The 69,798-nt window shown below is 46.4% G+C and overlaps 5 protein-coding genes across 7 annotated transcripts; all 5 read right to left on the bottom strand.

Annotated features, from left to right (window-relative positions):
• Positions 1-32,240: 32,240 nt before the first annotated feature.
• smek1 (SMEK homolog 1, suppressor of mek1 (Dictyostelium)) lies at positions 32,241-41,555 on the bottom strand. Of its 2 annotated transcripts, none has more exons than XM_062411081.1 (15): positions 40,447-41,555; positions 40,212-40,267; positions 40,016-40,114; positions 39,259-39,876; positions 38,234-38,311; positions 38,028-38,144; positions 36,839-36,955; positions 36,554-36,685; positions 36,185-36,287; positions 35,940-36,098; positions 35,672-35,841; positions 34,808-34,950; positions 33,957-34,147; positions 33,516-33,727; positions 32,241-33,425 (listed from the first exon to the last, which is right to left on the bottom strand). In XM_062411081.1, exons 1-15 carry the CDS (start codon positions 40,586-40,588, stop codon positions 33,297-33,299), a joined length of 2,466 nt encoding a protein of 821 aa, XP_062267065.1. In that variant the 5' UTR covers positions 40,589-41,555; the 3' UTR covers positions 32,241-33,296. The 2 variants fall into 2 exon arrangements, with proteins under 2 accessions (XP_062267065.1, XP_062267066.1); XM_062411082.1 differs by having other exon boundaries at positions 34,808-34,947.
• A 256-nt stretch (positions 41,556-41,811) lies between these two features.
• erh (ERH mRNA splicing and mitosis factor) lies at positions 41,812-44,701 on the bottom strand. Its single transcript, XM_062411830.1, has 4 exons — positions 44,563-44,701; positions 44,048-44,135; positions 43,137-43,257; positions 41,812-43,029 (listed from the first exon to the last, which is right to left on the bottom strand). Exons 1-4 carry the CDS (start codon positions 44,563-44,565, stop codon positions 42,927-42,929), a joined length of 315 nt encoding a protein of 104 aa, XP_062267814.1. The 5' UTR covers positions 44,566-44,701; the 3' UTR covers positions 41,812-42,926.
• Positions 44,702-45,105: 404 nt separating this feature from the next.
• paplnb (papilin b, proteoglycan-like sulfated glycoprotein) lies at positions 45,106-49,235 on the bottom strand. 2 transcript variants are annotated; one of them, XM_062411732.1, is made up of 12 exons: positions 49,046-49,235; positions 48,568-48,677; positions 48,356-48,416; positions 48,144-48,246; positions 47,866-47,996; positions 47,362-47,679; positions 47,052-47,228; positions 46,812-46,962; positions 46,652-46,735; positions 45,985-46,141; positions 45,819-45,897; positions 45,106-45,672 (listed from the first exon to the last, which is right to left on the bottom strand). In XM_062411732.1, exons 1-12 carry the CDS (start codon positions 49,100-49,102, stop codon positions 45,382-45,384), a joined length of 1,719 nt encoding a protein of 572 aa, XP_062267716.1. In that variant the 5' UTR covers positions 49,103-49,235; the 3' UTR covers positions 45,106-45,381. The 2 variants fall into 2 exon arrangements, with proteins under 2 accessions (XP_062267716.1, XP_062267715.1); XM_062411731.1 differs by having other exon boundaries at positions 48,568-49,159.
• Positions 49,236-50,116: 881 nt separating this feature from the next.
• On the bottom strand, positions 50,117-58,993 carry xkr5a (XK related 5a). Its single transcript, XM_062411730.1, has 9 exons — positions 58,784-58,993; positions 57,581-57,764; positions 57,165-57,349; positions 56,842-57,054; positions 56,370-56,539; positions 56,100-56,211; positions 52,807-55,635; positions 52,386-52,504; positions 50,117-51,157 (listed from the first exon to the last, which is right to left on the bottom strand). The coding sequence occupies exons 1-7, from the start codon at positions 58,914-58,916 to the stop codon at positions 54,689-54,691; spliced, it is 1,944 nt and encodes a 647-aa protein (XP_062267714.1). The 5' UTR covers positions 58,917-58,993; the 3' UTR covers positions 50,117-51,157; positions 52,386-52,504; positions 52,807-54,688.
• Positions 58,994-60,099: 1,106 nt separating this feature from the next.
• LOC133973088 (PR domain zinc finger protein 1-like) lies at positions 60,100-68,590 on the bottom strand. The gene is made up of 7 exons (XM_062410731.1): positions 68,428-68,590; positions 66,728-67,003; positions 65,378-65,497; positions 64,141-64,393; positions 61,470-62,431; positions 61,236-61,364; positions 60,100-60,973 (listed from the first exon to the last, which is right to left on the bottom strand). Exons 1-7 carry the CDS (start codon positions 68,452-68,454, stop codon positions 60,416-60,418), a joined length of 2,325 nt encoding a protein of 774 aa, XP_062266715.1. The 5' UTR covers positions 68,455-68,590; the 3' UTR covers positions 60,100-60,415.
• Positions 68,591-69,798: the final 1,208 nt, after the last annotated feature.

Here is a 69,798-nt window from a genome sequence, read left to right as displayed (position 1 = left end):
CTCTCTCTCTTTCTCTGCTCATTTCATCTCCCCTGCCTTTCTCCCCACGTCGTTATGTCGCTCGTTGAGGTTTGACTGTCATTGCTAAACTTGCGCCTGGAGCTAAACACAAAGAGCGATGCAGTGACGACTCGAGTCAAAAACTCATTTGCTTCCCTGTTGATGTTTTTTTGTGTCGTATTTCACGAGCTGCGTTTGAAGGGAGGCCTGTTCAAGCAGCGCTGAGAAGAAAGGGAGATGAAGAAATGTAATGATAGATCCAGAGACAGCTAAATCTCTGTATTGACAGGGTAGAGTCTCGTGGTGTTCAGGTGTTTGAATTAAGTGGTGTCATCAGCAAAGAGCACGCAGCTTTCACTGTGAGCACATTTAGAAATAAAAAGAAAACAAACACATCAAGTTGAATCAACATTGCGGCTGATTCACATAACTGTTTAACAGCAAAAAGAAATGTATTGAAACACAAACATCTACATTAATAAATAGATTCAAGCAGCTATTTCCCTTCCTAAGCTTTTGAAAAATGGACTAACTGATTAATAACGAATTATTTCATCACTACAATCCCCAAACTGTCATAGGTACTTTCCCAAGTGAGAGCCTGATAAGTTAAGCAAACATACATTATATTAGCAAACAGACGGCAGGGTTTTTAATCACACAATGTACTGTACATGTGGGGATTCAAAGACTGATTATCCATGTACAAGTGAGAGTCAAATCCAAGCCTGTAGGAACAGTTTGTACTATAGGTCCCGGACCCTCCTTGATACGGACATTTCAAAAAGAACTCAAGCTGAAGGTCTAGATAAAAAAATTTTCCCCATTTAAATCAATCACTCGTTTAGTCTTTAGAAATACCTTCAAATCCAAACGTCTTCATTCCGTTTCATGCGACCGATGACATCCCTTTGTCACCTGATGATCTCGAAACATTACACACACCCAGTGAGTCTATCCCATTCTTGACAGTCATTGTCATAATGGGTCACCGCTGAGATTCCGACAATGAAAGACACCGTTTATGGCTGTCTGGAGAGCAACAGGGCCACTGGTCGAGGCCTTCACCCTTGACCTCACATCCTACTGGTTGTTACCCCTGCTGAGTCTGATAGCCTCCATTGCCTGGCCGCTAGATAATTTGCACATGACCTCTGTCAAGGCTCAATACCGTGGCCACGGACCTCCCCTTGTGTTCCTCTTCCCATCAAAGAGCGTTTCACTGGATCATTTTTTTTTTCCTCATTGATTACCCCGTAAAGCATTGTGTTTAACGCATCATTAACTGATTGACTAATTACGATTATGACGCCCCAACTGGTCACTTGTTGAGCTGCAGTTGCTGTTGTCTTTTCTTATTTGCATTATCTTCTGACAACGACAGTTATCATGTCTGAGGAAGTCGTGAGGAAAAGTTCAGTGTAAGAGGAAGTGGAGGGTTTTAACCTTTAAGATCTAACACACTTACATTATGTGTTCGATTCTCTTTGCATCGTTAAAAACCCATGAAAAGCTCGCTCTGATGGATGGTCATGATGGAGTATCTCTAATTCGAGCAGAGTTGGTCAGATCACACCCCTGCTTCAGAGCTGTAACCTTAGAGGCTCTGTAACAACGGCTGGTTCTGATCCCACAGACGCATTGATCCATGTCTGGCTCCTGATCGGCAACGTCAGCCTTGGGATTGTATCGATTCCAGGTAGAATCAACCGAAGCGCTGACCAGCCCTCTTCGACTGCCTCGGATGATAAATACCTGGCTGCTGCGATTCCATCGGGAAGAGAAAAACTCGATACCGGGAGCGGTTTCACACTGCTAATTGTGAGCAAACACAAATAATGTCATGAAGCCCTCGCCAAGGAGTCAACAATGTTGCGGCTGTAACTAGCTGGTATAAGACTTACCTGTGTCTGGCATTAAAATGTCAACACTGCATAGAAAAGATCATCTCAGGTGTAATGAAATCGCACAAACACACCACAAATACACAAGAAACATCGCTGCAAGGATTCAACCCAGACTAGCTCAACTGTTTTATTCAAGGTTTTAACACTTCAACCCCTGAACTCCCAAAAACCTCAGACGTCTCCTGCTCATTCTCTCCCACGCTAAAGGCAGCTGGCACAACAACTAAGCTGGAGACTGGCACCCTGAGACAGATTAGACGCGCGTAATTAGGGATTTCTGATCAACTAATTTACAGCGAAATCCCTTGCACCCTCCAAAACCTCTGACCTGACCTGAAAAGCCTCGACGCATTCTCTCCGACCTTGGACAGGCAAGGCTTCTCGAAGTGTAGCGACCACGGGGGTGAAAGATGGGTTATGCAAGGGGGGGTGCAGGGGGAGGATTAGAGGGCAAAGAATGAAATCAAGCGTATTGGGGAGCAGGACGCAAGAGAAGGCAGTTTGGGGGCGGGGGGGAGGATGTGGAGCTGATGACGACATAAAACTTAAAAACTGGGTTGATCATTAAGATTAGAAGGCATAAGAAACTACCGACTTAAGAATAGAAGGAGTGGTAATTATGTAGAGGTGTAGGTAGCCCACCGGGGGGGGGGGGGGGGAAGCTGGGGAGTGGGCGACAAGGCTTGGTTTAGTAATCCCACCACTGACCTGGTTTTATAAGGTCGACTAATGATGTTATGCCAGCTGACTTTTTCAACCAACACACCAACAACCAACCCCCCTCCCCCCTCAGCCATTCCTAACCCCATCAGCTGACTGACTCCCACCCCCAGTCCACCGCCCAGCCCTCATATGAGTCATGTAATCTACAGCCAGTGGCAAATTAAAGCGAAGTCTGGAGCTATTCCCACTGACATGCCGCCCTGACACATATCTATCCGTTCCCAGCGCAGCTTTCTAACGGCAGCAGAGTTGTTCCCGTCAAAATAACATCCCCCCCACCCACCCACCGATGATCACGAAGTAATCTGCAACTCGATCTCGACTGCTCTCCTTCCAACACGTGACCCCGACAAGCTGCAGGGCGAGACACAACACTGCTTCAGCCACCTTTTTATCCCCGGCTCAGCCAGGTTCAAATCCGAATGGTCATTTGGCGCATCGGGTCCAATGTGAACATTCTTGCAGTGAAGACCGGATTAGAGTGGTACAATCTGGGTTAAAGACACTGCGCAGCCCATCTGTTGTTTTGATTTCCCCCCCGCGCTGACCACGTAGCCCCCCCCCCCCCCCCACACCTCCCGCTCCCCCTCCCCGCCTTAAATCATTCTTCATTTCACCAGAGTAAACAGGCGGCGTAAATACTGAGGCAAAGCCAGAGAAACGGGATGTGAGCTGATTATAGCTGCGGGAGAGAAAAAACACACCGAGTGATGAAAGAGTGAGAATGTGACGTAGTGATAAACTGTGGCTTTTGTTCCAGAATTCCAAGAGTTGTGAGATTTGCCATTTTTCTCTTTTTATCCATTACATTACATTTCATTTAGCTGACGCTTTTATCCAAAGCGACTTACAATAAGTGCATTCAACCCCGAGGGTCCAGACCCAGGCCAACAAGAATCAAGAAGGTACAATCCCTTGACCACTGACAGAAAAATAATAGAGTTCACGACTAACTTTTCTTCTTTTTTTGTATCCCTCGTTCTCGATTGTTCTCTCCCTCTCTGAACCCCTCCATCTTTATCTGCCCTCTGTGTATCTCCGTCTGTTGCCTTTTCCCAGGCTCCTACGGCTGATAACCTATAGCTTAGTGATTTCTACACAGACACACACATGTGCACACACTTCAGCCCCGACTCTTGTCTCCCTTCACACACTGACCTGATAGCTACAAGCGCAGGGACACCTCTGCTGACAAGAAAGTTGCAGTTCATACAGGCCAGAGTCATTTGACTGTTCCATGAGCACTTCACTGGAAACGCAGAGGCCTCCGTCCCCACCTCCCAACAACATTCAGCAATTAAAGTAAAATGTAATTACAATCAGATTAGGATTATACTCTCACTACAGAGTTCTTTTCTGTGAACACCCTCGTCTAATCTTTTCAATCGCATTTAACTAATAATCAATGTAAGCATAACCTTATTAGCACATTGAGCTGTTTGTCCAATCACTGGATTTATCCGGGCATGTAAACACATCATCTCAATTCATTTGTTATTCTGAATTTATGCATGGGCCATAAAAGGTCACATGGGGCACCAGATGCAAAGTGGAGGTTCCATATGTGACAACAGAATCTCACGTGATGAGGGGAAATGTGAAGAAACTAGTTAATTATGTGTTTGATTTAAGAACACAAAGGAAAAACGTAAAATTTACAAAGCAAGCTGTTGGTACACATTTCAGTGGGGTTCAAAATAATGTGGTTTAAAAGTCAGTTGTGTTAAAAACACACTCTTCAGCACAAATCCAAAACATTATGTGAACCTGAGTTTTTGTGTCGCTAGCCTCTCCAACTGCGTCTTTAAATAATTCACACATAGCAACTGGCGTCTGCTGATTAAAGCCAATTTGGTTGGCTGGGTAAAAATCGTGTAAAGTGAAATAGGCAAACTAACATGTTAACCCGGGTAATTCTAGAAACCGAGGAGTAAAAATGAACAGATCATATCGCATGACTTCCCTCAGCTGTTGACCTATGTCTTGCTCATTGACTTTGTAGCTTTGTTATTGGCAAAGTCATCCACAGCATAAATCTTCTCTGTCGGATAAAAAGAAACAGTTACTTTTGCCATATTCACCTGTTTGTGCCAGGCTATTTCAATTAGGTGAAAGGTCAAAATTCCTATGAAATCTAGGTTTCACCCTTAAACTCGAGATAATAGCGTCCAAACTATGTCATTTGCCAAGTGATTGCAGGCAAGACACAAGTATGTTAAAGGACTTGGCAATGGAATGCATAAATTGCTTGCATCTGTGTGTTGGGAGCATTAAATGAATGTGTGTGTATATGTTCTTGCACAACGGAGCCATGTGGCCCTTCGGTAACGTGGCCCTCCCATGTGTCTGCTCGGGGACTCTGGACCCAACACAGAGGCAAACCTGTACCACTGACAAATAAAACTGAGGAAAGAGGGAGTGAGAAAAACGAAGAAAGGATAAATCAAGCCCAAAGAAAGACAAAGGCAACTGGCCAAGGGGGCCCAAAGTGTCATCTTGCCTCCACTTGGGGTGAAAAGGAGGGAGGAGGTGGGGGGAGAAAAAAGGAAGTCTAGAATTTACCAGAGGAAAGTTCTCTTTCTTTTCCTGGACAGCTGAGTGTCTTATTATGGGATTAGATTTAACCAGTGCCCCCCTAGGAATGTGGAACAGAGGGCTGGTGGTAATGGGTGGAAGAGTTTTAGGGGATGATATGGGTCGGGAGCGGAGCGGTAGGGGTGGGCCCCGGGTGTGCGGTGGGGGGGTGCCGTTTGGTGGTGGTGGTAGAACGGGTCAGGGAGGCAGTGTGCAGGAGGGCTTGGCAGCGGGCCCAAGGTGGGGGGGGGAAGCCACAGCGCTGGGGCCCTCATGGAACCTTGCCAACAGTGCAATTACTCCTCATTCTGAACAGCTGGCACATAATGGGTATCCAGGCACTTGTAGTCCTTCGGTAGACACAGAGATCCCAGGTCGTCGGCCCTGGCGTGTACAACATGGCATCAAGAGATCGTCCCCACCGACCTGCCGCTCAGGATGCCATCGCGCCGACAATGCCGATACACACAAGTTGCGTAACTTACAACACAGGTGAAAACGAAAATTAAAAATGACCAGTTGTGCTAAACTGGGAGTGTAAAACACAAGCAGGTGTCAACGAAACGTGAGCGCAGACACACACACACATGCACACACACACACACAAACCGAACACACACGAACGCATCAAAGTGCAAGGACAGGCCTCGTCTGTGTTTGATCCACAGTAATATGCTAGCAGGCTGAGACCCGCGAGTCGAGTGTGGGGGAATTCTGTGTTTATAACTTCAGTCTGTTTGAAACTCCGTCCAAGTTTATAATCCACCCACTGTGTGGCGGCTTTGTGCTTTCCCTCAAAGCGCTCACACAATGTAAACACAGCGTTTAAAAGGGAGATCTTTTTTTTAATCTACAGTCTAAAACAAAGGGAGCACAGGAAATGGACTCCATCTTGAGGAGGAAAACAAACAGACCGCCTGTCAGTCAAGCTGGTACGCTGCGGCGATGTCGTGAAGGACGAGTTGTGGACACCGAGGAGTTCGCCCCAAGTGTGTGTGTGTGTGTGTGTGTGTGTGTGTGTGTGTGTGTGTGTGTGTGTGTGTGTGTGTGTGTTCCCCGGGTACCAAGGGCAGTAGCCGGGGAACACATGGCAATTGCATGTGCGCTCGTAATGTACGTTACACCAGTTAGCGCTGCAGCCGAGTCCCAGTGTGTAGATTCCTTTCTCTTCATCAGGCTGTGATGATGATGATGATGATTGATGTCTTGTTTACGGTGACGGAGCGGTGAATCAGCCCGGCTCCCGGGCTGCCTCGCCACAACGACACCACGAGTCTTTGTGACTTGCAGGAAGCCTCATCCCCCCCCCTTCCCTTCCCCGGAGGATCAGGAAGGGGACTCGATCTAAGAGGATGTGTAGGTTGCGGTGATAATATCAATACTATTGTGTGCGCACACATGCACACGCACATTACGCCTATGTGACTGTGTGGGGTACAGACCAGATGACAGCCTTATGCTGAAAATTACAAAACACTCAGGCCATCTGATAGAGTTTAACGGGTATGTTCCACTTCACTTAGGGAGCAGCAAACAAGAGGATCTCTATGCCCCGCTAAGTCAACACAGACCTTCCTCCACGACTCTTTACATGTGGTCAAAGATTTGTTAGTTATTTATCTATCCGCTCTTTAATTTCTCTATCACCAGTTCATCGCAGTTTTTAAAACGACCACATGTTCATCTTTTTTCCTTTCACAAATGTTTGTCCAGGGAGTCGTTTATTTGGCAAACATATCGGTCAACCGTTGAGAAGCTCGGTACTCCATCACATGCCATACGAAGAAACCACTCAACGCCATTGACAGGTACAGTGGTAGAGCTCTTAATTCCACTTTCCCTGAACAAATAGCCTCAGTTTGCCCAAGGATTCAGGCTGTAGCCACCTCCTGGTTCCAAGTGTTACCCCCGTATAACCTTTTCTTAGGACTTGCTACCAAGGGCCAATAAAAAAACAAATAGTCCCACAAGCTAAACACAGGAAGTCAATGGGGAAAGTTAAATGTCCTTTTGTGTTCCCATTCCCTTGCTGGAATGGGAACATCTCACATTTCTACACAGTGCGTCTTTGACCGACTTCTTACAGACACAATATATTTGTCTTGCCTTTCTGAGAGCATTTGAGTTTTTGAGTTTTCTTTCAAAAACAACTCCTGGGGCTCTGGATGAGGAAACAAGTTTCATGAGCAATTTGCGTCCACTGTGAAGCAGAAGGGGAGGACAACACTTCGGCACGGTACAGCGTGAGCACACAATACTCATGACACAGTGATGGTAATAATTCATTAGCAACGAGCCGCTGCTGCTGCATAATAATAAGTAAAGCAATATGTTGATATACTTTGTCATAGTGAAGAATGACTTGTTTGATCATAACGTTGTGCCAAAAACAGCCCGACAGCCCCGGACTCCAGGGGGTTAAACACGTCTGCAGAGTGGAGCATGTTCCTGTCAGTCAATGAGCTGTTGTAATTAGAAACAGATTAATAAATATAATGAACTATTAGTACTTCGAGTGTAATTATTTGAAAACAATAGCACCATCACTTCAACAGCTAATCAGAAAGAAATGTCAAAACTCTGCATCAGCATCTGTCCTCCTCCTCCTCGCAGGTTGAAGGGACCGGTCTAACATGCCTATCAGCAACCACCATGCCAAGAACATCAGCTTACGGCTGACTGTAATATGATTAGAAGCACACAACATAAGTCAGCTCCTGCCTGGGAGCAAAACCATGACTCCCATGCTCATGGGTAGGATTATGCTAATGGGAGGCGGTGTGAGGGTGTGAGGGTACGATAGAGAGGAAGAGCAAAGGAGGGGAAGGAAATTGATAGGAGCATGTGAATGTAAAACAGCACCCGACGCTTATTTGACTGCCGTATTTCTGGTTATTGGTTCGCTCTCTTCCTCAGTTGTTTTTCACCTTCTCTTCCCCTTCTCTCGCTGTTCAGACTTTTCCTTCCATATCAGGAGGCCGGGCCTCAGCATCTGCCCTGTTGGCACAAACCCCGTCTGTAGCTGCCAGCGGAGGCTCAGCAGCCTGCTGATGTCAGAATGGCCCCCTTTCATCTAAACCTGCTTCATTCAGCAACTCCACTCTTTGGCCTGCACTTTGTTCCGAGCCCTCTTTTGTGGTGTGTCTGGGTGTCTGCGTGCCCTGTGCGTGGATTTGCCGGTGGATTCTATTCCCCCTGTAGGGTGGTCCCCTGTTAAGACATACACCTGTTCCAAACCCATCTCAGAGGCCGGAGCGTCAGAGTCAATATTGGAGAAATGCATAGAAATGCAGCTTAAATGAAGCAACCAAAAATATGTTCTTTTGTTTGTCTGTCTGTCCTTAATCCAGTATCTTGAAAACCTCAGAAGAGATTTACGTTAACTGGGCCTTGTGCCAACGAGGCTGGTTCGAACCAGCAGAACTTGATGGTGATGCAGATGTGGGATTACTGTCACTTCACAAGTAGAAATTCCGAGACATAAATACAAACATACAGAACAAAGAAAGAGAGAGAGAGGCAGATATCAAAACAGAGATGAGGACTTGATTCCAGGTCCAAGGACATTGTGGCAAGGTCATGAAATCAAGCCAGTCTTGTGCACTGGGAGACATTTTTCTGTTTAGTGTTTGCAGACGTTTGCACTGTTCCAACTGTCTTTCCAGTTTAAATTAATTATTTATAAGACAAGAGACGGCGACACTATAAAGACACAGCCCAAGAAGCCAGTAATTACACAGGATTAGTCTGAGCCATCAGGATTGCGAATAATATTTACATAATCAATAATCTTGTAGGACAAAAAATGCTGAACCCTGACAATGCCTTGTTTCCATTGTCTCAGATTAGTGGTGCTGAAGGACACGGCTCGTCTTCGAGGTCACCGGTACTGGGTCGACCCATGGGTGCCCCCCCCCCCCCCAACCCCCCACCCTGCCGTGCAACAAACAGCTGCTGCCTTTCACACCGCTCCTACCCGGCCTCAAGAGTCAGAAATCAGCACCTAAAACAAAGCCGCGGTGGACTTTAGACACTCAGTGTGACACAGACAAAGACTAACCTCGGGAACCGGATCACCGAAAAGAAAAATCCAGCCACCCAGAGACGTCCACTTTGGGGTCAGCAGGGCCAAGCCCGACACTGGCCCTGTGTCTGGGGACATTTATGACGTCTGGGTGCCTGAGCAGGGGTGGCTGCCATGACTTACAGCGCTAATCTGAGGGGTTACTCAACCTCAGGAGCTTACAACCGTACGGGGCTTTGATGTCATATATTGTTATGGCATCTGACCGCATTCCATGACTCGGAGACGTGATTGGATTGTGTTGTTCGCTGCACATCTGTGTGTTAGCCAGGGGCAGGATTAATGACTCGTTGGCCGCAGTTCAGTCTGGGTGTTTTTTTTTCTATTTCCGACACCCAGTGGATTTCCCATCATAAGAGCCTCCGTCAGTCTGACAGACGGTAATCTACACTGCGTCGGGGGTTGATTCAGTTTTCAGCGCAGCGTCTACTCCGCTCTGCATTCACACACACTCCGGCTCTCGTTTGAACAAAAGATAAAAACTATTTCAGGCAAGACAAACTGGAAGTGTGAGAGGCCTCGTCACCGCCATCACAGGTGACAGGCCGCTCTCAACACATGTTCGGTGTCAGCTCCTGTTGTGTAATGCCCCGGCTGCCATGATGACGCTGGCTGTCTCGGCCCTGAGATCCTTTCACTGCACTGCAGTGTGGTGCGGCGGCTGATCCCTGCTCGGCGGCACAGAAACATGGGAACTAATTTTCAATGCCACTCCCCAAGGAACTGTAATTAAATTTCATAATTACTTTGGGGATCTTAACTGGGCCGTTCTGGCCTAAGCAATGGGAAAGTAGGCTACCGTGTGTGTGTGTGTATTAGGGGGGTTCACAGCTTATTTATCTATTTATTTATTATTACTAACCGACAGCACCCTGCATCCGCTCCCACTTCCTTTTTTCGCCTTTCCTTTCTCCCCCCCACCCCACCCCTCCTTCTCTCTGCGCCCCATAAAGCCATTGACCTTGGGGAGTTCCACTACTTTAGCGTATCCCTGGTGTTTCATTGCTCTCCATTGTGCGTACACCCTGCCGGTCAAAGGTCGCAACGTGAGGTCACGGCACAGTGAAAATGTCCAGACATCTCACTTTATCGCTCTCTATTGGCGATCCAGGAGCCTTTATAGGGGGGTTGGGGGGGTACTAACGCCTGAAATTGATACTCATCATTTTGGCATCGAATGGTCCAATTGCTGTTACGGCTCCAGGAAATTACAGAGCACTTCCAGAGCACTTCCACGGCATAAAAATGATTTAGGAACATGAAGATTTAATATGAGTTTAACAGCGGCAAGTTAAAACTACCAGAAAACTGATGAATGAAATAACATTCGGTCTTGATTACCGGCCCCGGAGGTGTCATTGGACAAATTAAGCCTCGACTGGCGGTGCTTTTCATTGACTAACAGTCGGAGCACAGTCTGGTCCAAAGACGTGGCGGAGCGCTTGTGTGCTCAGCAGAAAAAAACTCTCCCCGGGACGTAAAGATATTCTATTATTCCAAATGGGATTTGCCGTTGGATTAAGATCGTGTAAATTACTAACCGGCCTGAATCCCCAGTGGACGTGCAGCTGGCGTGGCAGAGGTGCCAGCGTGAGGAAGGGGAAGTGCTCGCGCAGTCGGGGGCTCCACTAGATCTCCCTGCATTGAAGTCGAAAGCGACGAGGGAAGTGATATAATCCTCGTCTGGACATTGGCCAACATCTTCCATCCTGTGCAGAAAATACCTCCCGCACCTTGGGTGGGAGGGGGGGCACGTGCATATTGTGATATTGTCTGTGACTGTCTATCTGATCGAGCCTGGAGTAATAAGTGCCGGGATCATAGGGTTATGTGAGAGAGATAAGGAATCTTTTTGGGGGGTGGTGGGCGACATTGGATGGTGGGTTGGGGCAGGGGGGGGGGGGGGGGGGGTGACCTCAAGGGATTGGGCTGCATTCCAGCTCTTTTTCCCTCCTCTTCTAAGTGCCTCCACGCCACACACACTCGCACAAAACCTCCCCTGGGCCAGCACGCGACAGGTGCTGACTTAAGAGCCCCTCTCCTTCCGCCTCACACGTCCACTTGTGCCCCCTTCACGCCCATTACGACATGCCCTGCCACCCTCCCCCCCCCGGCCCGGCCTGGAGCCCTCTGCCTCCTCTTTTTAAAAAACATGCTTAATAAACATACCTGGACACGGGGCTGTGTTTTTATAAAAAGCTAAACACACACACACTCTCTCTCACACACACACACACACACACACACACACACACACACTTGTATCCACAGCCATCTGCTGTCAGATGGGCAGATTTATGAGTCTCTGCATTGCAGCTGAATTTCGCCCCAGATATATAAACACAAAACACTAAATTTCAGGCGCTGTGGCTGCCTGATCAGTGTCTCCTACTTTACTTTCTCTCCCTCTTCCCTGCTTCCTCTTCCCATTGTGTTTTCACCTCATTTGTCTTTATATCAGCCTCTTGTCTGTGTTTTTCTACATTTGTGCCTTTCTTTGTCTTCCCTCTGGGTTTTCTTCATTTCCACCCGTCCCTTTCCCTTTCTGAAATCCTCTCCCTAAATCCCTCAACGTCCCAGAGCATCCTATTGTGTCTCCCTCCATCTCCCTCACTCACTTCATCATTCCATACATTGCCTCATCTCTGCATTAAATGTTCCCCTCCCTCCTTTTTCTTTGTCCTTTTTTTTCCCCGCAGTCTCTTTCCTTGCCCTCCCTCCTTCTTCTTTCTCACTCTCCTGTTTCGCTCTCTCTCTTTCTCTCTCCCTTGTGTCTACTGGTGTTAGCCAGTGCCAGACTGTGGTAGCGAGAAGGAGAGAGAGCGTTGCAGACTGCAGGCGGTTGGTGTTCCTGCCAGCCGTTAGACACACACACACACACTAACACTAACACTCACACTCACACACACACACAGTCAATGAGGACAATGTGTCTGGGGCTGAGGGAGGAGTGAAAAAAAATGTGTGGCTGCGCTGCCACCCTGAGGCAGGAAGCGGTATGGCTGCAGAGGGGGTCATCGAGGGGAGAGAGACGGGGAGGATGATGAAATACTGGCAGCTTTTCAGTAACGGCTGAGCCCAGCCAGGTCCGGGTGGGCGGGGTGAGCCGCTGTGAGCTCATCGCTGCTGCTACTAGCTCACGGCCAAGGCGGCTATTATGCAAGAGAAAGAAGGGGAGGGGAGGGAGGGAGGAGAGAGGAGAGGGGAGCGCTGTGAACAACAGGAGGTTCAGCTGGGATAGTGTACTCGGTGAAATGATGTACACAACGTCACCGGCGCCTTAAATCCACAGGCTCTTGTTTTGCACGGCTCCTTTGTCTCCACATGTGGGGTCCCCCTTTCTTCCGACGGCGCTCCGGTGAAGACGAGTGGAGCCATTCTTCTGCCGCGACCAGTAATCATCACAGAGACAAATGACAATGTCCAGAAGCACAGTGGGGACCTTTAGCAGATAAATGGCTTTAATTAATCTCGTGGAACACGGCCGCGCAGATATGTTAATCAATGAAATATGATGACAACATCCTCAGTTAAATAGATATGCAAATAGACAACTGCGAGGCAAATCCATTCACATGTGTATTGTTCCTTGGCATTGAGGGAGAGCATAAGAGAAGGACAATTCATTGCAGGCAAAGGCACATTCAGGAAATCGCAAGGTGACCCGGACGGGCGGTCGCACGTTATCAAAAGGCTGCGGTGAAGTGGCGACAAAGATGAACATGTTTGTCAGTCGCGGCTTCGCACTCAATATCCATTTTTTAAGGAGTAATGGGGGATGAGTAGAGTGAGAGTCAAGGGCGAGCCAAGACTGTTGGTCAGAGCGGCTGTTACACAACTCAGAGGAAGACGCTGATGCAGGCTGATTGCTGCGCTGAAAGGGGTTCACCGTCTCAGACAGGGCTCCGCTCAGAGTTCAGCTAAAGATGCTCAAAAAAAGTGGACATTCAGCTTCCACTCCTCGGGGGAACACACGACTGTGATTCCAGCCGACGAGTCGCAATTTCACTCCTGGAATCTCAATGCGTGGAAGATTAATTCACCCTGACCCCGGAGTTCATGCACTCCCTTGTCTCATTCCCCTTTGTTTGTGCTTACTCTTCATTTCTGGACCACTCCACTTGAACACCCCCCCCCCCCCTCCCCCACACAGACACCTGCTCTCAGCTACATTGAATGCTGAGGTGACCTTCAGAACACAAAGTGGCAACACATGCATCTTCTAATTCCTATTTGTTAGCCCTCTGGACGCACGGTGAGAGACGTGAGTGAGACTTCACAGCTTGATGTTGAGCCACAGCTTTGCCGCCCACTTATAACAAATGTACCTTTTTTTTGCTCAATGCTTGGATCTCTGAACTCTGAGTCTGTTTGTTCTCAGCTTTCACATCTCGTTGCTTGTTCTCCAGGTGTCGAATGGGCTTTGTGTTTGTTTGTGTCGGCACCTTCCCAGAGCCCTGTCCGTCCGATCAGCCCTCAGCCCGTCACAGGCATGGGAAAATCAGTGATGAATATGAACCTCAAAGTGCCATTAATTAGAAGACAATCCAGGACTGCGAGGACAAAGGGGTTAAGACAAAAAAAGGAGGAACATTTTTCTTTTCACGGCCATCTAAGAAGACGGTTTAGATGTGTAAAGTTTCATGGAATTGAGGCCGACAGGCTTCTTCGAGCCCAGTGGGGTACTTATAATTTGTTGGGGGAGTATGGGAGGGAGGGAGCTGGAGAACAATGGCATTGTCCCTGTTGTACAAGAAGCCTGCGCCGCCGCCGCCGCCGCCTGCCTGCCTGCAGATTGTTACTAGTAATTTGCTTTATGTTGAGTGGAAACAGGATCAAGGATGAAGTGAGGCATGTGTTCATTTCTCTGCAGGGATCACATGCCCTTATCGGTCCCCAATCACAACTCCATCAGCGGGGGGTTATGTAACCCTTGGTCCTGGTGCACTGTCTTGGTCGACCACCCAGGGCCAGTCTGCCGCCTCTGCCAACGTGGTGAGATAACAAGCAACTGGCATCATATACGGTAATCTGCGAGGAGCAACCCGGGATCAATACGATGTGGAGGAGCAGACGGGGTCAGACTTCTTCCCGGCCACTTCTCCTGCAACGCTCAAATTACTTATTCGTCTTGAGCACAGCCGAAAGACTACCGCGATTGATTCTGCTTGGTTGTGATCAATAGCAGACAAACAATTGGTGGCGTGAGGGAAGAAAAACCCTAATCCCACATTCAGTTAGGTCGAAGTGACTCGAAAAATACAAAATGAATTCACAGGAGATTAATAATTGACAGTTTTCCCACATGTGCCCGGTTAACTGACGTCCTGCGGCCTCATCGAGCATGACAGGAGTGACGACAGCGGCGAGGGGGAAAGAGAGCAGGAGACTCGGAGACTGAGAGACAGACGCAGCAAGCTAAATAAAAATTAGACACAGCTAATGCAGCAGGACAGTAGCTTTGTACTAGTCATTGTGCTGTCCAGTGTGTGAGAGCTTCCCTCAGGCCTCTGCGCCCTTCGTTGGCGGTAATTTGCTGTTGTCACATTCGGTTCATATCAAGACCGTTCTACAGGCCACATCATACGAAAAGACTTCTACAGTTTCCCTATGCTTTCCCGTGGCTCCTGGTCAGAGGCCCAGCAGAAGGGCTCAATGGTTGAGGCAGGGTAAGGTGACAGCTTGGCGGGGTCCTGCAGCCTCCGAAGGTTCTCAAGCCGGGGCCCCGTGGTACAGGCAGCGGTGAGGGGGCCCGGGGACAAGAGGTGGAAGGCCAGTGGAGAGGAAGCGCATTTTTAGTTGAAGGGTGTATTGTCACCACCCATCATCTCTCATTGCCCCGTTGAGAGTTGAGGGGCTCGACTCGCATTTTTCTGTTCAACTGCTTTCCTCCTGTCTCCTATATCACAGGAGAACCTCACATGTGCATGAGAATCGTGTTGTAATTCCGAAAATACCACCAGCACATGGCCGCACACAGCATTTGTGCGGCTGCTGTGTACAGGCGCACAACTGCTCTCGTCAAGTGCGCCTGTTAACTTCATTTTTGAGGAATCAGGGCCCAGCAGGATTCTCTGCTCCTCGTTATTGACATTGCAGGCCAGACACATTTAGACACAGACGTCCATTTGCCCATCTCCCCCGGCTTTGATCTTCCATTTTCCCATCCGCCTTGATTGATATTTACATTGCATTACCAGCATGAGCAATCATATGCGCACATACATACACACACACACCCCATCCCAGAGTGGTACTGAAGCCTCCCAGAGGGGTCCTACTGGCGGAAGACATCCTGCACATCAGACCGCACAGCCATTGTTATTAGTGCACTATATGGTGAAGAGTAGGCTCCATCACTCACACTCAACTAACTGCCATGAGAGACAGGAAAAGGAGAGAGATGTGTGTGTGTGTGTCTGTGTGCCAAGGCGTACAGGGATTAAGAGACGACGTAGTGGCGGGGCGATTGGGTGGGTGGGTGCGGGGGGGGCGGGGGGGGGGGTGACGGGAGCTGGAAACGGTGAGAGGAAAAGCAGAAGAAGTGTGACGGTAAAAACAAAAAAGGGAAACAAAGACAAAAGCAAGGCGACATGAAAAAGGTAGGCTGCAAGACAAAGGCACAAAGAGAGACGGAGGGAGAGAGGGAGACAAAGGGAGACGATCCTCTACCTATGCAGCCTAGAGCAGCGAAATGCGTCTGGCCTCCCCTCCCCGAGCAGAGCAGAGCTCGGCTATTACAATAATGAGTGCAACTGGCAAAGTGACGTCATGCATCCATAGCATTACTGCATGTCTCGATGTATAGGACAAAGAGCTTAAGGGAGATAAAGTGAGAGGAGGGAGGGAGGGAGAGAGGGAGAGAGGAGACAGGGTTGAGGTCTGCGAATACAGGGATGTGTGTGTGTGTGGTGGGGGGGGGGGGGGATCAGAGGGCAAGAGGATGCGCCGTATATATGGTCGACAAAGAAAACGGGGGTTAAAGACAAAGAAAACAGCCAAATGGTAAATTCATTTGTGTCTGCCCCTCCCTCAATCGGGCTTTGTTACATCTGCAGTTGGTGAAATCAGCCCGAACACATATTAGATAACAACATCCACATCCAACCCCCCCCTCTCTCTCTCTCTCCCTCATCGCACATTCAATTCACCCTCCACAGCCCAGTTCACAAAAACAATAAAGCCCTTAATGTGCACATATGCACGTTAGTGGCTCCTCCACCCGCCGTGATTAGGATAATGAACGCGGTGACAAAGGGAGATCGCCAATTACCGGCTTCTTAAATCCTAATTGGCTGGAGATCACTATCGCGCTCTCATCTGATGCACGGTGCTTCAACAACTGGAGCTACTGTCGTGGAGGCTTGTGCGGGAAACGATGCTTATCTGATATTCATGTATGGAAAGTCACCGGAGCACTGCGATGCACATTCCCATAGTACTACACCTGGCAACTGGGAGCTGCCCAGTATGACCAGGCGTCATTTATTGGCTCAGAGTAGCTGGGGGTTCAGTCCCTGGTCCAAGGGCACCTTGATGGTACACTGCAAAAAGAATCCTGTAATTTATAGGAATAAATCTCCCAAAGGAGTCAGGTCATACCACCACATGAGTCCATGGTCACAATCTGAATATAGACTCCCTGTCTTTTAATTGACCTCAGAAAAGGTGTTAATTACAAACCGGAGTCTGCTCAACAACCCAACACCACACTGCAGACTTTTGGGGACAGAGCTTTCAGCGCGATGGCAGAGATTCTCAGTTCAACGTCCCTCTGGACACTCAAGAGACTCCAGTGATTTGATACAAGTCATACTTCTGTTTGTCTCTGTCACCTTAAATATGTCCTTCCCACTAAATATGTAAAAAAAATGTTTTAACAAAACCCATTTTCAGACATGAACTCTGCACAATTGGTTCTTGACTCTATCTGAAGGATGCCTTTAACACATTAGCAGCACAGCAGGAGATTCTCCACTCAGACACCGTCACAAAACACAGAGTGTTCACGTCAGGGGTCAAGCGTTCGGCAGAGGCAGGATTTAACGTATAAATTCCACTGTGGAGTTCACATGTTTTTGTTTATAGCACAACGGCAGCAGCTTCAGCACTTCTCACTTCTTTTCTTAGTGTCTTCTACATATGGCACCCCTATTAATATGTTTGTATTCTTTCTCTCTTTTTGTTTTGCATCTGTCGCTTGTTAGAAATGTTATAAACACACCCACTTGCTCGTGGTGAATCCTGGCGAGGATCATCATCCTTAAACTTTACCCAGAGCAGGATTGGTCTTCTCACGTACAGCCCCTTCAGAGAAAGACCCGAGATTATCCAGAGTTCAGTTCACCAAAATCTGATTTCCCCGATAAACTTAAATTAAAAAATAAAACAAAATCGTCGCCCAAACAATCAAAAACAACAAAAAAAGAGTTTAAACGAATTAAATAGTATTAAGTGAAAACTTTATTATAATGAATTCACTCAGTCCTTTTCTTTTTCAGTTCGACAATGTTTTTCTGACAAGCAGTAAAACATAAAGTTTAATATTACAACTCAAACTTGACAAGATTATTTATCTTGAATAATAATAAAACTAAGACAGAATCATCCAAAAAATAATTTACATCTTCTTGAATTGCTCTTCCTGCAGTGTGTAGCCCACCGGTTATCTTTAGACTACTGCAATTATTTATGGTACTTATATCGTATATTATTTAAAGATTTACAGACTCTCTATGACTTAAAGGGGAAAAAAACATCTCCACTTTGCACATAAAGACGTATCCACCAGTAAGAGTTATGATCAAAGTCTGTGTTGGCAGCCGAAACACAAGCTACTTGGCTGAAGTATATCACTGATGTTTCCAGAGCACAAAGACAGAGAGGCTCTTTATTTTAGACAGGCATAGCAGTGGGGGGGTAGGGCAAGGGGGTGGGGGGGTGCGACCTGAGGAGCTATGAAACAGGGGGCCTCTTGAGTGCGACCACCCCAAAGACGGCCCACTGCCGGCTCCGACACTGTGAGAGCTGCACAGGAATTTACCGTGACAGCGGAAACAGCCTCGACTCAGGTGGACGTTCATAAAGACGGAGTCAGGGATCGCACACACACACCAACACAACTGTCCGGACCTTGGCAGTGAACCCTGCCAGGGCTCACCTCCGTCTAACCTTGGAGGTGGGATTCTTGGAAAATGTAAGCCTCTCCTCACCTCTTGATCCTCCAAATGTTCTCAGCCTCCCCGGCACAGGACAGCCTTGTCAACACGGTGTCAGATTATTACTCCTATTATCGTATTCATCAAAGAGAAAACATGTGAACTGACTATCAAATCTGAAGTCCCCCCCCCCCCCCCCCCCCACTGCAACATTCAAACATCAGAACAAGACATTTCTGCACCAGGTTGTATGTTTATGTATGAGCCGCAACTGGTGGGTTCCTAGAAGCTTTGTTTCCCGGGGGCATAATTAGAGAGGGGGATGGGGGGGTGGGGGGGACACTTCCTCTTACAAGAAGAAGTATTTCAGAAGTAGCGTTACTGGAGCCTTGATACAGACTAAAAACAAGGCTGTTTATATCATGGTACCATCGGTTTGTTGAGAGTCCAAAGAACCATCACTTGGCGAAATAACCCAAACCACCATAACAACATCCAGTTTCTGTCGTCCAACGAGCGACTGGGGGGGTTGGGGGGGAGCGGGGCAGGCCTGCGCTTGATCAGCAGGGCCCCCCCCTTCAGCAGGCATCCGACCAGAGCCAACCTGGTCGTGCATTAGCAACCAACTCCATCTACTGTACCTAAGGGCAGAACCATTCCTTGGTTCGGTTCCAGATCAATCAGGGCGGTATGCCTGTGAAGAAAAGAGGCCTGAACTCTGGTGACCTGGCAGCGCAGGATAAAACAACATGCACCCTGGCTCCACTTCCAAGTATTTCCGGAGTGCACCTTGGGCCCATTTTAGAGTGAACCCGCATATCGGCTTTCTAACTGTAAGTAAGTGAATTTGCGTGCACGAGGGGTTCATGTATGCGTGTGTGCATGCATGTGCCCCCACGTCCATGTACTGCCTGCACACATGCACGTGTGTCGCTCGCATGTGTTTCTGATGAGTCAATATAGATCTGCATTTCAAATAAAGATAATGGGAAGCAGAGCATGAGTGAATGAAAGAAAGAAGGGGCGAGGGGGGGTGGAGTATGGTATCTATAGGTGGGGAGGAGGGGGGGGGGGGGCGACATTCCTAAGGCCTGATGTCGGAGGTAAATTAAAAATATCCCCGGCTGCTTGGAGGGGGTCCAAGGCGGCTGACACACACCGCTCAGTCAGGGAGCCCGCTGCTGATCCAGTAAGCGCTCACTCACGGCCAATTATGCTCCCTGTGATGTGTCCCCCCCCCCCCCCTGTACACAACCCTGCCTCCCTGCCTTTGCCCCTCTAGCAACACCAGCCAAGGAGAGAAAGCTGTCAAAAGGCCAGGATCAAACCTCCAATCAAACACTGGCTGTCACGCACCCAGGTGATGATTAATGGCTTGTATTCTCTGACCCGGAGAAGAAAGGAGAACAGAGAGCGAGCTGCAGATGGGAGTTTTCAACTCATTACAAAAGCACAGGAACATGTGTTGGGAAGACCAAGCATCCTCCCCGCGTCCGTGCAGCCCGGCCACTGGCACTGGCAGGCAATTACAGTGCTGCCAGATGAAAGCTCCTCTCCATTTAGAGAGCGGGGCTGTCGAGACTTTCTTCACTCGCGGGGGGGAAATTAACTAATTAGATAAAGACAGGGTTTGATTCACCTGAGTCTCGCTCGGCAGTGCAGCCGGCCAGAGGTTCTCACTCCAGTTCTCACACATACACACTCGCAGTCGGGGGCTCGCCACCCGGCGCCCAACCGTGTTCTGCGGAGGAAACCAAACACTGGCCTGTTTTGACTGGACGTGATCCTTGTTTCCGGGCGGACCGCTGCCAGAAGCGGATTGATGGCTCTCACCCAGAGGACGACGTTTACAGGAAAATCCTCCTGGCTGGAATTCTCCCCCGTTTCATATTGGACTCAGCAACACAGGGTCACAGTTATGGCTGCGCCGGGGCAAAGTGCTCCCTGAGTGATAATGAAGGCAATGTGGCTGTGCATATCACACACACACACACGCACGCACACACTTTCACTTGTGTACTTCTGGGAGCCATCATTGCTAAAAGGCTTTCTCTAGCCCACAGCCCTGAACTTCTATCACTGCTACAATCCTCACCCTGTAAAACTTGAACTATATTCAGAAAGGGTGAGAAACATCAGTGATCAGGTGATAAGGTCACAGCTGAACTGGGGAAGGTCGTAAATCTCAAAGTTTAAAACTACAACTGGTCCCGACTGAGACCGACAAAAAGATACACACAAACACAACCCTCACTGTCCCACGCAAACACAAAGATAAGAACAGAAGTGTGCACACAATCCTACTCCTCCAAGATCTAAAGTGCATGCACACATGGACACATCCCTACAAACAAACAAGATTTACTGTATGTGTTGCAGGCTGCCTCTTTAGAGAGTCATCAAACACACACACACACACACACACACACAAGTTGAATCCATATGAATGAAAAAGCTTCCCCGCCACATTTCTCCTGAGCAGCAAGGGAGACAGACCAGTTGCATCCGCAGTGGATCGATAGAGGAGGAACAGAGATTAAAGTAGCAGAGGGAGAAAGAGAGAGATGGTGAGGGAAGGAGGGAGGAAAGAGGTGGGGCAGGATGTGGAGAGGGGGGGATAGCGGAGTGAGAGCAAACACATTCATTCATTCACCTCTAAATATTTGCATGTAATTAGTTGAACAGCCTCATTATTAAACATGTTACATCGTCTCTTTAGTAATTAATTGTGCGTCGCGTGTCACACATCACTTAGATAGTGCTTCTGTTTGTGTATTAGGGAAAGGGAGGAGAGAGGGTGGTGGTGTGTGGGGGGGAGGGGGTGCATTGAGAAATCCGAGCGAAGACGAGACGAGAAGAGATCGGAGGAGACGGAGGGGAGAGAGGGAGGAAGTGAGAGAGACGAGGAGCGGTGACAGTGATAGAGAGCGAGCGCACTCCTGGGACCGCAAGGGGGGGGGGGCGAGTCCATCGATCCGGCGCAGAGAGCCGGCTCACGTTTCACCGCCTCAGCAGTAACACACACACTCTGCCGTGGAACTGAGCCCCGGATCCCGTCTGGACAGGGTCACCTCCAACCCTGGATGCGTCTGTCTTTGTTTACGTGTGTGTGTACTTGTCCTTATACATTTGGCAGGTCAATTTTGAGCATATAGCCCTTACAGACATTTTGTGGATGTGTGTGTGTGTGTGTGTGTGTGTGTGTGTGCACGTATGTAAAACTGACTACACTACATCAACACTGGTGCCTTTTAATGCCTCCTTGAATCTGTGCTACGAAAAACTGATCAATATCAGAATGAGCAGAGAGGAGAAGCGTGTCTTCTTTTTTTTTACCTGTGGCACCCGGGTGCAGACGGACACACGGTACCTTCCTCTCTCATAATCTCCTGTTCTGAGGATTAACAGTTTAACCTTCAAACGATTTCTCTGTCACAAGTGTTTACAGTAGGTGACCCGCACGCTGACTGCTTCCATTAGAGGTCACTTCAGCTTCAGCGATGAGTGTCTTAATTCTGAGGGGGGCCTGGTGGAGCTGAAAGGCCTCCTCCTCCTCAGGGGAATACGGTTTGAATCGGCTCCTGGATGCAGTGTGAGGACCTGCTGAGATTCAATAAGTTGTTTGAGACAAAGAATGAGAGAACACCAGCGAGTAACGGTGGGTGAAATGAAAGGTAAAGGTTTCATCCTGAGTGACCCAATCACACATGGTCGATGCTACGATACAGATCTGAATGCATCATGAGATCCGGTCACTCCAACCACATTTGCAGGAGGTCTGGGAGGCATGTGGCTTTTTTTGCTGTGTGAACGCAAAATGCAGCCCGGGCCATTTACTGAGGGAAGAAGCGTCTACTCAGCTCACGTCCTCTGACCTGCAGCCCAGTGAATCAAATGTGTTTTTAATCCTCTTAGTGACCATACGCTGATTTATGTTTTGTCATCGTCACACAATGATATCCATTTTTTTTTATAGGTAAAATCCTTAAATGTCTCTCTCTCCTATTAAGGTCAAATCTTTTTAGGTCATTCAAATATGGCTGAGATTGAGAATCGATCTCTGTCCAATCTTCAAATCCTTGTCCATCAAAGCTCTGCTTTTATTCATCCGCTTTGATGTGATATGTATGTCTCTGAAGTTTTTTAATGAAATGTTGACATTTTAAACTCACAAAAACACATCAATAAAAAACAGCAAACAGCATGTATCAAAATGTCTCAAATAGTAAAATTGTGTGTGTGTGTGTGTGTGTGTGTGTTCGTGTGTGTGTGTAACCAGGACATCTGATCTGAATGAAGTGATCGGATTTAACAAAAATGTACAAAGCATCGCGGTGCGGAAATAATTTCACTTATTTCCGATGTAACTAAATCTCTTCAATTTAAAGGCTCTAGAAACAGTAAAGAATGATGTATAGTCTCTAAGTGTTGTGTTGCCGGCCTCTCAAAGCCGTCCACTGTCATCCGAGAGGGGCCGAGCCGCGGGACAGACGACCGAGCATGTGGCATCTCCCTGACCCCTGAACCGGAAACCTTTCCCCCCCCCTATCTGCCCCTGCTGTGGCTAACGGATGGCCCAGGCCCTCGGTGAGCAATGGCCACTGGGGATCTTTTATGCGAGTTGTGTGGGGTCGTGCGGAGGGTCAGATAAGAAACAGGTGAACTCTGACCTCTTGGTGCAGCCTGTAGGTATAGTGGGATTGGGGCGGGCCGTTTAAGAGCTAATTAATACGGTTTCAGATGACAGATGAGACGCATCCAACAGTTAGCACAGAGAGGTACAGTTTATTTGTCATAAAGTCTTGAAAAAGATGGCCGATGTTTGTCCAGTTCCCCCCCCCCCCATCCTTCAGAGGCTGCATACGATGAGAGATTCAATCACAGGAGTGCAACTAGCCGTCTCATTTCGAAGGCTCCTTAAAATGCAGCCAACGGATGCATCCGTCCATCTCCACGAAACAAATCCATTTTTTGATAAACTGTGCACACAATGCTTATTAAATCAAGTAGCTTTCTCACAAACTACATCTCATGTTAGAATATTCACTTTTAAGAACAGAATAATGAGTTTATACGAGCATAGTTTGACAGTAGCCTCACACCAACTAACACTGGATTATAACAGCGTCTCTGAAACAGATCCAGGAACCCCAGGGTCCGTTTTCCGCTGCTAGATGTATGACTTGAACCACATGTTTTCTTTGGCTCTCTGCCACTACTCACTGTGAAGGTAGTGTCCTTCTTCTCCTCGGGTGGATTTTTCAGATTCTCAGTGTGATCTGCGGTTCTCACGACTCCCCACAACCACAACAAGGCCTCGAATTATTCAATATCAAGTCATTGTGGGGGGTCGTCAGGAGTATATAATAAAACATTCATTTAAAACTCGTAAATAAATCGTTAAACATGATCCGGACCGGCAGGATAAGGATGGATGAATGGATGAAAGAACTTATTGTAAACATAAGGAATGAATGTAAGGCCCACATACGAATTTCACATGAGGTCAGAGGTCAGGAACAATGGCGCTGAGTAATTACAAGCCTAAGGAAATTAAACACCCTGTTTTAAAGGCATCGGATTAAATCCCTCTACCTACCACTGCCTGCATGAGAGGGTCAAACAAAATGCACTTTTTAAACTCTTAAAGCCAACTTGTGCCACTAGCACCAGTGTGAATTATTGAGGCCAGTTGAATGCAAGAGGTTGTACGAGGTTCTGTGCATATTTCTCTGTCTACCACAGAGTAAGAGAAAATCCACAGTGTTCCTGGCCAAGCTTTTCATATCTTTCCAGAAGGAGTTTTAGGGGCCGATTTCTGGACCCGTCCCAAAACCCTCTCAGCACCGGTCGGGTTTATAACCCACCTGACAAACATGACCACCCAGCAGGCCAGCGCCGTTCACAGTGAGCCGTTTCAGCCCATTAGCCAGCATCAGCTCCTCGCAGCACCTCGTGAGTGACATGACCAGCGGCTCCGGGATTTAACTGAACCCCGACACCGCCGCCATCACCACCTCCTCTGCCTCGGCTGGAACAATAAAAGCTTGGTGCTGTAACGGGGAGAGGAAACACGGCTCCCCCTGTGGATTATTTCCTGCTGTTATTCCTGCTTCTATTACACATAAATTCACACCCGAAATCAAGGCTGATGCTATGACGAAGGGAAACCGTGGCTCACAGCTCACATCCTCTAGTGTTGGGTATTTGTGTGTGTGTGTGTGTGTGTATGTGTGTGTGTGTGTGTGTGTGTTGTTGTGTGTGAGAGAGAGAGACAGAAAGAATCGGATATCCCAAAGTTCATACTGTTGTTGGGTCCACAAAACCTAAACATGTTTCGTAAAGGTCACCGTGACCTTGACCTTCTGATCAGGTCATGTTTATGCCAAATGTAATCAAACTCCCTTTGAGTGAGAACACGAGGTCAATTAATAATTACTATCTATTAAACTCAATAATTTGACCAAGTCCTGGACAGCACTGTGGACAGTATCATAGGGTTAATTTCTTACTCTCCACAGCCTGTACTTCTGAACTCACACTGATCCAAGGTCAGAGTTAAACCACAAAGGAGCCCTCACACAGGATCTCTAAACTCACAGTCCTCCTGTCCCAGGTTGGCCCCGGAGCTCAGGGGACCGATCTACAGCGATGCTAAACCAACATCTCGGCTGGTCTCGGGTCAGAAATGGAACACAAGGGAGCAGACGGGGCTACGCTCTGATTTCGGCCTGTGGCAGACACTTTTCACGGGAAGTTTATTTTTTCTTCAGAGTCCTAGCGCTCACACGTAATCAAAACATCCTTGTACACACTGTCGCTGCACATGCTCACTTTCAAACGTAAACACACATCTCGGTGATTAACAGGGAAATTCCTTGGACTCTCATTTGCAGCATTGTGCCTGAGTCACGTACAGTCCCTGGCACTGGGCTTATTTATACTGCTTCCCCCGAAAACTCTTACAAAGGACCCTTCACTACAACAATCTGTGCAATCTCTCTCCTTCCTGTAGCCTCCTCTGACCTTCTCTGAAGTGTCAAATGTGTTTTTTTCGGGAACACGTTTTCTCAGAAGAGCTAGCCCCGTCGCTCGCTGACCATCTGGACGCTCGAGTGGATCGCCGTCCCAAAGGTCAAGGCGGCCGCGATGCACCGTGACCCTGTCAGTATCAGCGCTGCACTTATCTGTAATGGAAGACACTCTGTGAGGCCGACGGTCAGGTGGGGGGTCGGGGGGGTGTTATGCGCAAGTATGTGTGGTCATATGCGGGAGCGGTGACTGTGCTCAAACTGATCTAAGTGCGATGGGGACGGATCCCAGCCCGGGCGGCGTCCTTGAAGCGCTCATTGGATCGAGGGTGCGTCTGCCAAATGTGCGCTGGCTCGAGTGCGCTACGAGAGGCTAAGTAAGTGTGTCGCCTGGCTCTGGGAACCATTACCCCCCCCCCCCCGAGTCCTTGACACACTGACTAGCTAAGTAACACAGGAGGAGCGGAGCCTATAAAAAGCCGTGTTGGAAATGAAAGCAGGGACTCCCCCCCCCCCCAGGTCGCTGTGATAGCTCCAGCGCTGGAGCCAGATGATAATGAAATGCTGGTGTCAGACAGGAGGCAGGGGAAAGAATCAGGCCCGTGGACCAGTGGGCTAATAATAGCAGCTGAAACTGTGCTATTGCCACAACTGGCTGAGGAAATATCATCACACTTACACACACACACACACAGACACACACACACACACACGTGGACTCCGACTGACACACACAGGCAGGCCTGGCCCAAAGTTTGAACAGTAACCTGATCGAGCGACCGCAAAAACCAAAGCAATCAGGAATCAAAGCAGATCCAGCGTGCGTACAGTGTGTGCATGTGTGCGTGTGGGCGTGCATGTGCCGCACAAGTGTGAGCGTGTGCGGGGATGGGCGTGTGCGCGGCGAGGAGAGGGAGCGGGCAGAGATAAATGGAAGCAGAGTTCGGTGGAAACCACTTTTCCCTCCATAAAGCGGAGGAGCTCAGGCCTCTGATGTGCGCCACCAGAGAGGAGAGAGGGCCTTTCATTCAGCGAGAGGAGCTCTGTCTCTTCTCCTCTCTCCACCCCCCACCCCCCCCCCACCCCCATCATCCCCCGAGAGAGGGAGAGCATCTGAAGCCCATTCTCTCCTCCCCTCCACCCGCAAATATAACAACGTCTCTCCGCGCGACAAGACGAAAGGCTTCTCGCTCCTAATTGTACCCAGCCGTCACGGAGACTAAAGAGGTGAGGAGATCTGGGGAGGAGAGGAGGGAGAGAGGAGAGGAGGAGAAAGGAGTTCGGGGCAGAGGAAGAGGAGTCAAAGCAGGGGGGAGAAGAAAGGGAAGAAAATGAAAGATGTGTTTGTTCAGTACCACAGGCTGACACATCTCTCTTATCTCTTGCCCAGTCAAACCATATGCCCCGAGGCCACAGGAGGAGGGAGGGAGGGAGTGAGGGGGGAGAAAGATGAGGTGTAAGTGTGTGAGCGGGACGGGGGAGGAGGGGGGAGGCTAGGGGTCGATTAGAACTCATCTCTTTACAGGATGCAGAGAAATCACAACAGAGGCACATGTGCGGCGCACTGCGGGGTCACAGCTGCTCGAGGGTCGGCCGGCGATGGAGACAGAGAAATCGAAAGATGAATAAGAAGAGGAGAGCGTGACGAGCGGTCAGAGGCGTGGCGGCGCACTGACCCGGAGAGAAGAGGCTTCTGCCGTGACCCCCCCCGCCAGCCGCCCGCCGGCCGCCCGCCGGCCCGCTGATCACACACGCCGCCTGGCACGGCTCGGACACCAGACGCCACACGACACGGAGCCGCCGTCAAAGCATCAGACACTCCAGCTGCGCCGAGAGAGGAAGAAGAAGAAGAGGAGAAGGGGGGAGAAGAAGAAGAAAAAAAAAAGGAGAAGCAGATTTGATTAAACAGACATTTACACTCTGGAGACACAAATTGAGGCTGTCAAACACCATTCTCACTGCTACTGTATTTGGGGGAGGAAAGTTGTGTTTGGTTAGGTTTGTGTTACCTAAAGGCTGCCAAGACGTTAACAAATGCTCGGGGTTGATTTGTTGAGTTAAATACAGTAAAATGCAGTGTCCCGACTGTGTGTGCATGTGTGTGTGTGTCTGTGTGTGTGTGTGAGAGAGAGAGCGAGAGAGAGGGACAGACTGGTGCCACATGTTCAACTCCCGCTGAACCATACGTCCGATCCTCCTGTTTATTGACTGGAAGCCGATACCTTTAAGGGCTTCATTCATGCTACATTACGTGAGGTGGATTCAATAGCCCCGGCACCGCGGCTCTGGTCATTCACCTTCTTGCCCCTGGGTGACGTTTACATGTTGGATGTCTGCCTCTCTCATGAAACCTCTCCCTCACAGAAGCCATTGTGTTAGAGGGCCTCATTCCTCTAACGGCACCTCCGGCTCCGGGCCACTCCATACGTGCCCAGAGGGGCGGTGAAGTTGGTTTTATTTTATCCAGTGTGAGTTTTACGTGATTTTAATAGACGCAAAAATATGTAATTGCCGGTGGGGATTTTTATCTGCGAGATTCCAACGTGTGACTCCACATTGCTGGAGTACCATTAACCTGAAACTCCTGGAAACTGCGCGGCTTCTAGGAATAGATCCAAGTTTGTGTGAGTTAGTGTGTGTGTGTGTGTGTGTGTGTACAGCTATCTGCAGCTCGTGGTGTGGATTTACCGCATGCCTCCAGAGCATACTTCCTACCCATCACACACACACACACACACACCCCTGGGTGCGGAAGGTGCGCTCTTTATCACTGTGACATTTCCATTTAAAAACGCAGCCCAAGAGCTCTCACACTCACATCCATGATTCCTGTGCCCCATGCTGCGGCACAATACCGACCACTTAACATTTAGCAATGGCAGATCAGCCCCTAAACTCTTCCACTTCCCAACGCTGCCACGGGAAAGCTCATTATTTATCTGTGATTTAAGGGCGACGCGAGTTATGAGGGGACCGCGGCCGGCTACCGAGAAACAAAAGAGGCACGGGGGGGGGGGGGGGGGTCTCTCATTAAAGCAGGTAACTTTTACTTTCGAGAGGCATATTAAAGAACTTCCTTTTGATTGAAAAACAACCAGATAACTGTAATCCAACTGGTTGTGTCAGATCCCAGGTCAGCTCGGTTGTACTGGAAAATTGTCAATAGCTCACACCATCACTGACTGGTTTTAATGGTGTGGCTCATCTGTGATAAAAGGTTGTGAATTGACATGATTAGGTGTCACTTGGTTAAGGAACAGTTTTAATGCTGGCACACTCAACATTTATGCCTTTGATGAGGTCTTTGTAGACATTATGGGACATTTGGGACATTGGCAGTGGTATATTCTGAGTCCTGGGCTGTTTCGGGGGGTGGTTTTTACTGGAAACCTTGGTCATAAAGGTTAGAAACCAGTTTGCAGAGGGGACATAGTTTGAGGAAAATACTCAAAAAGCATCAGACAGCAGATCTGTATTGACAGATCTTGGTCATAAGAAGTTGGCATCAAGCAATTATAACTTCCAAACACAAAAAAAGGCTTTCATTCTCTATAGGACTGGTCTTACACACACACATATTTAGGATCCATTGGATATCAAGGCCTGGAAACCCTGGTCTGGAGCCATAAAGCTCTGGAACCACTGGGTGAGGCCTGAGTTTAAAGTGGATTTACTTTTAAGAAGGAACATGTTTTGAGGAAAACACTCAAAACACATCAGACAGCAGTTCTGTATAAACAGGTCCTGGTCATATGAGGTTGGTTTCCCAGTAGTTATGACTTTAAAACCAAGTAATAGCCTCACTTGATGGTTGGGGCCAATCTCTATAGGACTGATCTTACACAAACACAATGAGGATCCAGTGGAAACTTGCTTCTGGAGCCATTATGATTGGAACCTAGTGGCTGAGGCCTTTCTGTGTTGACAGGTCCTGGTCACAAGAAGTTGGTTTATAGAAGTTATGACTTTAAAACCACAAAATAAGTGGAACTTGATGGTTTGGGCCAGCCTCTGTAGGTCTGGTGGATTTAGGATTCAGTGGATATCATGACGTCAGTGTGGAGGCTGCAGGTTTAACCTCTTGACTCAATTCATCTGTCAGCCATCAATCCAGGGAGCCACATAAAAGGGGAGCTCATGAAAACACTGTCGGACTTCTGTTCGTGACTGTATCTCACCTCCAACTTAATGAAAACCACATGTGATGGACTTTCTCCCCTCTCTCTCCTCCGACGGACGCTGACCCGGACCCGGGGGCGTCCCGGGCCCGCGGACCCACCCGGGGGGCTCTTGTCGTCGGCCGGCCCGCCGCCCTGATGTCCATCACCTCGGGGAGCTGCAGGGTTTGAACGCGGTGATTAATCACACGGCGGCGGATCACCTCCATTAACGCGCCGGGGGACGTCGGGGGGGCTCTTGCGGACACAGAGAGCACTTTGTGCCGGGGAAACACGGGTCATTGTCCGCCACGACGCCCGGGCCCGGCAGGGGGGGGGCTGCGTGGACCGTGTGCGGTTGTTTTGACAAACTCAGCTGGGCTTCCACACTTCCGGTTTCATTTCCTGGTCTGGAAACGAAACATGCCATTACTACAGCAGATCACATTAACACGAAAAAATATATGAAAATCAAACTTTAAGTGTTAACAAATATTTTCGGTGGATTAGAACCCAACAGGCCTCTGATGAGTTTCCTGATCTTCACACGTGGTCTCCACCGCCCCCTATAGGTGTAGTGTAGACATGGCAAATACATGGGATTTTCACACAAAAGAAATTCACTCATAAGAAACTAAAAAGATCAATGTTGATGCTTTAGGTATTTATGTTTGTTTTTTCCTCTTTTAAAAAATTATGGAAAGTCAATATGTTTGTAATAAAGCTTCTTTTCTCACCTTTTAAGTTTATTATAAAGGAATAAAAGATAAATATAACTGATGAAGGGATAATATTGGCAGCGTGTTATGCAGACATATCTTGTTTTTGCATAATCTTGCCAACACGAATATAAACAGCAATGGAAACATAACCCTGGTCTAAGATAGATAGATAGATAGATAGATAGATAGATAGATAGATAGATAGATAGATAGATAGATAGATAGATAGAGAGAGAGATAGATATAGATACTTGTGTCACTCGCCATGTCCAATCTTAGTGGTTTCAAATGGAAATATTCATACAACACAGAGGAATCATATATTGGTGCATCATGCTTTAATTTAAAATGTCTGGATGGGTATGTATCTAGTGATCAATCCAGAGACAGATGATATCTGGCAGACTGGACGCTCATGGAGGGGAGCCAATCAAGAGAGCTGTCAAAGAGGCTTTTCATGGGGCCCCGCGGGAAGCTGGACACAAGTGTCCCCCGGCGGAGACTCTTCAGCCTGGCAGACATACAGGCGGGCAGAGCCGGGTGAGCGCCTTGGCACTGGAAGAGGAGCCGGCATTCTGGTGGAGCAGGGGCTGGCACCAGCAGCAAGAGAGGCAGATCACACAACACACACACACACACTTGCTGAGGAGCAAACAGAGGCTGGCAGGGAGGGCTGCTCTTGAAAAGCTGCTGTTGTCTGGAGATGGCTTTCATGTGAATGGGAGCCTTAATAGGCGTTGTGTGACGGCTCTCGCCGCACGCTGAGCACCAAGTGATCCTCTTCTGTCGGGTTTTAATTAATAAACAATGTTTGAAGGCCACAATGCACTTGGAGGGACAACACAGTGACTCCTTGGTGGCCTCGACGCTGTTTGTTTTTGAGTCGAACTCAAACACCCACTGAGATGACCACATAAGCTGGGAGGTGCTGACATTCATCATATTTTCCCTCTTTGAAAATAACAAAGACTGACCAGAGTGCTGTGGCTCAGTTTTGATTCTGGGAGTGTGGACTGGTAAAAGAATGTTAACTATAACATTATCATACTACATAATGCCGTAAGAAAAGAATAATACAGATCACAAATCATCTGGTAAAGAGCCTCTCACAGCTGAGGTCACTTTGAAGCAGCTTATTTAGATCAAATGAACAATATGATCATATTACTTGTTTTTTTTTGTGATTTTAACACTTTATGTCCAACTAACTGTTAAACCAACAGGATCAGTCTGCCATAAAACTGCCCACTGATCAAGAGATGCCCTACAGCCTTTGTGACACCAAAATAAGAACTGTCATATAATGGTACTGTAGGAATTGAACCAAACCAGTAATAATAAAAGTAACGGATGGTTCAAGAGAAAACCTTGAATATCTTCAGCATAAACCCATGTTGATATTATATAAATTTAACATAACACTTGCTTGGCTCTTAAAACATATTCTATGGAGTAAGGGCGCCACCTGGTGGACTGTAAAGATGGACCGGTTTCATAAGCTTTTCAAATTAATGGCATTTTTCGACCCTCAAAAGACCTTTAAATGAGAAATGCATCAAATAAAGAACACAAAATATCAAATAGATAGTTGACTTTATATCCAGCCAACTGCTAGCTTTCACAAAACTACTTGGTCATAAAAAATACCCAGTATTCCACCCTGTAGAATCATATGTAAAAGAAAAGAGCAGTTTTCTGCTCAAATGTTTCCTGTTCGACAGAATTACAGGCTTCAATTTTAACATTGTGATGTTTTGTGGAACCATGTTAGACCTGGTCATTTTATGACTGATGCAGTGTCAACCAGACAAAGGAACCCACTGGTTAAAGTAAAAGGCAGCAGACAGACACTTCAGTTATTAGGACAAAGGGCAGTAGGACGACTTACAGCAAAGATCATTTTAATGGTCCCAAATATTCTGAACAACTAAGTGTACACTCATGGAAAAGGAAAAAAAATGAGAAGATATGACAAAATTCATCACATCTAGAATTCCACTCAATCTTTAATCAAGACGGGATTACAAATTCTCCAAAAAATCTGCAGTTTCAAAGGGCAAAAAGGGTAAAACTAGCTCACCTACTGAGGTCTTTAAAAACCTGTTCAAGTGTGACTGAAAACGTCCTGAACATTTAAAGGCAGGTCTTTTTTGTCATCATTTACAAAAAACAGGAGAAAGACAGAGACAAATAGAGAAGAGAAAAAAAAATAGGAAAACTGAAACTGCTGGCTTTTTTCTAGTCAGAAAGAACGTCCGCTGAGGAACAACGACACTGATGACATCATCAAATGACAACAAGGACAGCTCTTTGCCACATGCCGCCTCCCGTCTGGTCCTATATACTAACTTAAAAAAAGGGGGGGTGGGGGGGCAGAAAGCAAACAGACGAAGAAGAGAGCAGAGGAGAAAAGAAGTAGAAAGGATTCTGGGGAGGGGAGGGGGGTGGGGTGCGAGTTGTGGTTCTGGGTCTGAATTGGCCGACCCGTCTGGGCCACTGTGATGTCCTTCCCTGAGTGGGGGGCGGGGTTGGGGGGCAGTGGGTTATGGTCCGAGCCTGTGAGCTCTCTGGGGCTTCATTCTGCTTGTACTCTTTCTGTGTGTGGTCTTTTCCTCCAGTTGCTGAGTTGTCAAAGTCCAACATGTTCTGTACTGTCCGAGTCCGAACTCTCCCCCCCAACTTTCACTGGCCTGTTCCACTTTTCTTTTTTTTTTTACCCACTCCTGGTCTCCCGATTGGCACTTGTATGAACGAGTCTTGGGGCTAAACTGAGGAGGCTCAGAATCCATTCACAGTCTGCTCCTCTGTGGCCGCCCGCTGACGGAGACGGGCGGTTTGCATTCATTCATTCAATTTGTTTACAAGTTTGATCATTCTTGTGTTAAGTCTATGCACTGAAACTGTCTGAGCAGAGAACAAGCTGAGACGGCGATGCTTCTTTTAGGAGCTCAGTTTGGGCTTCTTGGAAGGGGGCAGGGGTTCCCCTTTACTGTCTGCATCTTCCTCCTCCTCCTCTTCGTCCTCGTCGTCGTCATCATCAGGATAATCAACCAGTCCCACTAAACCTCCCTGAGGAAGACAAGACACAGAATAAGTCCATTCATCTTTCAGGCTTTCATTAAACTAATCTGAACTTATGCAATTTTTGCCTACTTGTACCTTTGTAGTTACGGCTGTGGTGGGGGGTGAGCTGCGCACTCCTGAGCCCGGTGACCCCGGTGATCCCGGAGAACCTGGGTTCAGCGAGGCAGATGAGGGGGGGCTGGATAGGCTGGTTTTAGTTGAGCCAGAGAAGGAGAGTTTGAAGCTGGGACTCTGTCGACCTGACAAGCTCGACTTCCCCAGAACTTCTTTGTCGTCTGGGTCTTTCACTGTGGACAGAGGGAAAAGACAAGAAACAAAATAGATTTTATTTTGCTATAAGCTTAAGACTTGTGATTTTCTTTATCCTCTAATCTTGCCTTGTCTCTGTTCTAAAGGAATTCTGATGCAAACACGTAAATGGCACAGACATCAATTCTTGCCTGATCTTTCTTCTTACTTCTTTTTGAGTAAAAAAAAAAAAATCTACAGTGGAAAACACTGCTTTCCAATACGTACATTTCTTTCTCTCCATGAATTTGCTTATAGGTTCCATGAGGTCTTCCTCGTTCTTCATCTTGTCAGAGGGAGGAACCACTGCCTCACCGTCCTCAAGGTCGTCCTCATCTGTGTTGAACCACATCTCCTCTTCATCCTCCAGCGTCCGTGCATCACGACGGAAGCGATGGTTCCGCAGGATGGAGCGCATGCTGCAGAGGACAAGGCACAGCTTAGTGGTTAAAACAGAAAATACACTTAAGTGTCAAATATCCTGAAATGTACTCTTATGACCCTGGTTATAAAAGAGTAAATGACTTTAGTGCATAGGTGTAGTATATAATCTCAACACAGGTACTGTTAAGCCAATCCATTCATTCATTCTGATGTCACTGTTGCCCTACATAACAGGTAGGTATGATGTAATACAGCTGAGGGTATTTCAACCGTGAACTAAAGGTCGGTGAAGAGCTGCTACAAGATCAAGATGAACTTCAACTATTCCTGAAAACTGCAAATGATTGACAATCAGAAGCAGTGAAAAGTTAAAAAAATACACCTTGACATGTAAGTGGTATATTGCTCAATCTAAGCAGTTATTAACAGAGGACTTGTTGTGTTGAACTGAGAAACCTGTATCACAACATTTGCTTCTATACAGTCGTTGAGGTGCACATGCAATATTTAAAAAGAAAAAACTCCACAGTAACTTCAGTATAAAACTGAGACTGTGAAAGAAGACACTTGACTTTACTACTTCCTTTTATATGGAGACACACCATCAGACAGAGGATTGTCTCCCTCTTTAAATCATAAGTGACAGTGTAATAGTAGCTGTAATAGTAGTCGTGTTGCCGCCTTGGTTTTCTCACCTATCCAGTTTGGGGTTGTCCTGTCTCTCTCGCTGCTGTTCATACCGCAGCTTCAGGCCCTTGAACGTCTGGACATAGTCGACGTCTTCCAGAGCTTTCCAGTAGTTCTCAACTATATGAGCGGTGAGAGACTTCACATCCTCCTAGGAGCAATGGGAGAGAGAGAGAGGGACAGACAGAGAGGAACGAGTGTAGTGATAAAGCAGAGAGGGAAATGTGGGTAGAAGTATGAAAGTGATGAAAAAGACGATGGTAGTTGAGAGTATAGACGAAGGAGGAATGAAGGATGGAGGAAATGAGCAAAAGAGGGCGAGATCAAACCAAACCAGTTAAACATAATCAATAACTTTTGAGGATGTTGTCAGTTCATATTTAGAATGAGTGCAATTTTAATCAAAGATAAAGTTGTATGTACCGCTGCTTGCTTGATATTCGTAATAACTGATAATTTGCTCAAATGGAACACCGTAGAAACAAATTCAGGACTGACTTTAAAAGGTTCCATGTTACACAGGTTTGACAAATAGCTCAACTAGCAACAGAACAGGAAAGAAAATCCACAACAGGAAAAACAACTAAGGCAGAATTGTTGGAGCTGCAGCAACGATGCTACGGTTTGATGGTGAACAGCAAACTTCTGTTCCTCTGAGGTTTCACTGTCAATAACAATAACTTATGTTCCCATCTCAGATTTGCTGTCAGGTATTTATGTGTGAAAGATTTTCCTTTGACTTTTGAAACTTTTTCTGATTTATTAAAAGGAAAAATTGGCAGAAAGGTCACTGTAATCATCACAAGCTTTGGGCAGAAAAAAATAATTCAGCAAAGACTGAAATGAAACAGCCAGGTTCGGGCAATACTCACCACACGGACATACTCAAACATCTCAATGATTGCAGAGTTCATGAGATTGTAGCGGGATCCATTGTTGAGGAAGGCCTTGATGACGGGCTCAAAAAGGAAGTTCCTCATGATGTAGCGATTGTAGAATTCATCCTTCAGACCAATGATCCTCCGCATGAAGCGCAGGGCACCTGGTTATACGGAAATATAAATTAATATTGAGCGCCAAACTTTTTAACATGGTGGGTCTGTCTGAGTTGGCAACTAAGAGTTAAAGCTGTGGACTCACATAGGGCCAGGAACGCGTGCTGAGACGCAGTGAGCACCAGAACCCTCCTGAGAATGTCCTTGTTGATGATATAGTTCTTGATGTGATAGGTGTGATGCTCCACACAGAACGTCAACAGCTCCAGAATCAACGCCAGCAACTGGGATGTTTGAAAGTCGTCTGAACGTAAAAGAAAGATGGTGACACACTTGTGGACAAAGTTTGAACAATAAAATCACACATGTATCCAAAAAGATGTTCAATACCTTTGCTGGGTTTTTCCTCCGTGGTGTTGGCCAGTAGTGGAGCCGAGAGGACGTGCATACAGTGCTTGTAGAAGAAGCTCAGGAACTCTGTCTTCTCAGTTTTCTGGGAAAAGAGGAAAAGATAGATATAAACATTTTGATTTGCTAGAGAGAAACTTGATTCCCAGCAAAATATAGACGATCCAGTTTGGATTTTTTTATTTTTATTCTGATTTGACTACAGTATCTGAACTTTGGTCAATTCACCTAACATTGACTCGTATCCCATTCTTCTACTTCGTATGAATAGACGCGACTGTGGGACTCTTGGATTCTCTGCGTCATCAATTTTGAAATTACAGGACCAATAGATTCAGAATGCAAACTCACATTTGCCGTAGCCAGCATATTGTCTGGGTCCACCAGAGTCCTCAGTAGGCCCATCAGCTGCACTGCCCCCCCTAGTTCTGGGTCTGTGTCACAGATCATGTGTTCAATGATCAGGTTGATCAACAGGATGTCCTGATGGGGCAACAAATCATCATTAGTCACAGAACACCTCTTTATCCTGAATGCATATCATGCTCATTGGTCAATATGAAAACACTGGATGCATGATGACACTATGCTAAAAGGCTGGAGAAGATGCCCGTCTAATTTTGTTAATTTACTTACATCATCATTCTGCTGAGATTCCTGCATGACGAACTCTCGTACCATGGAGGGGTTGTACTCCACCAGATAAGAGAAGATATCTGTGGCCGCCCCACGCACCTGAACGTCATCCATTCCCTGTTTTGAACACAAAAAGGGAATAAACACTATTGTCAAAAAGGGACCATGGATCAGTTTATTTCACCTTCAGATTATTTTCTCTTTCTTCTTTGTTGATGTCTACGAGTGAGTCAAAACCAGTGAGAAATGGGTAATGCTTGTAAGTCCAACATTGTACACGTGTTCTCAGTAGCAAGTACACACTTCAACTAAATATGGGTGAATCATCTACTTACTATTAGGTGCTTAGTTTGTTTCAGTTTAAAAGTAAAACTGGGACTGAATATGTCCAAATAAAAACCTTTGTAATGCACTTAATGTGTTTGAGTTTTCTAACAACTTGTCACTGTTGTGTTTGTGGAAACTATAAATCAAGACTGAATAAGCTGTGAATAAAGTCGACCATTGTGGTGTTCACCATGTGACACAATCTGTCCACACTTGAATTTGAGTGATTCTTCTAATCTGTGACCAGTAATATGAAAGTAATATGAAAGATCCTTGAATGAAACGTGGTGAATACTAAAAAAACCTTTATTTTTTACAAACTAACAGCTCAAAGACGACAAATAGCATGTGCATGGCAAATGTGTGTTCAAATGTCATGTCACCCTGCAGCTACTTGAACTTATACATGCCTGATGAATGGCAAGCTTTAAGGTTTAATCCTATAAAGACAAAACTAATATTTGGTTTGTTTTATGAGTTTTCTCGACTTGCTATAGAAAAAAATGCAATGTCATGTCAAAAGATGAAACAGAAATGCCCTTTAACGCAAAACAAGAGCTGCACACAAAAATATGCAAATCACATAACTGGCTGTTTAGTCACAACACAGTCGAATAAAATACCACAGAGTCTGATTTTGCTTCCCCCACACGGTGTTGTTTTTTCTGAGCACAACCCCTGGCAACAGTATAGCTTGTATGGAACAGATGCAGTTTTAAATACATACTGGCAACACCTCTCATCTTTTAGCTTTAACTTTCATGAATGCATAAAGGGATCAAAAGGTAACAACAACAAATTCTTTGTATGTCTAAGCACTGCACAACAAACATCATTCCAATTTTGAGAGTGCAGCACTCACCAGTATGACCTCTAGTGCAGGTAAAATGCCCATGTTTGACAATGTCTTGAAGAAGGCGTCTCTGTTTTGAGGTTGTAACGTTTGTGAGAATGCACAGAATTCTTTAAGGAAGTTCACCTGTAAGACAAACACAGCTCCATGAATTTAAAAGGACAAGGAGAAACATCATTTTAACTTGACAGGTAATCGGTCAGGATGTGGCATACCAGCTCGTGTCTTTTGTCGTCATCAGTAGCCTCATCTGTTAGCTGTGCAAAGAGGTCTGTCAGAAACTTCTCATCGTCCTGGCAGCAAAACAAAAGAGGAGTTGAGTTTCAAGTCGAGATGTATTTTTAAATAAAAAGGTTATTGTTCCACGGCTAGTGGTATACTCAAACAAACTCATTACAGCAAAGTAAGTTCGAAATAATCAGGAAACAAAAGAAGCACTCACCATATTTCCACAAAACTGACTTAAAGTCACAATTATAGTACCAGTAACATAACTTGTTGTTATAAACTTTTTACATTCAATATACATCCAGAAATAAAACACATATTTATTTAACGTTAAGTCTAAACTACTGCAATTTACATTTAGAAAATGTGCTGTATATAGATGATAGATTATGTACTTTAAATGCTTTGAACTGAAAACTGATATAATATCAGGGATATTTATGAGTGTTATTTTAAATACTTAATTTTGGCTTATTAAAACTGCAGCTTCTTGGTGAGGAAGGTCTGTATCAGTTTCTCTTTGACTTTACAACTTCACACAGCCCAGTGTACCGGAGTCAACAGCGTGCCAGTTTCCTCTACCACAGCATAACTGATTTACACAACACTTCTCCATCTCTATGGAGACGGCCATACATAAACACTGCTGAGTTGACACAGTACAAAAACACAAAGGTCACATGACCATAAAAGACTAGCAGACAAACTCAGACTGGTTAAAGCACAATCAGCCAAAAAGAAAACCTTTGTACAATCCTACAATTACTGTAATTTACAGTTATCAGTGCATAAACACTGTTTTCAAATGATACTCTATTATGTGTGCATTCCGATGTTATGACAGGATTGTCTGGAAAGGTTCTTAGTATAGAGGTAATATAAATGTGTATCACATGCCTTTGCTTTGAGTAAAGATGTCTAAGTTAAAATGTGGTGCATACACACAACTAAGTAAAAACACTGGTGACAAATACATTTCACTGGCAACACATGTAGTGTCTGCCTCTCTCACCTGTAGCATGCCCACAATCTCCACCTTGTTGAAGAAGATGAAGGAGTGCAGGGTGGACAGCATGTTTTCCTCAAATACAGAGGGCGTGGGCAGCACCATGTCCTGAATATACTGCACCCGATATGTCTGGTGTATTTTCTGACGTAGTTCGGGATCAGAGATGGGGATCACCTCCTTAAAGCGAGCTGTCTTAGTGAGAAACTCTCGATGCCGCCGTGGCTGCGGGAGCGCCGGGTCAAACTCCAGACAGCCAATGACGTCCATGATGCACTCTTCAGAGAACATAACCTCAAAGAGTGCCGTGCGATTGAGCAGGAAGATGCCTTTTATGATTTCGTAGAGGTGGTGCAGTCCCTCTCGATTCTCTAAATCCTCACACACGCGGAACAGTTCCAGGATTTTGCGAATGTAGCCCTCGTTCTCCACGGCGAGTGCCAGTTTCTCGCGCCGCAGCGGCGATGGGAGCGAGGAGGCCACCATCTCGGCGAGGTCCTCCAAGCGGTTCAGTTCACATGGGGGCAACTCTAGACCCGGCGACGACATGTCATCGAAGCGCTCCTCCTCGGACTCGTCCACTACATCCTGGGTGATGTCCACTGATGGGTCTTTCCCCTGCACCTGAGCGGCGAGACAAACAGAGAACGTAAGTACTGCAGTTGCAGACACTAGCAACACAACCACCCACCACATATAATATTAAATGCACACGCAGATGGAGCAGACAAACACACACCCACGCACAGAGATGGGCACTTACCTGGCATATTTTCTCCCAGATTTCATCACAGCCAGCCTTCTCTTGGAAGCTGAGCGCCAGATCGTAATTCTCTGCCTCTGACCACACTATCAACGTGTCCTTTAGAAACAGAAAAACAAAGACACTTTACAATCACAGAAGGGAATTCCACATCTTACACACGCTGCGCCATTGACAACACAACACAACAACTTACCTGCTGTTTCTGGTAAGCTGTGTTTGGGTTGATTTTGGACTCCAGCAGTAGGGAACCTGTCAGGTTGAAAAGGAGATTATAAGGGTTATTATGAACAGGGCTTACACGAGGAGGACGGGTTGTGGTGTGTGTTGCATAAGTGGTTACAACTGAGGACTACATGTGGAAGTTATTGTTGACATAATAACCCACAACTACAGCTGCAAGACTGACACACGCCGGGCTGGTCACGTACCATCGCTCTCTGCTCGCACCAGCAGGGATGTGCCTTTCAATCGCTCCACATAAGCCGAGGAGACGTGTCCGGTCCCGCGGTCATCCCACTGTCTGTCCTCGTTGAGGGTGTAGACTTTGACTCGTCGGCGAGTGTCCGTCATCCTGGCAGGTGGTGGTGCTGGCCGGTATCCCCCTCCCGGACCTTCCTTCTCGGCTTTGTCTCACAGGGTGTCCGCCTCGCCTAGTAACACCACAACTTCACTTTCCACCCCCCGTTCACCTCTACAACGCAGCTCTGGCTGACCGCTCGAGGGCTCAACCAGCCCGAGCGTATTCCAAAGTCCGGGACGAGGAACCAGGAAACGTCCCCCGGTCACAACTACGATATGTTGATTTTGGTTTCCCCCCCTCGGGCCGTTGTAAACTCGTCTCGCTCAGGAGACTCACTGACCGTTTGCAGCGAGCTAACGACGGACTCGTTTACTAACGACTGCTAACGTGTTAAAAGTCAAAGCAACGGCTGTCAGCCAGTACAAAACCCCCCCCACAAACACACCGCCGAGGGAGCGGTAATCACAATAGCCGCTGCTCTAACGGCCGCTGGTTCCCAAAGCACCCAGCCTGCCCGTTAGTACAGTCTGTACGCTGGAGGGCAACGTTAGCTAGGGTGCGCTAGCTAGCACGACTACCGAGTTAGCTGGCGCGCTAGCTGCCTACGCTCCACATGTCCCGACGCTCAAAACAACAACACAAAGCCCGAACGAGCAGAGCTGCGCACCGGTAACATTACTTCACACCCGCGGACACCGTGTTCACTACCCGAGCCGCTGTTCCCCCACCCCCCAATTATGTTCTGAATAATACGTCCAAGCTAGCTAGCTAGCCGTTAGCCGCTATTTCTGCCCCAAGTGTTCCGCCATGTTCTGGCTCGGGGCCGCGGAGAGACCACCCTCTCCATACCGGTATCCGTGCATTCCAAACAATCGTGCGAGCCAACAACGTGCTGCCGTGCGGTTACTCCGAGGTTACGCCCGACATTACAGCGCTATTTGCCATTCATTCCCGACGGCTCAGATAATTGCTAGCTGTTCCCCCCCCCGTGAGTAGTCAGCCATCTTGGGTCCCTTCACAGTCAGTACGGGGTTTCCAGCACAGCAACAACAGGGCAGCCCGCCACATTTAAAGTGACAGTAACACACCGAAGCTCGATTTCTGTCTCCTACAACATCCAACATTCTTCAAAACTATAAATTTAATAAAACGTAGCATCCTGTCCTCATGTGCATGATACACAACAAACTGTTTGACATATACGTGCATTCACATCTAATGCACATGCAAATAAAATCTGGGTTTTAAACAGGAAAATGGTGGGAGACACTGGTCAGAAAACAATAGTTTATTTTATTTGAATCAAACTTAAACAACAACAGGAGTAGTTGAGATCTATGGAAAACAAAACATAAGAATTTTACAAAATGATCGTAGGCTATGGTAATAATAACAAGAAATATGGAAGAAAAAAACAGTCTGTGATCAGTTAAATTAATAGCATGTGGACAGGTACTGGTTAAAAATACATCACCTGCATAAAAAAAATTCACTGCATGTTCAAAATCCAACTGCCCAGAAAGGGTGTATATTAAAAAAAAAAAAAAAACATGTCATATAAGTAATAAGTAAAACTGAAATCACACTACTAACATTTGATGATCACAAAGTTTTTTCGCCCCTCCAGCCTGTGGAGCACTTCTCCAGTCACAGATCCCTCTCCATCAATAAGTTAGTCCTTGCAGATAGAAGTGGGCAATCTTCCAAATAATCATATCATGAATTTCATTTTTGACACAAGATCACAATGCATGATGGTTTGTTCTGTGATAACCGTCCCTTTCAGAAACTTGTTAAATGGGGTTTTAAACTATTGACATGTTCCTTAGCTTCCTTTAAAGTTGGTTTAATCAATTTGTTGTATTACCTCCAGAAGACCCAGCTGTTGCCTGTCAAAGTTTACAGATGTTTGTGCGTAGGTGAACTACTGGCATACTACAATGTCCAGCCATTTGCTAGCATACGTGAAAACAGTTTATGAATAGGACCATACGTGATATAATAGTAGAGCCATCTCCTAGCCGTTGGTTTGTAAACATTGCATGGATCAATGTTGTTAGGGTAGAGCAAGAGTACATCAACATCTTAAGATGGATCATGATATGAATCGTTAGATCGCCCACTCCAACCTGCAGCCATCAACACATCTATCCTCTTGATGTAACAGACATTGGTATGCTGCCGGGCACAACTCCGTTATATAAAGCCCAAATTACTCAATTTTTTGAAACCAGAACCTTTTCCGATGTATAGTTTAACGTGAAAACCCACCCCTTATCAAACTGACAATGTTGTCCATATACACAGATCTATAAGATGCTGTGGAAATGTAGTGCAGTGTAAACTCCTTCCAGGTGTGTGAAGCAGGACAACCTGTCACTGACGCCTTTACTTTGCCGCCTGCTGAGCCTGACGTCGCAGCAGGACATAAATCTTCTCCTTGATCCAGTCTTTGTTGTATGGTTGGTATGTCTGGGTGTCAGCTCTGTACCTGTTTGGAAATTGAAAACGATTTGTTTACTGGAAGTGATCAACACACCCAATGCAAACATGGTGTCGATCCAAATACTGGCAGTACGCCGAAAAGAGCTAACTTACACAAGACAGCTAAGATCGGCCAAGTCGTCGATGAAGTCAAACAGCTGACTGATGTCATAAGTGATCGATGGACTGTTTGGATTCATCCTCTTCAGATGCTCTTCATACATTTTGCACACACCTGGATGAGGGGTGCAGAACAAAAGGGAACAGATTAAAAAACCGTTCCTAACAGTGTGCATCAAAACATAATGGCAAACAGCGGAGAGTAAGAAGAATACATTTACACTAGGTTCACACAGATACAATTTTTATTCAAAAACATGTTTTAATATTAAAACAACATCCATCATGTATTTTAATTATCGCCACACACACTTAATGTAATAAACTTACCCTTGTCATCTGATATTATAAGTATTAGAATGCATCTAGGTTGCTACACATCCCAAATGTGAAATATAATGTAAAATGTTTGAAGCATTTGTATGATACTGAATGAGCCTGAGGCCCAAAGGATACAGGGCCATTCTGTCAGGACTCACACCCTTTGGCTGAGGAGATCCATCTGACAGAGACCTTATCATCTTTCAAATCTCTCTCAAAGACACATTTGTATTTACCGGCTTTCTTCTAGTTTTGAACTTCTCATCTATTCAAAACATTTTATAATGTTTATTTAATATTTTTCTTGCCGTTATCTCACGTGTAACCTTTTCCATTTCTGCATCTGTGGTCTGATGTGTGATCTTCAATTTTCCTTTTTAACCTGTAAAGCACCTTGTAACTGTGTTTTGAAAGGTGCCATATACAGAGAGGTTATTATTACTAGAACCTCAGATGTGACAGTATGCCATTACTCTGCTTAAAGCTAAATGAGGAATATTATATAACAGATTTAACCAAATGTAATGACACAAAAGCAAAGCGATTGAAGAAGGAGAAGCACTTTAAAGCATCTGCGGACTCACCTTCCATACATTCATTCACTGACTCATAGTCAGCGTATGTGCGGCCCTCTGGTCTCTTTGTGGGCTGGACGAGCAAAATTGTGTGCGACTGTAAAAACAATTGACAACGTTTAATTCACACAATCATGAAACAACTCTTTGTCAATCCCAAGTCAAATAGATGACTTGGGATTGATGCTGATTTTTTGTGCCTCTAACACACAGATTTTCAACCAGGACGTGAACGCTAGTTATATTGAATCACTGAAACGTAACGTAAGTGAATGAAAATTCACAAATATCCCAAAAACTTCATTCATTTTCAGACTCGAGAGACACAGACGCGTTCATTGAGACCTAATGTTGAAACCTGGTGATTATAGTGGACGAACAAATGGGAGAAAACCCCATGTTTGACGGAGGAGTAGACATTAGCATCGGAGCTTGTTAGCTTAGCTGCGCCGGTTTTAAAAGCAGCTAACGTGGCTACTACGGGTCTTTTTCTGCTATTTAACCCTCAAACAGAACCAACTCACCATGTTTGTATTGACCGGAGACTGTTTCTAGTGATTCGAGATGGAAAACTGCACGAAATTCGCAGTTTGTTGCTTCACAATCCCCCGTGCGATGCAGCTGTTTGTGCAGAAATATTCACGGGAAATGAAATATGTCTGCTTCCGGTAGTAGAGTGAAGAGCCTTCAAAATAAAGTACTGGTTTCAAAATAAAACGTCCAGCATGAACGCTGCTGTGTGAATCGTATTCTTTGTGTCTTTGAATCATTTTGTCTTTTGTGGAAAAAGTATTTAAATCAAGTAGTGATCAAATAACGTTTATATTATAAAATGGTTAAAGGGGAAATCTCCAAGAAGTTAGTGTAGTTAATTACATCACACACTTTTATAATTGAGTTTTATTTTAAAATTCAACAGGAGTCAAAACCAAGTAAAGTGCACTTTCGGAAACATAGCAAGACATATTAGAAACAAAGATTAAACACACCAACCTTTTTTTCATATCCGAAATTTTATTGGGTTCATGATTTAAATTTCATCATGACACAATTCTATTTTACTCTGAACAATTCAGGGAAAACACAAATGCGTACTACAAACACAAAAATAAAAGAATAAAATAAATTTGTATTTGTAAAATGTATTTGTTATAATGTGAGTGTATGTAGATCATTTTAAAGTATTTCTGATGTTTAAATTAAATGAGGGACGTGGCTTCAGTTTCACAGTACATATTTATGTGTGTCTTAGTAAATGTATAGCATATACCTATACAAATTGCATCATAACGAGGACAATGGACACATCTTAAAAATGCTGGAGGTATCAGATGTGTACATGGTTATGCCCTGGCTCTAAGTGCACCCATGAGTGAGGCTCTCCTCGGGGCGGCCCCTGCTCCAGGTGGAGGGGGAGGCTCCCTCATCACTTGCCCGCACTCTCTCTGGCATGCCTCCAGGGACACAAAGTTGTTGGCATTACCCTGACAGCTTCCGTACCAGAACTCGGTGCATTTACCGCTGCCTGAGTCATGGTAGAACCGAACCATCCAGGTGTCACAGGTCCCCTCATCTCGAGGCAGGGAGCACACGTTCCCAGGGGACGGAGCGGCAGGAGGTGCAAGTGGGCGATCCTGGACAAGTGGGAATAGTCCAGTTCAACTCATGTGATTTATTATTGTTATAAAAAATCAGTGGAGCGGCCTTTCAGTAAATTTGCATTATTCAACAGCTTTAAAACGTTTATTCAAACAAGATGAGGAGCAGATGTGATTCATACCACAGGAGTCTGGTACTCAGGACATCCAGCTCTTCCAAATCCTTGAGCTCGAGTCACCCCATCCAAACAACAGCCATACCTAAAGAAGATATTTGTATTATACATAAGAATTCTTTATTCCATGTGTTTATCAATTACTTTTTTGTCACATGTTGGTTATTATTACCTGGTGCGAACACAGTCATCCTGGGTGCAGCCCTGGTTCCTGGGTCCGGTGGCAGAAGTGTGGCCGTCAGGACAGCAGCCATAAGATGACTGAGCACAGTGAGGGCCGACCACCGACGGGTTGAGTTCATGGGCAGTGATTGTTTGAGATCCAGTAACTAAAGTAAGTCAACACAAAGATGTGTTAAAACATACTGCTACTGATCAGTACATGTCCATGGCATGTTTTATATGTTCATTCAGATTCATCTGTGACATGATTTAGTAGTTTCAGTTTTTTTATATGGTGTCATGGCTTTACTAACTCTTAAAATATGTAGCGACAGTTAAGTTCATGGCTGTATCATGTATTTAATCATCTAAATATGGTCTTCAATAATGAGGTAGTACAGAGACAGTTTGGGCTTTGTGTGTGTGAATAAGAGAAAACAGAGCCTTCAGGGTCTCAACTGGTACAATGGTGTGAAGACAGTTTTATTTTGTACTTGCCCAAGGAGGCATTCATTCCAAAATAATCTGTTTTAAAGTGATGACTAGTCTTAAATAAGCAGTTACACACTCACTCTGAAAATTCTTGGCAGATCATAACCATACGTTTATACACATAGATTAAATACACGTTCAAACACGCAAAGACAGAGAATAAAGCGTCATCCTCGGCTTCATACCTGAGGGGTCTCCTGATGGAACATGGGGAACAAATCCTCTCATGGTGCTTTCATGTCTCCTGGGATCCTGCACACTTGGGACCACTACAGACAAAAACTGCATTAAATAACAACAAACAAACACAAATAATCAAACCAACAGAGTTCAGATTTGACTTACTTTGTGTTCCAGGGCACGACTGCGAGTTGCACGCCTCCACAGAGACAGGCCTGCTCGCTGAACCGCACCGGGCTTCGGGGTACGGGTTCAAATCTGTGTCGAAACAGCCGACCCTCCTGTCCCTCACACCCCCACCACAGCTTCGAGTGCACTGCAGACACAACACAAGAGAGGAAGAGGAAGCATGAGGATATTGAAAAGCTTTCTTTGTCGTAGAAAACACTTTTTCTCTTTACGTACCAGGCCATAGGCAGTCACGTGCCAGGTGATGCGAGTGGGGCAGGCAGGTCTGCGGCACGCCTGGGTAGAGGCAGGTCGAGCCAGTCCACTACAGGAGAGATCGTCCAGATGTTCACCTCTTGGTCCCACACAGTTCACCTCCCTTGTCTGCTGGCCTTCCCCACAGGTGACTGAACACTGAGCATCATATGAAACAGTATATTAAAATCTTGTATCGTCATAAATTAAGGGGATCAACATGATTAATGGAATCGATACAGGTCTACAAATACAAAATTATATGATCAACAAAATGTTAAATTATACAAACCCCACTGAAGCTGGAGACACTGTACTCAGCAGAACATGATTGCATGTTGCAGGCCTGCTGACACTGAGGCCTCTGCAGGCGCTGGGTGATGCAGTGGGTCGCATCCACCATACGGGGGTTAACCGGGTCCTGAACCCAGCACTCCACGCTGCGGTACTGCATGCCTCCGCCGCAGGAGACCGAGCACTCGCCGTAGACGCCGGTTTTGTAGATGTACGTGAGCGTCTCACTTGGATGAGGAGCGACAGCGACAGGAGCAGCCGAATGCACAGAATGAATGTCCTCATCCAAGCCCATGAACTCTCCATGGTTCAGTACCTGAAAGAAGAAGCATGATTGTGACCAACTCAATGATAAATGAAGTAAATGGTCAGAAGAAGAAAACATTCATAGTTGTGTAGAGGTGACAGGCTGGAGGTTATTGAAATCGTATCAGTTCATCTTGGTATATATCTTGTTCCATGACCTTGACATTCGACCTATGAATCTCTGCTTTGCTCTCACCCTGCAGGAGCCGTCCACACAGATGTCCGTGCGGCCCACGTGACAAGGGGTCCCATCCACCACTGCAGGTCTGTGTCGATAGAAGAAGTTCTCTCCTCTCGGGACACAGTTCAGCTCACATGCATTGGATGCTAGAACATTCAAGATTTATTCATTATAAAAACCGATATTCATTCCATCAGATATTTTCTGTAAGTTGTTTTTCCTGCTCGAACCAAATGTCAATGTCATATAGATTTAGATCATGTGATTGTACACTCTAATAACATGTCTAAAACCTCCATAGTAGGGGACCCATGTGCGGGGTTTGCCCTGGAAGTCCCCTCGGTCGAACTGGGAGCACTGCTCCTCCCTGAAGTTCCTGGACGCAGCCGGACATTCCTACAATCACACAACATGTTGGATTACTGGTGTATGATATATTAGTGCAGGTTGTTGGTTGATGTCATTTATGAATAAGATAAATGAAAACGAGTTTAGGGATAAGTACTTGTGTGTTGCAGGTTCGGAAGGATTTGGATGATCCCAGGCAGTTATGTCCTCCGTCTGTTCTGCAAGAGAGAGAGAAAAGAATGCTGTTAACATTTGTATTCCTTGGTATTGCATATATATAAAACAAAAGGTATTGTGTTACTTTCAGCCTATTTCAGATCAGATCATGAGACAATCATTCCATTCTGACCCTCTAACTCCATGTCCTACCTGGATGTGATGCATTTCCTGGTTCTCATGGAGACTCCTGTGCCGCAGGTGCGGCTGCAGGGCCCGTAGGCTCCAAACTCTCCCCAGGAGTCATGGGTCGGCTGCGCCACCTGAAAAACACAAGTGAAACTCTCACTCACTTGGCTGCTGGACAACACAGAGCTCTCACACATCCTTTCACAGCCAACTGTGAACCACAAGCACATACTAAGAGCATGCTGGAGACACCAAAATAGAAGCTGGAACATTCAGCCACAAACCACCGCCTACACTTTGAATAAGATCTTGTGTAAACCCGCTCCTCGACACACAAACAGCATCAATACTTCACTCAAACACTTGGTATTTTTAGGTTGAGATTTCTGGACGTACTGTACTTTGCGTTCTATGCCATTTCCATTCATACTTAATCACTGACATGTACCTGCAAATTATATAATATTATTAATACTGTCAGCAGAAGAAATGAAAGACTCACGGTGAAGGCAGGTTCTGCCAGCAGCTGCAGGAGACCGAGGATTAAGAGCATCTTCATGTTCACCAGGTTCCACTGCAGAACCGATGAGAAGTTAGGAAACTAAATAACTCAACTTTCAGTGCAAGAAATATTATATATGAATCAAACATGTGCAATTCCTCCATGTATGTGCATCAGATCATGCTTGATAACAAAGGTGATTTCTTTCTTAATTGTAAAGATAAGCATTAAAAGTGTTTTTACCTGCATTGTAAGAACACGCTGTTAATAAATCTGAATGAATTATAATCTTCCTTACCGTCTCAAAGTGAATTCCCAGTTGGTCGACCAGTCGTCCAGAAGGATGTGCACCTCAGGAGTGAAGGGAAGTGAATGACACCCAGTTTTATATCTTCACCTCCACTCAGCTCCCACACGCTGCAGCCCCATAACGTGTCAGGTTTCAACCACAGAAGGGAAACTTCCAAAAGGGTTTTCGACTTCTTTTTTTGAAGATGAATATAAGCTGTTATTTCCTCAGTGGAACAGAATGTCTCAAGCCAAGACCCTCGGGCTGTGAATTTATTTAGTTTTAGAAGTTTTGATTCGACTCTTTATTTTTCTGTCCTAGTGTAAAAATTGAAGAAGAAGAAGAGCACACAGAATTTAATGGTTTCATGCATGAATTTAAACGGTGAAAGCAATAATTTCTCCGAAGGTTATCAAATAAGAAATCCATTGAAATGTGATCAAGGATGAAAGATTGATTGTTTTTTTCGTTCACATTGTCGTCCACTGATTGTCCCCTTTGCACGTCTCATAACCACTAAACACAGATCCTGTGCGGGTGGGAGGTGAACATCGCCCCAAGGCTGCATTGAGATTTATTTCAAGTGAGAAACCACAATTGAGCACGGGAAGGGGATATGGAAGATGTACCAGCGGGAATCAGTGGAAAGAAACATTGCTTTGCCGGAAGGCAGACGAGAGCATAATATATACTTTAGTCGTTATGAATGCAGAATGCCTGGGTGAAAATAACTACGTGTGTGTTTGTGTGAAGTGCAGGAAATAAAACTGATGACAAGTAAAGGATTTGTTGACACAAAGTTTACACAGTCTCCTCATCACCCTGTGTTACAGACAACTGCACAGTCATCTAGTTTGAAAGCAATGCAACAAATCAAACCTTTCTTAAGCTCATAAAGTTTTAGTTTTATTAAACCAATGCCAAAAGGGGAAGATTTAACTTTATCCAATAAAAAGGTGGATTCTGACCAGTTGTAACATGCTTCAATCTGTTTTTTTTTTAACTGGTTTTGATGGGTTTTTGAACCCAATATTTATCTTTTAATTCACTTTTAACTACTGAAAAAATAAATACAATCAACTTATCAAACATTTAACTTGAAATATATCTTAACATATTTATTTATTTTATCATGACTTGACATAATATTATTAATATTGTTTTTAAAGAGGTGTTGTATTGTGTTAAATTACTACTATTAGGCAAAGTAATACAGACTCGTGCATTTCTACCGTTTATATAATTCCATTAAAAAGTCTCATTCAAATCCATGAAAACCTCTGGGTAACACACCACCTCCGAAACTCACTCCTTCCAAATGTTCACGCACACACCCCGTTCGGAAACCACCCCCCCATCAATAAGTCTGTCAGTCCGCCCCTGTCCCCCAGAGCTGCTGGTTCAGCTCCTCTGTCTGCTTCTCCTCTGCTTGCTTCTCCTCTGCTTCAGAGGTGCTCTCGGTTTTGAACAGGTTTTCCATTGTGTCCGTGATCTCCTGCATTTCCCGGGACAGCTGGGAGTAGCTCTCCTTCAGCTCCTCCTGCTGCTGCCTCAGGTCCACAGCCGATCGAATCAGCTCGGTGGCCTGGTGGCTGCACTCGCCCCGCAGCTGCTCCACGTCCGACAGCAGCACCTCCATGCCCTTCATCAGCTGCTCCAGGCGCTCGGCGGTCACCTCGAACCCGGACAAGTCCACACTCCCAACCACCTTGTTGTCCGGGACCTGCTCCTCCGGGTCTGGCTTTTGGCCTGTCTCCATCATTCTTCTGTAGCAGGCCCTCAGACACCCCGGTGCTCAAGTCAGACTTCAGCAAAACAGAGATCTGGAAGAAGAACATATCAATTAGATGCAGCAGATGACTGTAGAAGGTTAAAGGGGAAAGAGAATTCAAAGATCTGGAGAAATTAAAGAGATGCAGAGAAGCTCTGAGGCCTTTTCTCAGGGAGTAAAGAGTTCAAGCTTCTTGCACAGGGGGAAAAACAAACCTCTGACTCTTTCACTTGTGTACCTGTGTGTACATGGGTATATGTGTATCTGTGTCCAGGTGTCCTTTCACTGACGTATTGTCCTGTAATCCAGTTAAGGCAGCTGACCCTTCCCAGTCCAGACCATTGCTGGCCCTGGGTGAGCGGCAGGCGGCGCATCAGATTACGTGCTGCGTCGCTCCTCCCAAACCTATTGACGCTGTCTGAGCAGACAGATTAACCCCGTCCTCCTGGAGTCCTGGAGTCCTCCAGCTCTCTCTCTCTCTCTCTCTCTCTCTCTCTCTCTCTCTCTCTCTCTCTCTCTCTCTCTCTCTCTCTCTCTCTCTCTCTCTCTCTCTCTCTCTCTCTCTCTCTCTCTCTCTCTCTCTCTCTCTCTCTCTCTCTCTCTCTCTCTCTCTCTCTCTCTCTCTCTCTCTCTCTCTCTCTCTCTCTCTCTGATCTACATGATTTGCAGTTTCTCTTTTTATTCTTCTGCTAATTGTCACTGAGTTTGGAAATAAACTTTAGATTGCCTTTGTAACAGCTTAACTAATACCTTAACCTGTGATGTTATATTTATGTGTGTGTGAGAGGTTTGTGTGTCCATCAGAAACATGCTCTGCTGTTAAAACAAAAAAACTATGTTTGATGGGAATTAAGGAAATATGGCTCTGATAGTAGCCAATGAAAATGTGAAACATGTGTAAATTTAGATTTTAGTCAAGAATAAATAATAGTAAAGTTACTTTAAGAAGAAATCATTCCATGATTACATCTTAAAAAATGAAAGGTGTTGCAATAAACTTGTAAAGGTATGTACTTGTACATTTGTAGTACAATATTTGTGTTAAGCCAATAAGAATTAAAAGTCTAATTTCTAAAATATTGGTGTTCAAAAAATAATATGACATAAACAGCCCACATCCTTTTAAATTATCTACGTCATAACATTTCAAAAAAGAATAAATATATAATATTCTCTAATATATTTCAGTCACATCTTAATTTGATGTAATCCAAATATTTAAAAACATGTTAAAGAGCATGTTTGAGAATCTGTTAGAGAGCATGTTAAAGAGCACTTACCCTTTAAATGTGTGTGAAGATAAGGAGTGTGAAGGATGACCTCACCACCACCCTCCAGTATCTTCACAAAACAGAAGTTGCTCGGAGGAGGCCGGCGTTAAGAGGAAACCGTCCTTTTTCTGAGAAGTAAATACAGAGGTGTAAATATTTACCATAGCGTGACATCACAAAGGATGTTTTCATTTGGAACACAGAAAAATTTAAAGAATGGTTCAAATGAGAGGCTATATTTGTTCAATATGTGCAAAAGTAATGTGTAACCCTAACATAAAGCAAAAGATCCAGTTCTTCACTAAAGCAAATAGCAGACTGACTTGTTAATGGCTACAGGAAAAACTGTAAAAAGCTGGTGAGCTAAATGGTGAATAAATAAAGATAAAATTGCCAAGATCTTCAAAGAAATGAGAAGAAGAGCTCTTACATGTTTCTTGGTTGTTCTGTGAGCCTCCAGGATGTTTGAACGTGCAGGCTGGAGATAAGATGTGAAGCCTGGCTCCTGTCTGGACCACACAGCCTCTGCCCATCCCACGTTCACTCAACGTGACGGCGGTCACGATGTTGCTATTTCAGTCTCATCTGTGAATGCTGATAATCAGATGCTCACATAGAACTTGAGTTAGTGCGACTGACGGTCGCTGCGCGGTCAAGGTATCATCGAATAATCTGTGATTTCACTTTAAAACAGAGAGAGAGAGAGAGAGAGACACAAGCAATCCATCCAGTAAAGTTTCTGTGTTTTGATTGTCAAAAGCTCCATATACCAAGAATATTTATATACTTCTGTCTGAAAATCTATTTTTAATTTTCTTTCTCTACCTGTGTTTTCCTTGTATTATAATTTTTAATATTTCAGTCCTGTTTTTATTTTCAAGATCTATTTTGATGTTACTCACTGAGAGTAGATGAGTTTTTTTGTATTATTAGGGCCCGATCACTGAATTAAATTTATTTGAAAAGTTGAGTTGAATTTATTTAAAAAATTGAGTTGAATTCATTTGAATTGAGTTAAATATCAACCAAACAATAACATAACTTATAATAACAAAACACTTGTATTCCAGTCATCCCACTACATAGGTTATTTATTGCTTATTTAAAGCCACCAGTGGCCTTTGCACTTCACAGTTCAAAATGTCATGTCGGCAGTCACACGGGCACAAGAAGAAACACCCAGCATCATTTAACTGCACGGTGGATTTCATCCCTTTTTAACAGCAATGAGCACAAATGCATTCGTCCCCTGGAAATAGCGTCCACATAAAAAAAAAAAGTCACTACAGGTGCCTCATAAGCATCTATTTTACATAATGTTATCACTCAATGTACGTTTGAATTTAAAGTTAATGCCTGAGACATTTTTACTCCCCCCCCCCCCCCCCCCCAGCCCACAACATAAAGCAAAATCCCCCAAAACAATTCAGCAAATACACGGTCAACATGTAAATGAAGTTAAAACATCAAGACACAGTTCTTTCAGGTACTAGCCCTGCTCAAAACAATGCCAGTCAACACGACTATACAAAAAAAACACAGTATATTTTCTTTTTGGGGGGGGAATAACATGGAATTCACATCAATAGACATATGATACTGAAGATACTTGTGCTTTTAATAAGCCGACAGAACTCTGGCCGATGCTGAGATGGGTAATATTCAAAAGGTCAGATACCCCTCGCCCCCTTTTGATGGAGGAATAACTTCTCTGGTAACTGCTGGTTATTAACTGGGATTAAACAGCAGCTTTCTGTGTGTACTGTAAAGACCATCAGCTGCCTGAGATCATAAAGCAGCTGCATCTTTCTAATGCCGTTGATATAACCCATGGCTTAATAATTACAACCTGGCAGAACCAGTGCTCCCTCTGCTGCACGGTAACACTTTTTGTGGAGCTTTACATTTACTGCTGCTATGGCTGAATGAATAAAACGTTACTTCACGTCATATAAACAGTGTCTGAGCTCTATACACCACCCATGTATACACCACCCATGTATACACCACCCATGAGGCCAATCAGCTCTCGGGTTGTCTCCTCAATGTTGGAGGAAAACGCTGCCGATGGTCTCACCGCTGTGCGTCCGGCAATTTGGGCAAAGCAATGCTTTTAGAAAATAGTTTAACAGTTCACAAGTGCGGGCTAGCTTAGCGTTATCCCAAAAGTTGTTATTGCATATACCGAGCCCACAGTGTACTAAAGATATAGGCATACAGAGGTGAAATGTTGCCAGCCTTTTCACTCTACAACACTAGGAAGATGAAAAAGCAGCCTTCCAAAAAAAGGATTGAGTTGCTGTTCCCTGATTCTAGAAGGTTTCGTCCTCGTCCCTCCTGGACATGATCAGCTGCCTCCTCGGACCCGTGAGGTGGGGGACACCGGAGGGAGAGTCCGGCACTCCCGAGTCCAGTTTGGGAGTGGAAGTGCAGCGCGGCCCGACCCGGCCCATGAGCCCGCGCACGTCTCTGTGAAGGGCTGGGTCGCTGGGGATGGAGTTGAGGCGAACGCCATGTTCCCGACCTCCCGTGTCCCGGTCCAAGCGGGGGTTACTGCCGCTGCTGGGGGACTGAGGGTCTGCACTGAAGTACAGGGTGGAGCTGGACTCCGTGGGGCAGAAATATGGCTCCGGGCTGTCTCCAAACACAGATTTGCCCTCTGGCGAGCTGCGTTTATAGTCGGACGAGGGCGACTCCATCGGGCTCTCCATCTCCAGGCTGTCGAACTCTTCCTCGGGTTGATCGATGGATGAGGGCTCGCTCATGCTCTGGAACTCGTCCTTGCAGTCCGAGAGCGGCGCCAGGCCTTTCCCCTGAGACTCGGAGGTGGAGACGCCCTCGCAGCTGCCCCCTGCTGTGATGGTGATGCCCTCGTTGCTCTTGAACCCCTGGTTGTACTCCTCCAAGTCCAGCATGGTCGCCGCTCCGCCGGCCCCGTACGCCCTGTTGATCTTCCCCATGTCTCCCGTCTTGAGGGCGAGTCGGATCAAGAGCCAGTGGTGGTGGTAGCACGGGCAGGAGCTGTTCGGCTGGCCGCCACAGGTTCCCGGGTGCTCCAGCAGAGTACCAGCCACGCCCGAGAGGGAGAAGCTGCCGTGGTTTTGATTGGAGGCAGCTGGCAGGCTTTTGTCCCCGAGAGAGAAGGAGGACTCCCCCTGTTCTATACACGTGCTGCCCATGTGGTTGTGGTTCGTGCCCTGGGAGATCTCTGTTGACTTGGGATGGAGGAAGCGGTAGTAGAGGACGAGAGAGGCGGCACCTGGGACAGGAAATGGTTGATGTTACTAATAGAATGGGTCAGTTTTGGTTCGGGTGGTTGCAAACGAAATTCTGTGGTTAAATGTAATTTGAATATTTCAAGATATCAGTTCTATCTCGAATGCTCTAAGTACTAATTTCAAATGTGTATTTTTATTTATTTCATATATGTGATGGTTATGCAGTTCAGACTTGGTCTCTGCCGATTTTAAGACATTAAAGTTGTAAGACATTAAAGATCCCTGTTCATTAACCTTCCCTTCCAATATGACTATACCCTGCATACAATGGTAAATATTTATGACATCACCACTTATATTTATGGAGAAGCATTCAAGGGGCAGTCATCACTTGTGAAAGAATAACAAAGATGTTTTAAACACTTTGAATCAGCACTGGACGCACATTACTCACATACTACACAAACTGTTGTGACACTTGCCTAATTATGAGCGAGTGACTCACCGAGGAGAAAGCTGCCCAGCACCGTGGTGGGAAGGGTCACGCTGTCCCACGAGGCTTCGCTGAGGAAGTCGGAGGCGGCCAGCAGCAGAGTGGCGTTCTCCACGAGCATGAACTGGGGGAGGAGAGAAGGTCACAGCATCAATCATCTGCAGACAGCTTTACGTCACTGTAAGCGAAGGACGCAGAGAGGAGGGTGACAATGCACAATATCTGCCTATATGTCTGAGTGAGTGTGTGTGTGCGTGAGTGTAATTAAAAGTCATGTCTCACTGTATAAAAGCTGGCCATGCGGTAGCGCGAGGGTCCGTCCTTGACGTTGAGGAAGAGGAAGACGTGGACGAGCCCCATGACGGCGTTGAAGGCGGGCCAACACCACGGGCCGGTGCAGATGTCGGGCTGCTGTGAGACCAGCCAGAAGGACGCCGTGAGCCAGTGGAAACCTGGAGGTCAGCGTAAAAATAGACGAGAAGGTGCAAGTGCAGAACAGGATTCAAATGTACAGTAGCAAGACGATGAAGAGGAGCCACTTAAGAAATTGGATCTATGCTGAATCACTCAGAGGAGAGTTAGAATGAAACCACATGTAAATGATATGCTTTTTATTCTATATAAATCCAGGCTCTTGCTCCTTTATTTGGTATCGTAGAATTACTATACTGAAATCATTTGTCCAATTTAATTGCACCATCTCTCCTCCTTTGAGTGGTGTCAGACCTTGGTGTCACCGGGGCTTGATGCTCACCTGCTACTCCTAGGACCCACCAGTTAAAGACCCTGGCAAAGAACATGAGACAAGTCACCCGGGCACCCAGCATGCCTGCCCTCCACACCAGCTGGCACAGCAGGGCCGCCGGAGGCATGGCCAGGTGGCCCGGCCGGATCAGACAGCAGGCTCTGCTGAACAGCACCAGGGCCCAGGAGATGGACAGCACACACAGTCCACAGCAGTAACCCACTGGAGGGAAAGACAGAAGGAGACAATAAGGGGTAAAAAGACATTATTTCCTGTTCAGATATCAAACAGAACAATTGTCCAAAACATCGATAAAGCATGGGAGAGTTTACCTGGTGACTCGAAGCCCACATCGGTGGACACCACGACATACGCCTGCAGCAGGGTCTGAGGCAGCGTGAGGACGAGGGCCTCCAGCAGCCACAGGGCAGCCACGTCCGCCTGCTGCATGACGGCAGCTCCCAGATCTGCCACTGAGCCCTGAGTGTGCAACACACACCTCATGCAGTCCCATAACCTGCCAGAAGAGGGGGCAAGAGACAGGCACAGATAGTGATGGCTAACCTCCTGCTGAAGGTTTCAATGACAGACTGAAGCAAGGAATATTTACTGTTGGCTTTGATTGAAGTGACGTCAGCAAATGTTCTTATGGCAGAGGGCACCGAACAACTGTTTCCAGCTGAGGTGCCTTGCAGTGAACAACAACACATATTCTGAACAGGGTTGATGGCCTTGTATTGTATTGTACCTCCTGAAGATGCCCAAGTGCAGAATGTGCATGAGGGAGAGGTGGCACCGCCGGTCATCTCCATCGTCGTGGTACCACTTCATACTGAGCAGCTGCACGGCCGTACCCGGCAGAAAGAGGCCGAGAGTGAGGCCCGCCCACTGGGTCTCCTCATTCCAAAGGTAAAACCCTATACAGTAGATCACTAACACACACACACACACACACACACACACACACACACACACACAAACACAAACAAACACACACACACACACACAGACATGAAAACAGATACAGACATGCAGATGCAATTTTTATGGCTTGTGTGATACATTGGTTTGCTGTAAATAAAAAATTATGACACATGCAGTCTGGTTTATCATGTTGTTTTACAAACATTGATCTAGTAAATCGTTGTTTAATTTAAAAGGAAGCTTTTCTAATGAGTTGAAGCATCTAACTTGACAAGGACCACAGAGTTTTTAGCGTTTAATCTAACAACTAATATTTCTGGGACAACGCTGAGTCCCTGCAGCGTTTAGCACTTGTTTTATCAGTCAGGAATATTAAATATATATATAGACAAAGTCAAAGTCAAAGTCAGACATTGTGCAGTCACCTTGCTCCTCTTGTGTCCTGCCCCATTGATCTGCTTAGTCAGGGATTCATCACCTTGTGTGCTGGAGGGGGGTTTAACGCACACTCCAGATGTGCATTCACTGGTTTACTGGTGCACTATTAATATTCATAAGACTATCAACAATTTAATGGTGTTGTTACAGCAAGAGAAATCTAAAATCTGAGCATTGTACCTGAAGGTATGAAGGTCAGGCCTTGATTGGTTAATAATAAATGAAGTCGTATTTAATTAATTTCCAATTGGGTGACCCTGAGGGATGACCCCTGGGGATCCTGAGGCCAAAACATCTCTGCCAACGCATATATCTATATATATTGTTAAGCATTTAAACAGGTTTATGTGTCCAGTAGATGATGCTTTGCTCCTGGATAACAATAGACCAGTGTTCCCAGGCTGAACTACGCGTGCTGCTGGATCAGCTCCATTACGAAGCATCATGGCTGAGCTGCAACATGCATTGTTCAATTCATCCCAGCGACATTCAGCCCCATGCGAACAAAACCCCGCATTTTCAACCGACAGTCGGAAAGAGAGTGAGCACGGCGGTCAAGGGGGTGAGGGGGGGATCTATGCCCACTTACGAGCGCTGCGTTCGGCCACGATCACCAGCGCCGACGCGCCGAGCAGCACCGCCTGGCACCACGCGATCCAGCAGCCGCTGCGCCCGGCCGCGGACGGCATCCTGCGGGCGAGCGCCCCGACCGCGTTCATCATGATGCGGACACACGGGAGGGAGAGGCCGCCGCCGCTGACATGATCCCGGGCTTCTCCCTCTCACATCCCGGACACATCCTCCGACTTCTCCCGCTGCCTGCCCTCCGTCCAACACGCGTGACGTCAGCGCGTCGTGTTAAAGGGGCATCGCTTCTGTGACTGAGAGGCTCACCTGAAGCGAAACGATCATAATAATGATATTCATAATCACAATTACAACTCCACATGGACATCAACTCATTGTTTATTTTGAGAAATACAATAATAAATAATAACAACAGCTACATAGTAATAACAGCAAGATAATAATCAACAATAATAATACAAAATACTAAATTAGGCTCACAATTCAGTCCTCCAAATATTCAAGATCCATTGATTGATAATCAATTCAAAAAGCATAGTCTCACAATGTTAAAGAAAGTGAAGAAAGATTATTGGACATGTTGGTGATGGTGGATACTATTTCCTCCTGAAGAGAGGTCAGAGGTCAGAGGTCAGGGTCTTTTTCCTGATATCCTTTGGGACATTATCTTCCGTTGTTTTCTTTCTTGCAGGGAAGTGAAAGAGTGACGACCAGAGCTGCTGATGTTCACTGACCCGACCTGGAGATTCATGTTCTGCATGTTACATTGAGACCAACAGAGATGATACAGTGCAACAGAAAGTCAGTCTATTTCAGTTCGTTTTTGTATATTATCAATTCATTGTCAATTTCATTCCTTTACAGTTTGTGCTTTACAGAGAAGAGCTACTGGGAAGTCCTCTAGCATCTGTGCTTCTGTTACTCAGAATAAACCGTGGAGTCATGCATGCGTCCTTGTTCTAATTTCAGTCGTCTGATTAATACTGAAACTAAATACAGAATGAGTGTGAGAAAGTTCGCAGCTGGATCTTATTGACAGTGGATGTAACTGTGTCATGCTGGTTGTTTTGAGTGGGTTTTTTTCCAGGGTGAAGGGTCTGACACTGGCGTGGAGTATTCCAAAGCTCATAACAGGATGTTTACCTACGTCACCAGCACTCACACAAAGGAGAGCACATATACCCTATACACAAACATCTCAGGTTTCACCTCGTCAACGCTGCATAGTCATGCTTCTCCTGTAATTGTGGCTTTAATTGGTAGACCTACATAGGCACACATACGCAAACGGAAACACTCACACAATGAAACCACAAATTAAAAAAAAGTTTTCTTTATGCATAATCATGTGTTATACAAAAAACAAAATTACAGAAAAGGGCACAAATCTGTCTTTTTATACATTTTAGATTCATAGTAGAAACAGAATAAATTAGGGAAGGTGTGTACATTAAATCTATAAAGTCACAGGGTTGAAGGCCATAAAGTTTTGATTCTTCACGTGCTACAGTTTCTGTAGAGTATAGGGCCTGGGACTCCATGATTGAGATAAGGCTTTACTTCAAATAGGGCAGTAACAGACAGCTGCTGAGTTGACCTGTAAGGATTATATGGCTGGATTAGCAAGGCTGTCTCACGGCTCCGATATGCAGCTTGACTCCAGCTTGATGCTGGATGGATGCAGAGGTAAATGGTTCCCATGATGCATCTGCACACCAGAAAACTCCTCCGCTGATTGGCAGAGGCTCAGCTCAGTCTCCCCTCTGACGTCCCCCTGGTGGCCCGAGGTGCAAGTCTTCATCTTCTGTATTAGATCGATAACATTCCCCTTGTCCATCTTGGCCTTTGCGGCCATGGCCTCCAGCTGGTCCGCCGCCTCGCTCAGGTCGAACCTCTGGATCTCGGCGTTGACGCGGTGCAGCTCCTCTGTCGAGTGTCTGTGGGAGGTCAAGGGAGAGAGCGGGCAGAAGCCCTGCAGGTGCACCTGGAGGCTGCAGTAGTGGAGATAGGCGCAGGGGCAGTGGGGACACCGGTGAGGGCGCTCCCCGGTGTGGAGGCGTTTGTGGAGCTTGAGGTGGACGTACTGAGTGAAACGGGCCGGGCAGAGTTTGCACTGGTAAGGCCTCTCACCCGAGTGCAGCCGTTGGTGGGTCTTCAAGTTACTCGTGCTACTGAATCTCTTATGGCACACCTATATCAAAAAAGAAAGAGGAAGATGAATTAACATTTTTTTTTATATCATCTTGTCTTAGTCATAGTTACTGCTTCTCATCTTGATAACTTATTTTTACACTTCATCATTGAATGTTAATCAGAGATGCTTTAAATATTTGTACATAACCAGGCCTGTTGTTTCTCCCTGTTTCTGCTAAGCGAAGATAACTACATCAACATTCATCAGAAAGCAAACAAGCATGTGTCCCACAACGTGTCTTTAACAATCGTAACCACACCTTGCATTCATGTGGTTTCTCCCCTGTGTGAACCAGGTAGTGTTTCTGCAAGTGGGCCAGCTGAGTGAAGGTCTTGTTGCAGGTCTGACACTCAAAGGGACGCTCCCCGCTGTGAACTCGCAGATGAACCTGAAGACACAACGTCAGAGGTGAGTATTCACGTATTTATTGTGTTAACGAGAGAAACTCAGGTGTTTTTACAAGACGGCTTTAACATAATGAGGGGTAACTCACCTTGAGGTTGGACAGCTGCCCAAAGATCTTTCCGCAAACGTTGCACTCATACCGGATCTTTCCGTTCTGCCTGGTGAGGGGGTACGACAGAGTCTTGTAGCCGATGATCTGCCCTCCTCGTCTGGTCTTCCTGAGGTCGATCGCAACCTCTGCATTGCCCTGAGAAGCAGAGGTGGGCCTGGAAGGGAGGCAGTCTGAGGAGGCAGCCATGCCCACCAGCGGTGAGCATCCTCCAGGTGCAAGGGAGGGCAATGCTCCGCGGAGTGAGGTGACCATGGATGAGGCCCCGGATGTGGTGGGTACAGTGAGGTCGTCTGAGGGGATCCTGAGGTAGCTGGATGTGAGGTCCTTGTTGTTGTTGTGTTCCCTGGTCGGTGAAAGAATGAGGTCTTGTTTGGTGGATTGTGCAAGTGACAAGTCTTTGTGTCTCTTGGCTAGAGGACGGAGGAGGTGTGCATAGCTGTCAAATGGTAGTAGATGAGATGAGAGTGCTGCGTGTGGTTTCAGTCGATCACTGCAGAAAGGGTACGGATGAGGTAGAATGCTGTTTGGGCCGAGGGAATAGTGAGGCAGATAATAGGGAGCGTGCCTCAGAGCGGGGTCGGGCGCGGTGGGCTCGTGGTAAGGTTTGGGTGCAACGGGGCCTTGACTGTGCTGAAAGCTCAAGTGCACCATTGAGGGGGCAGGGCGACTCAGAGCTGGACGTTTGGCAGCGGACGGGTTGCAGGTCGGCAGGGGCGGCAGGGGTGCGTATCTGTGCCCGTGGATGGATTCTGAGGTGGTCTGGATTGGGTAGACAACACGAGGACACAAGGGAAAAACTGCTGAGCGGTTTGGCGGGGACAAAGAACTCTCCAGACGTCTGGGACAGGTAGTCAGGGACCTGGAGGGCCCGTCTCGGAGGATTTCCGAAACGCTGTGTCCTCGCTTCGCCGTTGTCTTCTCCTGCGCCCGACTCTGTTCTGTGAGACAAATAAACAATGGTGCTTTGAAGTTAGACACAGGTGACATCTTGTTGTTAGATCAGACACAACAGTATCGTCATTCAACCGAGGTACACATTTGTCCGTGACACTGACGTCATCATGCGGACGTGCCACTTTTGAAGTCACCCGGCGTTTTTTATTTTTCAAAAGGTCCCTGCTGTAGTCCGACCAGTTTCTTTATACAATAAAGATGAGAAGATAAACATATGTGTTTCTTATCAGGTGTGTGTGTGTGTGTCTGTCTACCAGACATCTACCAAGCAGCTATGAAACTGGACCCCGGAAGGGGAACAATGGGTGTTTGATCGGGCTGCAGATAGCATGGAGGAGAGTCAATTATAAGAGTATATTCTATCTCAGGCGGGGGCAAGACATACACAGGATGAGAAACAACGTCTCATGTTCCAGCCCCAACATAAACTAAACTAAAAGTAAGATTCAATCTCCTCTTAATTGTAAGCACAGGTCACATTTTTACAACATAAGGATCCAGCTCTAAAGATTTAAACATGCACAGGAAGTCCACTTTATACACAGGAAGTCCCGCGGAGAGATTTACTCAGAGCAGACAAAAGGATGCAAGCTGACAAACAGAGGAAGAAGTGTCGTCCTCCTCATGGACGGACTTAACATCAGCCAATACAAACACAGAGCGACCCTTATCTCCCGTGTGCTCCCCTCCTTTACCCCCCCCCCCCCCCCTCCCCTCCTGAGAGGCCGGCTCTCGGCAAACAAACAGCACACACTCGTTGAGATATCAATCTGTCAGCGGGTTGCCTTGTCAGGAAGTTCAAGTAGTCACTGGAGCGCTTCCGACCTCTCTTCCTCCTTAAGAGCCAAATAAATAAGGGGTCTTGTGCCAGTATGCTGTCAGCACCTCAGGCAGCCTCTTGTGTTTGTGTGTGTGTGTGTGTGTAAGTGTGTCTGTGTGCAAGTGAGTATTTTTGCGTCGTGTGGCCTCTCTGCTGACTCCTGCACTTTTTTTTGTGAATGAAAGCCAAATGCTTTTTTTTTGTGAATGGGCCGGCAGCTGTGTTTCCATGCGACGTCAAAGAAAAAGGGAAACTGAAACAATGTCCTGAAATTGATCTCATCTTACTCAGGCACTAAGGCTACACCTGGAGACAGGTCCCCTCTGTTTTCGAGACCCTACTCTCCTCCTTTGTGTCCTGCTTTAACAAAAGGGGCCGTGGGTGGGACTTGAATAACTTCTTAAACCCCCCCACACAAAGAGAGTGTCAGTCGGCCGGCACTTTGATCGGGTGCCTCCCTCCACGGTGACAATATGCAGCAGATATGACTCAAAGCGTGAAGACTGATCCTGATACTACCACTGCATTGTTAGATCCCAGGGTGGCCCCAGCACAGGGGAGTCTGGACCAGTTCTTGAATTAAAGGGTCAGAGTAAGTTGGCAGCGAGGACACCCGACTAGCTTCTTCTAGCTCCTATCCTGCTCCCACTGATAAAGCACCAGAGTAACCCCAGCTCTCTTCTTATAGGTGAATGAATAGAAGATATCAAACAAGCCATGGTAAAGTCAGCCTCTGTTCATGTGTCTTGCAGAATTAGCTGTGACAAGGAGGGCCGATGGGCGGGGACAGGGACGTATCAGTTGCATTTCTTCAAAGCCTCCACTTGCTAGTTTTCCCAGGATTACCAATCCTAGCTTTTGAAGCAGACTCACCATTATTGTCAATTGGCAGATGGCCCAGGGGAGGGTAGTTGCAGCGCCGGGCAAACTCCGGGCAGTACCACACCAGCAGCTCCTGGCCCTGCTGAAGAGGTTTGATGGTGTAGAAGTATACGTCCAAACCGCTTTGGCACGCCACCAGGTTCTGCTCCTTTGCGCTGCACGCCGGGTTGACGTAGCGCATCCAGTTGCTGCGCTCCTCGTTCAGGCCGTCCAGGATGTGGTGTAAGTGCCCCTCCGAGAACACCTGCGGAGCGAGGGAACCAGATAACGAGATGAGAGATGATTCAGGTCGACAACGAGGAATTGACGGTGTGGCGTGCACTGAATAAACCATGATGTCACAGGTTTCCTTAGACCTTGATGGGAAGCCCTGTGTCTCCTTTCAGCTGAAATAGGTGTTGTCTGACTTTGTGGTACACAAGTCATTTAGAGTTGTGAAAGCAGCGGTAAATACGAGTTTCGCTGTATGACTGGATTGCAGTAATGGGTTCACTATCTCACCCACTATCGCTCAGCGATTACTGCATCTGGGTGATTGCTGACCTTTTAAAAAGTCAATTTATAAAGTGTCCCCCCCCCTCCTTCTTATGTCTTTAAAACTACTCCTCATGTAACAATCTGAGTCATGTAACAGATTGTCTGTGTTATGGCTGTCTGGTTGTGGGGGGGGGGGGGGGGGGGTCGCACGATGTCTAGGCTGCTGACTCTAAACTGTAGAATTACACAGATGCCTGTGTGTAATGGAAGGCGTCCTGATGCTGCCGATTTGTAACAACACACTTCTCAGGCACGAAGCCACTTCCTTGCTTAGTCAGTGTGAGAGTTTTTTCGAGTCTGGCGGAGTGAGGACATGTGTGCACGGCGTACTTACTGGCAGCGCCACCGCTGCCGAGTGAAGCGCAGACGGCGGAAAAGCGCTGCGTCACTGAAACCAAACAGCTGTGCGTGTGTGTGTGTGTGTGACCTCAGGCAGCCATGCACACAACTGGCTAACCAAGTTCAATGCATGCACTTGTAGAAACCCATTTGATTTGAGTGACATTTAACGACACAAGAGCATCTTCATCCCTTCGCAGGTTAGTCAGACATTGACCACAGCGGCTCAACTAGAGCCACACCACAGCCACAGCAGCTCCTCCAGATGGAGATACAGGATGTGAACAGTTTTGAAACACAAACCGAAGAATTTCACATGCAATCCAGAGACTCTCATGCAAAAGTCACTCACCCTCCAGAAGTACTTCCTGTCGGCGCCCGTCAGCAGTATGTCGCTGGTGTAGCTCTCCCCCACCAAGGGGCCGAAACGCGTCCCCTTAGGAATCAGCTCCTTGCTGCTCACCCCGAGCACCTGTTGCACAAAGAGGACACGGAGACATCAAACCACAGAGCAAGTCACAAATTGGAGGGCTGAGTTGAAAAACTAAATTAGAGGGATGAGATTCCCGAGGATAAACTCCTCCTCATCCGATTTCCTCTATCCACAAGCCCTGTTTCCCTGGGAAATTACCCCCTCAGGAAATAAGCAATCAAGCAATTAGCTCTTATTGAATAGTGTCCATCATGACAATCCTTCCACAGAGGCTTTTGCAGGGGTGGGACAGAACATGTCCCTTGTTTCACACGCTGAATATTTCATAAGCCAATCACCCGACTTATCTTTGGTTTCTCCACCATATAAAAATGTCACCACTACTCCTGCTCTGCTACCTGCAGGTGTGAAACTCTCCCCCTGCGTCTCAGGCCTCCAGGGTGGGGAAGAGGGGATAAGGTGTCACGGGGCACACCCCTACCAGTGGACTGCACCTTGTGCTCTGTGCTCAAATCCCCCTCAAGCAATGGTAAAGCATTCTCTCTCTTTCATCTGTCTTTCGTCCCAATGCTGCCGCAGTGTGTGTAGCAGGATCAACCGCTACATGCTTATTTTATCTCCAGTTTATGCTGCCTGCCTGACGCCTCCATTAGCGGTTGCCCGGTGTAAGAGGTTACAGTAGCGTATCCTGTTCTTTGAGAGGTCAAGTGGTAGCACAGGTATTCTGCCGCAGACGCCCGGGCTGACTGCCGTGTGAGAAGACTGTTTCCTCTCAGTGTTCTTATCCCTTATCAATCCAGTTAAACATAAACCGTCCTCCACTGTTACGGCCACGCACTTAATGTAGGAGATCGTTTCCAGCACCTGAGCTGTGCTTTATGGTGTAATTGTGTGCCGGTGACAAAGGGGCTGAGAATTTAAAAAGGTAGCTACTAATCATACAGGCACCTCAGGCATCGTGCTGCAGGGGCTTTGTCTCCCCGTCTTTGCCTCAACATATACATAACAGAGAGGAAAGGCTGAAATTAGACAACAACATGTCAAGTACTTCCTGCCGGAGGATGGATGAGAGCATGGAAGGAAGCCGGAGTGACGCAAGGAGACGGCAATAACAAGACATGAAGCAGCTAAAGTGCATACTTACCCATCGCCTGGACATACAAGGAATTGGTTTGAAAGTGTTTTACTCCCATGGCTTCGAAAATAAACCTCCCCCTCAATTTGAATCACGACAACCGCACTGATAGAGGCGTCTGCTGTGCTGCGTACCTCTGTTGAGTTGTGGCCGCGCTTCAGGGCCAGGTTTCTGGGGAGGGATCGCTCGGCTCGCGTCCTCCCGTGGTCGGCGGACGCTTGCTCCAGAGGCTGGTCCTTCACCATGTAAGTGCACTTCTCCTCAAAGTCTGACTCGCTCCAAGAGGTCATGTCGACATCCTGTGACTCTGGCATCGTTGCGGCGGCGGCAGCGGCGGCGACCCCGGCGCTTTGCAGTGACCTTTCTGGGGTCAACATGGCTGTGGTGCACTGAGCGGAGGAGGAGGAGGCCTAGAGGAAAGATTGACACATTAAAAAATGACATTAAATAAGTCTCCATTATCCCATATGTCTGGATAAAAAGATGATTCCGGCCTCAAGAAAGCCCGACCCATTTCTTATACCTTTTGCTTTTATGTGTCAATTCAAGGGACAAACACACAGACAATACAAACAACAGACGAAAGGAAGTCGAGTTCTGAATGGAGCTAAAATTAGATGGCGAAGAGTGAGGTGTGACACAGAGGAGGAAGCGGCCAGTCTGAGATTTGGAGGAGGAGAATTGGCGCAGAATGTAACTTTCCCATCAATTGCTCCGAGCAGACAAACAAACTTCAAAGTGGAACCTTCGTGCTCGCTCGCCCCTTTGCCCCCTCCGTCCCACACATCCTGTGACCGTCCACATCACAACCCCTGGGCTACGAGGGAGGTTCCTGTGCATGTCAGGCCCCCGGAGCAGGACCACTTTCACAAGGAAACCAGCACTGCCGGTGAATCGACCAGACTTCCTCTGACTGACTGTGACTTGGTCCGCAGCCAGATCCAAAGTGTCGTTCTCTCTCTCTCTCTCTCTCTCTCTCTCTCTCTCTCTCTCTCTCTCTCTCTCTCTCTCTCTCTCTTTCTTCATGCCTGTTGCTTATAGACTCGCCTCTCGTCAGGAAGACTGATGTCGTTCTTGTAACTCACTCTTGATAAAATCAGTGGCCCCCGGCTGATAGAACGACGCGATGACAAAGTGAATTGAGAAAAGAGAGGAAGATAGATGGCGTGTGATTAAAGGACAATGCTCAGATATGGCTCTTTTTGAGACCTTCTTCCTTTTGAAGCCTCATCAGTTTGCCTCTGAGATAGTGGAAGATAAGTCCTGTGTATGGTAATATTTGTCAAGCACACACGTTGACTGACATTACCTAATGGAAATTGACCAAAGAACTCAAAAACGATTTTTTTGTAATTTTAGTAAATCAAAAAAACATTTATAAGTCACACGGCAATCCAGTATTTTAATATCTACATGGAAAAAGGTGTCTCATGTGCTGAAGCAGCTTCTTGTGAAAGTGCAGAGAGATGAGATTCATGGACGACGTGGTTTCTCCTTAATTTTGCACCACAGCTGACAAGCACTGACTTTCACAAGTGCGTCAACTCACTCCGAAACTACTGAACCGGTGACACAGCAAGAAATATGTTCTGAAAATCAAGACATGAGTCAAATGGCTGCACAGCTGCGGGTGTGAAGGGCAACATGTGACAGGTTGACTCCAGAAATCGCTCAGTTTGACTTTTACATTTCACCAGGACAGGTTGAGAAAGGCTCGAATCATTAAAGACAAAATATTAAAGACAAATGAAAGAATCCATAGAATCTATAATAATAAAACACAATCTCTGTCCCGAATGAGCGGGATGACTTTAGAAAGATGTTGCACACTTACTGTGAAGCCTTGAGAGGAGCCACACATATGGGTTGGATGTCCGTGCCCTCCTTGGAAGCCTGGACTGTGTGTGAGCCACCAGTTGCTGCTCTCTCTCTCTCTCTCTCTCTCTCTCTCTCTCTCGCTGGTCCCTGTCTATCTCTCAGTCAACCTCAGTATCCTGTGTACCTGTGTGAGTGTGTGTGAGCGTGTGACTCTTGCTCTTGCCCCTAACATAGGGGAGGTGTGTGTGTTTGTGTTTCAGAGAAAAGAGAGAGAGAGGAGAGATACACTCCCTTTTCCTCTCATGCTCCCTCCCCCCTCCTCCCCTCCTCCCCTTTGCCCCATGACTCCTCCTTGGAGAGTGTTTTTATGTGTGTGTGTCACTGTCTTGCCCCGGGGTGTGAGGCTTTCTCCGAGGATGGGGGGGTGTGCACTGGCTGTCACCCAGCTATGTCCGGATCAGACAAATGCATCTTCATTTTCTGACAGTCGCCTTGCTCAGGTGAGAGGAGGGCATACCTGTGTTGTGTTTGGAAATGAAGGAAACAACCCGAGGAGATGAGATCACCTTTATTTTATTTATTTTTCTGTTCTGCACATGTGCATGTGTGAGTTGGAAAATTAAAAAAATTGTGTGTTTGCTGTTGGGATTAAATAAAAGCTCATTCATTAATCTAGCGGCCGTGTCCTGTGTGTTCTGCAGCTTAAAAAGTGACTGTTACAGCCCCGGAGGAGCGACACCTCCTGAATATGAAGAAACTTAATATCTGACTTGTCGTCGCTGCAGCAGCCGCAGACTGAGATGTTTCCACGTTGTTCATTAGTGTCGACTCAGACACTCGAGTCTGAGCTCTGGGAAAGAAAGAGATGAAAAAGACAACTGCAGAAAACTGAAAATTATTCATTTCTTTAATATCTCAGCAGTGCAGACTTTTCTGGTGGAAAATGTAACCGCAACGCGAAAGTCTGGCGATCAGGGTGAGGATAAGTGTCATAATTCATTATTTGATATGAAAGAAACACAAGTTAGACCAAATACCCCCCAAAATTATTAATTTACTACAACAATAGACCCAGAAAAGCAACATATTCGAACTGGAACTCTCAAAATATTTTATCTTTCTGTGTAAAAAATACGATGAACCTATTATAAAAGCAGCGGGCAATTCATTTTTCACGGTTGATTGATCAGCGGTGGCAGCGTTCGAACACTGAAACAAGCTCTTATCACCTCCACCAGGGGATGTTATGGTTTATGTTATGTTTGAAGGATTTTGCAAAAACCCTTTCCAGAGTAATATGTGCGGATCTCGATGAAAGAATTCAGAGAAATGCATCGATGAGCGTCCCTGTAGTAAGAGTCTGGATCCAGCTCATTCAGTGGTTTCA

The sequence above is a fragment of the Platichthys flesus genome, chromosome 18 (assembly GCF_949316205.1).
Source record: "Platichthys flesus chromosome 18, fPlaFle2.1, whole genome shotgun sequence".
NCBI classification, from domain to species: domain Eukaryota; kingdom Metazoa; phylum Chordata; class Actinopteri; order Pleuronectiformes; family Pleuronectidae; genus Platichthys; species Platichthys flesus.
Note: the sequence above shows the minus strand (reverse complement) of the source record. Positions and strands in the feature narration are given on the sequence as shown.

Excerpts from the sequence above, each read along its gene's own strand:
- paplnb (XM_062411731.1), bottom strand. The coding sequence starts at position 48,815 with ATGTTCCAGCTTCTATTTTGGTGTCTCCAGCATGCTCTTAGTATGTGC. Across the intron at positions 48,247-48,355 it reads TCCGAACCTGCAACACACAA|GAATGTCCGGCTGCGTCCAG; the intron begins GTACTTATCCCT and ends GTGTGATTGTAG. Across the intron at positions 47,680-47,865 it reads GTGTGGACGGCTCCTGCAGG|GTACTGAACCATGGAGAGTT; the intron begins GTGAGAGCAAAG and ends TTCTTCTTTCAG.
- erh (XM_062411830.1), bottom strand. Across the intron at positions 43,258-44,047 it reads AGTGAATGAATGTATGGAAG|GTGTGTGCAAAATGTATGAA; the intron begins GTGAGTCCGCAG and ends CCCCTCATCCAG. Across the intron at positions 43,030-43,136 it reads GCCGATCTTAGCTGTCTTGT|GTACAGAGCTGACACCCAGA; the intron begins GTAAGTTAGCTC and ends ATTTCCAAACAG.
- smek1 (XM_062411081.1), bottom strand. The coding sequence starts at position 40,588 with ATGACGGACACTCGCCGACGAGTCAAAGTCTACACCCTCAACGAGGAC. Across the intron at positions 39,877-40,015 it reads TCTGGGAGAAAATATGCCAG|GTGCAGGGGAAAGACCCATC; the intron begins GTAAGTGCCCAT and ends CTCGCCGCTCAG. Across the intron at positions 38,312-39,258 it reads AGATTGTGGGCATGCTACAG|GACGATGAGAAGTTTCTGAC; the intron begins GTGAGAGAGGCA and ends TTTTGCTGCCAG.
- xkr5a (XM_062411730.1), bottom strand. The coding sequence starts at position 58,916 with ATGATGAACGCGGTCGGGGCGCTCGCCCGCAGGATGCCGTCCGCGGCC. Across the intron at positions 56,540-56,841 it reads GTGGGTCCTAGGAGTAGCAG|GTTTCCACTGGCTCACGGCG; the intron begins GTGAGCATCAAG and ends GCTGACCTCCAG. Across the intron at positions 55,636-56,099 it reads GCTGGGCAGCTTTCTCCTCG|GTGCCGCCTCTCTCGTCCTC; the intron begins GTGAGTCACTCG and ends TTCCTGTCCCAG.
- LOC133973088 (XM_062410731.1), bottom strand. The coding sequence starts at position 68,454 with ATGTGTGGCTCCTCTCAAGGCTTCACA. Across the intron at positions 65,498-66,727 it reads GCGGCCACAACTCAACAGAG|GTGCTCGGGGTGAGCAGCAA; the intron begins GTACGCAGCACA and ends TTTGTGCAACAG. Across the intron at positions 62,432-64,140 it reads TCTGCCAATTGACAATAATG|AACAGAGTCGGGCGCAGGAG; the intron begins GTGAGTCTGCTT and ends TTTGTCTCACAG.